Genomic DNA, 72,089 nt, shown 5'->3' with positions numbered 1-72,089 from the left:
CCAAACAGACAACAAATTCACATTCCTAGATTAGCTGATGGTTAACCACTATAAACCAAAGCTGTAAATAATGTTTATTTCCTCAGATGTTCATGTTTCAGAAAGCCCATTTTAAAGAAAAAGAGAAAAACTGTGAATTTAAATTCAGTCTCCTCTTTAGCATACAAATAGAGTATGGAGTAAAGACTGAGAGGAGCATGAGCAGATTCTCCTATTTGAACTGCCACAATACTAGCTTTTTTCTGCTTTGTTTTCAAGCTTTGCAGCAAGTGATATACTGGTATATGACTTGCTATAATACTGTGGTTCGTACTATTAAGCACATCTGCAAATTGGAGAATGACGGTTTTTCCCCCCAGAACGAACACGACCTGACAAGGCGGAAGAGTATCAGACTTCCCTCTGTGCATTTTTATCCTCCCCCTCCCCTGCTCCAACTGTCTGTGCAAACAATGGGAAGCTGAATACATCTCATGCCAGAAGGCAGCAGGTTACTAAAATACCCATGACATATTTATGCAAGAAACATGCTGTATAACATATGGGCCTTGGGAGCCTTTCCCACCTTCTGTCTGTGTGTATTTTTTTTAACTGTGAGAAGGCCTGATGAAGAGATTTACTTCATCAGGAAAATGAATTTTAAGGCAGGGTAAGAGAACAAAGCAATCGAAATGGGTAACTGTACACACAAGCCTGAACTTCAAAGCACTTTACTAGTTCTACTGAAATCATTCTTGCAAACTTTAAGTGAGATGCCTAGGCGTCATCCTGGGTTAACAGGTGGAGAAACCTGAGCCATAAGGAGGCTGGAGCCAAAATGTTCAGCAGGGGCCACTGATTTTGAGTGCTTGACTGAAGAAATATGTGCAGGGCTTCAAGCTGAACATGAGAACACAGCAGCAACATGAATCAATGGTTTCTTTTGAAAATGTGGTTGTGGATTGAGGATGTCTGGAAAGGCAGTGGCAACAGCACTAGTGCTCAGTCATTTCTGGCTCCTGGCTTGCCACTGAAACCTTACCTCTTTCTAAAGACCTTGTCCCAGAAACTCCCACTTACATGAGAGCTTTAAGCTTTAAGACTGCAAAGAATCACAATGAAGTATTTTCATATTACATAGTCACAGGGTGAGGAAGACATTTTCCTCATATTATTTATCCTATATAAATTTAGAAGCAGTTACGTTTGACCCACCTGGGTATCAGAAAGGGGATCACTGGCTGTCACACAGAGGACCTAAGTGCAATAGATGAATATCTGAGCAGGGTTAGTAAGAAATGCAACAGTGTTTAGTAGCAAACTGAAAGTTTCAATTTCTGCTAAACTTTTGCTTCTTTTACTCCTTTGCTGTACCCCAACTGACACGCAGGCTCTCCAATGCCTAAGCTAGGATTTGCTGTCTTTAGTAGAATAGAGTGTAAAATGCCAACCCTGGTTATTAACCAGGTTTCCAATATGACAGTCCTACAATATCACTCTCTTGTATCAGTCAGCTCATTTGGGGTTTGCATGAGCACAGTTAGCATACGATAAATTGCTGTAATTCCTGAAAGTAGTTTCAAGTAAGTACTTTTGAACACAAACTTCAACAGTTTGTTGGATGCATGGGAATGGAGTCTTGAAAAAAAAAAAGACTGTACTTACATAGAGAATTATCTACTAGAAACAGAAAATAGTTAAGTATCTTTATTTTATTTTTAAAATAATATTTAATTTTATATTACTACTATTCATTATTATACTACATTATTATTATGCATTATTACATACTGTTATTATTAGTCAGAATGTGGTAAACACGCAAGATCATCCATAGATGGATTTTTTTTCTTTCCTCTTTGGAGCTGATTGTGTTACCATCAGTTTCTGTATTTCACCTATGAAACTGGATAGTACCCTTAATTTGAAGGTTTCTGGGCAGCCATGTGTGAGGAAATAGATTGGAAAAGATACCATTTACATTTATGTAATCAGCACACATGGATAAGCGTCCCTATTTAGGCAGCAGGAGATGTACCGTCTACAAATGCACTAGCCTCGCTTCACTAGGAGAGCCATGCATTCCTAATTTGGCAAGCTGATGGCAGCTTTATAATCCGTACTCCTCTCTGTGAGAGAAGCAACCATGATGACTGATGTGAGAGTGTCTTTTACTGGTGCTGTTAAATCTGTAGCTGTGTATCAACATCTGAGCCTTTATGAAGCTTCTCTAATTCTGGTAATCCAAGTGAAGGGACAGCTTTTGGAGGAATACGGCATCTCTTTTTCTGGATCCTATGTGGAAGGGTCAGGAGTGAAGAGAGAAGTGAAGAAAAGTAACAACCCTAAAGCTGACACTACACAGTTCAACATTTCAAGCAAAATATCAAAAAGAAAAAAAAATAAAGGAGGAGGAATGAGGAGAGCAGAAGAAGAGGACAGTGAACTTTGCTTCTAGCAGTCTTCTAAATGGTTGCCAGATTTTCATTTGGGTAATTGCTATCTGACAAGAAAGGTTGTTTGATGCACTTGTGATGGACTTCTAGCTCAGCCCTTCTCCAGCAGAGATTGATAAAATACTCTGGTACATACTAGGAAAAAGTAGGAGTTAATACCACAGTAGCAACACAATTAATGCACTGCTTCAAATCCCAGAAGTCAAACCATGAGTCTTACAAACATCATATGCAACTTGCTAAAAGAGTAATTATGTCAGTTTTAATGAAAGTAAGGTGCTACTACTTTCAAGGCTGAACCTTCAGCTGTCTGCGTTGGGTTACAGTAGAGCTGTTTCAGCAAGTAGTGAAATATTGTGCCCAGTGTGTTTCATCACAGATGTAAAGTGATGCTTCTCTTTATTCCTCAGTTTGTGCAGCAGAAAAGATGATGTGGCCAAGCTCATAAGGAGAAAATATTCATCATCAGCTTGAGGTAGTGCTATTGACTTCCATCAGAACAATATGACATGAATAGGGAAACCTGCTTAAAATCGATGTCACATTTGAGCCCAGTATTGTCCCCAGAGCCAGGGATTCAAATCACCATGGCTGTGGCCGAGAGTCCCTTCAATTCGCTTCTCGGCTCTCAAGGCCAGGCATGGTGCTGGGCTACAGGGTGTCACATCCCATTAAGTCACTTCACATATGACATGATGCAACCTGACATAACACGTTTGGAGGGTTGAAAGAATGTTATCTCTGTGTCCACAGGCGCTGAACACCAAGCTACTAAGCCTAAGCATGCATGCAGCAATTCAGGGAATCAGTGAATAGGGCATTTCTTTGCTTTTGGGGAGGATTACATTAAGGCATAGTCATTTTTCACTTACTTTACATAAGTCGTATGAGGAGTCTTAACATTCAGATTTTATGCCTTTAGATATATTTTTGTACCTCATAAGAATTAGCACCCATGCTAATGGGAGAACTTGAACAAACCCCACGACTCCAACGCCGGTACAGATGTCTGGGTTTGGAAAAACACTCCTTTCAGCATTAAATTTATGAAATCTGGAGTCAGTGAATTTCTAATTGAGATTTTTTACTTATATTAGAAAGTGGTTTATAAGCATAAACTTCTAACATAGACCTAAGCATAGGTGTAGACCTATTTCTATGATGAGTGAGGAGAGTGCAAGGGACTGAGTGGTGACCTACTAAAATTAATAAACGTAGATTCTGTTTCCATCTCTGCCTGTGACTGTGTATGTGATGCTTATCAACTGATTTTTCTCTCTGGGCCAGAGATGGTGAAACGGTATCATACAACAAGATCAGTAGATGTCTACTGATTTAAAGTATAAGGATCTCTCAGTCATATTTTCTCTGCATTGATTTAATTCTCACTATAAATAAGCTTCAAAATAAAAGATAATTCGATTTTGAAATAATGCAAATTTTTTCCTGTTCAGAAAATGACAAATCAATATAGTTTGATAGCTTTGACATTTTTACCAAATGGAAATTAGATTAAATCAACCCTGTGAACTCATGTACTCTGATCAAAAAAAGAAAAGAAAACCAAAAGCAAAGTTCCTGGACAAGTTTACCTGCTAAATTGCTTGCAATGATCCATTTGTCTCCAACGAAGGCAGTTAGCTTTACTAACTGCTGAACATATAACCTGCTTGAAATTTAGTTGTTTCAATACATTTGCATTGAAAACGCGTGCAGAGACTAGAATAGGAATATCTGCATCAGCCTCCTGCCCCCAACCTCCCAAATTTCTTCCCTGGCAGACAGGCACATAAAGAGCAGTTGCTGGCTTTGCAGTCGCTATGTCTAATCCTGTTTGGGGTGGGTCTAGCTCCGTGGCTCCAGCTCGGAGGGATGAGCAAACTCCATGTGGGACTCAGGTGTCAGGTGGAGGAGGCCTCTCGCTTCACTTCAGGTGAAGTGCGGCACTGGTCCAGGCATCTCCACCTGGAGCTCCTCCAACAGGCTCTGAGGCTCTGACCACTGCTTTATCAGGCGACAACAGACCAGTGCCTGCAGTGCTGTGAAGCTGGGGGGAACGACAAGCGTCACTCCTGGACTCCCAAACACTTATTGCTCTAGAGGTTGTCTCGCTCAGGTGTGAATTCAGAGAGTTTGAAACCCAGGCAGATTCCCTGTTTGATTTTCCCCACTCCCTCCCTGTGTGGTATCCGTGTCTTTTCTACTTACAGTGGTGTGCATGCTGAAATCATCGCTGATTCGGAGTGAGGTGTTTCAGTCCAAAGCATTCAGAAACTCACAATGTATTTTGTTGAGATGCCTGCCTCTTTGATCAGCTGCTGTCACAAGCTCCCATGTGAATCTTCTCGAATGAGCAAGTGAGCAAATGTGCCTCAGAGACTGCTGCCTTCAGGAGAAGGTTGTAATTCCAGCTGAATCAGACCAATTCTACTGTGACCTTTTACTAAAGGCAGAAATTAAAACTTGTGCCAGAAACACAGGTAAGCTATACTATGCTGAAAGTGCTTTTTTTATATACATGCACATATATACTACATATAGAAATACAGATACATACCTATAGATCAGCTTATCATAAGATGTAGACATGAAATGTGTTTCTTTTTTAACTAGTTAGTTCTATTCATGATTTAAAGACAGTTATATATTCATGACTTCATAATTTAACAGGTTAACTGCAAGAGAAAAATGTTTTTAATTTCATCGAATCACAAACACCTCTGGTTACTCATCTAGTGACAGGAAAGGAATTGCACTATTTTCTTTTAAAGATGAGGGATTCAATGTACTCTGACAAAACATGGCTAGTATTGTCACACCGAAACCATCATTACTACATATTTTTTCAGTCTGCATTTCCATAACTGACAGCTCCAAGACAACCCATATAAAAAGCAGTCATAAATAATAGCCCCAGTGAGGGTATATATACTGTGCTATCACTGTCCCTTGTCAGTGCCGTATTCATTCTTTTATGAACCAGTAGAATAAAATACTTTTCCTGTTGACTGAAGGCTTAATATTTTTTAGAACTGCCAAGGTTTCACCATGTCCGTGAAAGCCAGCTGCACGTGCTTCACACTTCCCTAACAGCTATACTCTGTTTTCCGAGTGGTTAGACGGACAGAGGGAAGAAACAGAGACAAGTTCCCATGTACCGAGCTTCCCGTCATCTGGCTAGATGAAAAGGCATGCTGATAGATGGTGAAATATAGTTCTCATAAATTTTTTAACAAGGAAGGCAGGAGATGCAATAGCTTTTAGACTACACTTTAACCTAACTTAGAAGCAAAATGAATAGCGCATTACTGAAGCAGTACGAGGAAAGAAAATGCAAATCCCCCAAACCCCTGGATAATTAGTAACTCACCCAGCTCTGCACTCTTTCTAAATGTTGCATTAAATATGTACATGGAGTTCTGATTAACTGTTAGATTGCTGCCAACATTTTTCTCCATTTGTATTGGCTTTGGACAGATTTCTGTCATGGAAAAAATGTTCCACATACCAAGTATCAGTCTCTGCTATTGTAATTTTCTGCAATTATCCTAAATTGAGTGATTCCAAAGTGGTTTTGCTACCTGAAAAAATATGACCTCAAAGTGTGTCAGATGGTATTTTGATAGCAGGAAAACATAAACCTTAGAAATATAAGTAGTCCACTTTCAACTGTAAAGGAAGTAGAGCAAGTCCCACCTTCTATGTATGGGAAAATCAGTCATTAAGTGTCAGCAGACACCCACTTTGACAAGGGAGCTGTTCCAGACATAGCACAGTTGTTTTGTTTTGGGGTTTTTTTTAATATGCTATTGATTTTCTGAACAGTTGAGTATGGTTTATAATAGCAATAACTTGCATGAAGACAAACATTACATGGGGTAACTCCTAGTTTATAGAACATTAGCTTTTGTCTCTAGTAGTTAACAGAAACTAGATTGAAAGGTGGGGTGTTAGTTTTTGTTTGTTTCTTTTGTTATTAGTAATGAGTGACATTAAGGTGAACATTATTTGCATATTTTCAGGTGCTTTTGGAGTGAGAGGAAGATATGAATGATCAACCATCCCTTTTTTTTTTAAGGCATTGACTGGCCAGTAGTTTTGCAACTGGATCACATACGGGCTGCATTTCATCAAGTTACTTAAGCATGTGTTTACTGCCTACTGGAATTACATGCACTGAAAATTAAATACGCATTTCAGGGCTTTAGCTGAATTAGGTTGTTTGAAAGAGCTTTGGTTCCTAAATGAGAGGTGGCAAGGGATTATTTGTATGTATCCTAACTCAAAAAATTGGAACCTGGTCTTCATGTTTTCCCCTAAAGCAAGTAGAATACTGGCATCATGTGCATTAGATGCAAATAATTTGGGGTTGTATTCAGTTCTAGCAGTATTAAGAAGCCTTAAGAAAGTTATTCCTGCCCTGTTAAAGGAGATATGAATGTTTAAAACTGCAAAGTATGCTAACTATTACAAAAGCATATTTCAAGTGTACCTCACTGCAGGCTGCTGCTGTCATCTTCTCATGCACTGATATCTGCCCTGCAGCACTATTTACTGGCTCCACCTCTCTTTGTCTGTTTTATTTTTTTTACCTTCTTTTTAATAAGCATATTGCTTTTCAACACATTTAGCATGCACGTTTAGTGAAATAGTCATGTTAGTTATTGATGGTTGTAGCTAATGTATTATTATTCATCTTGTTACAGAGAGTGAAAGTCAATATTTTTTGATCCTTTAACCACAAAACTATTTATGCTGTGGTGTCATCTCTTGTACTGCGTCCTAATCCATTTCCACAGAGGTTTGAAGTGTTCCAGAATAATTTTGTTCGTTTAACTCCATATTGATTGTTTCATTTTAATATGTATGTGCTGGTGTTAATAGTTTTGACAAAACATATCCAGTCATTATACAACACATAGCAAAACCTCATATTTGTGTTTTGTTTAAAATATGTTCAAGTCAACAAATAGTTAATTTCAGGTACAGCCTGTGAAAACTTCCAGGCTGGGATATGCTCTGATCCATAGATATGCATTACTAAAATAGTAATAAAAATAATCTGCAAAAACTTTATTTCTGTACTTCAGTCTGAGGTGCTTGGTTCAGACCTCTAAGCTCATTCACTTTTAATCAGTAATTGTAAAAATCTGTATGTTTAAGGGAGGCTTTATTCATAAAGAAGGCTGTTCTTTTTCTCAGAAGCCTGAAAATTGAAATGGAAGCCATACAATTCTCAGCATTTACAAAACTGAAACACATTGTGTGTTGTTTGAGGGAAGGACTGTTTTTTGGGGGTTTTTTTGGTTTTGTTTTTACCTGAATGCATGATATGCACAAGATGTATCACCCTTGCAGGATATATTGCTGAAAGAACTATGAAAGCAAAGGGGCTGTAAGCTTTTAGGCTCTGTCTATCAAGTTTTATATTTTGACCACTGTAAATTGTAGTCTTCGACTTTTGGCACCATTTTTGGTAAGTTTTCAGTGAGAATTCAGTGGAGAATTCAGCTCTCTCAGAAGAGAGCTCTAGCATTCAAATAATAGCCTTAAGGTAGGTGAAATCTAAGCTCTAAATAACTTCATACTGGTTGTAGAATAGTTTATTACGACATCTCAAAAGCTGTGTTTGGATGAACTTAGTGGAGCTATTAATTACTTTCTGTACTTATACTATTAATACCATTTCTATAAGCTTTGGAATTAAAAATGTAAATAAGATATTAAGCTGCCTAAGTATTTAAAAGGTTTAAATGAAAAAAGGCTTACATCACTGTTTAGTGTTTCAGTGACCTCCAAAGGACAGATAACAGTGAAGACCAGCAAAATCAGACATTCACTGCAAAAAAACCTTAACTTGTTATCATCACATATTAACACACCACATATTTCTCACTCTTCCAAATTCTGATTATATTTCTGGAAGCTGTAAAAATGTCGTGCATTTTTCCCTATTTTGATTAGAATATGAATATATCTACATAGAACCATGGTAAATTGTTGGTGGATGGATATCTTGATTTCTTCTAGATTGCAGAGTAAAAGCACAATGAGAAAGACAGCACAATAGAAGCTATGAATTTGGAAAGAGTAGAATGCACTAAGCAAAAGTCATATTGAGATGTCTAAATCTACAAAAGCAAGCTCTGGTTAGGTCCACAACACATTAGATTTTGTTGTCAGCATAGTATCTTTTCCATATTGAATGTATTTTTTAAATCTACCATTTTCTTCATAAAAAGAAAAATTATCAGCTTCCATACAAACTGTCCTAAAAATAAAAAAAATAAGTAAAACTCTAGTTTGAAATTCAGCCCTGGCGCAGCAATGAACAAGTGCATATTCTGCACCCATTTACTTCAGCAGAACTTCATACATATCATGACTTCAATAGGTTTTGCCTTGTGCTGAGGTCTATTTGTATGTTCTCCGTAAGAGTTTTAGCAGCTAATATCTAAGTACAAAATTTTAGGCTTACTTGTTGCCAAAAAAAAAAAAAAAGCTCCATGCTGCATATTTGAACTGGAGTCTTAGTGTCCATTGTTGAAAATATTTCAGTATTTTTTAAACCTTTATTTTTTCATTCAGCTTAGTTGTGCAGTAGAATGTATGGGAAACTTAAACGATGATCACACGCTGCTGCATGGTACGGCACAGTACTGTTGACCCTCTGGGCACCGTTTCCCCTTTGAACTGCACTGTGGGCTGGAAGGTAACAATATTATGCCCTGAAGAAACGGTAGCTTGTAGGGAAAAAGTGGAGACTGAATTGTGACTGTGCTGTCCTTTGATCCCTGCCTCTGCCCAGCTCACAGAAGAAGAAAACTTTGGAGGCCAACTTCTTGGCACTGGGTCCCTTCCTGGCGTAAAGGCTGAGCTCCCCACAGGTTGCTGGCCAGGGCCGGAGCAAAGCCTCCAACCATGCTCTCCCCTTTCCACTACCCACCCAGGACTCAAACGAGTCCTGCCCATGCTGTTGTTCTCACACGCAGTGGAAAACATAGGGAACCAAAGGACTCTCCTTTTCCCCTTTAAGTCCATCTGCAGTGCAGGCAAGGCATGCAGGCAGGGTGTGCAGGGAAGGCAGGCGTGCAGGCAGGGCGCAGTCCCCTCCTCCTGGCTCCGGAGGCTCCCTTGATGAGTAGTCATCACCCTCCCAGAAGAGGCCCAGCTATGGTCTCCACTGGGCCGAAAGGAGGATCCAGGGAGCTACAGGCCTGTCAGGCTGACCTCAGTGCCAGGGAAGATTATGGAGAGCTTCATCTTGAGGGTGCTCACAGGGCACGTGCAGGACAACCAAGGGATCAGGCCCAGCCAGCACGGGTTCATGAAAGGCAGGTCCTGCTTGACCAACCTGATCTCCTTCTATGACCAGGTGACCCGCCCAGTGGATGAGGGAAAGGCTGTGGATGTTGTCTGCCTGGACTTTAGTAAAGCCTTTGACACTGTTCCCCACAGTATTCTCCTGGAGAAGCTGGTGACTTCTGGCTTAGACAGGAGCACTCTTCGCTGGGTAAAAAACTGGCTGGACAGCCGAGCCCAGAGAGTTGTGGTGAATGGACTGAAATCCAGTTGGTGACCGGTCACAAGTGGTGTCCCCCAGGGCTCAGTTTTGGGGCCGGTCTTGTTTAATACATTTATCGATGATCTAGATGAGGGGATTGAGTGCTCCCTCAGTAAGTTTGCAGACGAACCAAGTTGGGTGGGAGTGTTGATCTGCTCGAGGGTCAGAAGGCTCTGCAGAGGGATCTGGACAGGCTGGATCGATGGGCCGAGGCCAATTGTATGAGGTTCAACAGGGCCAAGTGCCGGGTCCTGCACTTGGGTCACAACAACCCCATGCAATGCTACAGGCTTGGGGACGAGTGGCTGGAAAGCTGCCCTGAGGAAAAGGACCTGGGGGTGCGCTGGTTGACAGCCGGCTGAACATGAGCCAGCAGTATGTCCAGGTGGCCAAGAAGGCCAACGGCATCCTGACCTGTATCAGAAACAGTGTGGCCAGGAGTAGGGAGGTGATCGTGCCCCTTTACTCTGTGCTGGTGAGGCCGCACCTCAAATCCTGTGTTCAGTTTTGGGCCCCTCACTGCAAGAAGGACATTGAGGTGCTGGAGAGCGTCCAGAGAAGGGCAATGAAGCTGGTGAGGGGTCTGGAGCACAAGTCTTATGAGGAGCAGCTGAGGGAACTGGAGTTGTTCAGCCTGGAGAAGAGAAGGCTGAGGGGAGACCTTATCGCTCTCTACAATTACCTGAAAGGGGGTTGCAGAGAGGTGGGTGTTGGTCTCTTCTCCCTAGTGACTAGCCACAGGACAAGAGAAAATGGCCTCAAGTTGTGCCAGGGAAGGTTTAGGCTGGATATTAGGAAAAAATTCTTTCCTGAGAGAGTGGTGAAACACTGGAATAAGCTGCCCAGGGCGGTGGTGGAGTCACCATCCCGGGAGGTGTTCAAGGAACGTGTGGACGAGACATTGCTGACATGGTGGTGTCAGTTGATGGTTGGACTTAATGATCTTACAGGTCTTTTCCAACCTCAGTGATTCTGTGATTCTGTGATTTCATTTTCCCCTGCTCCCAAGGCCAAGACGGCTAACAGTGTGGTGGCCTGGGGCACTCTGAGCTACATACAACGGCAGTGAGTGGCGAAGCTCGAAGAGCAGTAGGCAGAGCTGCTCTGTAAATTATCCTGTTCATTACTAAATGGTAGTTAAGGAGTAACTCTGCTTGTACTTCACTTTACAGCCTCATACATCAGCTGAGCACTGCACCCATTGTTGGTGCCCGATTCCCAAGTAAGGGATGTCAGCGTTGTTTGACTGCAAAGTCGTCCTCTTTCTCTGACATCTGAGGGACACAGGGCTAGGAACCCCACACTCTGACCCCTCATGATTGACTCACAGCAATATGCAAAGTAGGAAAGTCAGGCTTCTTCCAGTCAAATGGGAATTTGAAATGTATCTGATGTTCTCCCAACGAGTCGCCAATATAAAGCATTAAGAATGTGTGGTTTACGTCACCTACACACTCAGTCCAAAACTCATGTGCATGTTTTACATCCGTGGTTCAGATGCTTTAGCTTCATCTAAAAGAATCAGACATGTGCTATGCCCTTTAATGTTCAATACACTTCATAATGTTCAAATGGCTGAAGGGGACCATCTTCTTCAAGATTTCCACCACAGATAGTTCACTTGTGGAAAACATCTCTCATGACTACTTGAAATCTCTGCTCACATAGCAATGTTGTATCTTCACGGTGGAATTCAGGAGCTACAAATTACAAGAGGAGACAGAATCCAAAGACACCAGAGAAGCATTTGTTCTGAGGCTGGGAATAAGATATATGACCTTCCTGTCATCTTCTGGAATGACAGATAAGTGAAGTGGGCTAATGGAGTGACACAAAGGTGCACTGCGAGCTATTCATCCAGAAAAATGTTATCTGCATTTTAATGTTATGGGTGGTAGCAACCTTTAAAGCTGATTTAAGAAAATAAGTTTTGCAAGTTTTTCCATTTCATTGTAATGGATGACTATACAATAAAGTCACAGCTATAACAATATCTGGTAGCGATACTTACATAAAGTTGGGCAAATACAGCCTGCAGGTTATTCTGAGCTTTTTCTTTTCTAGAGTTTTTGTGGCACTCATCACTGCAGTATCTAAGTATCCTCTGGTTAATTAGATATGCATGACAGATTCCTTATGGGGAGCCTGCTTCCTAGTTTAGGAGGTTTTGCTTTGGGTAAACATGGCATTTTTACTCTTCTCCATCTCCCATTAATTTAATGATGGTGAGAAAGCTTCTTTCAAAGAGGCTCCTGCAGTGCACTCTGAATGTCATTATTAGTCTGGAAGTTCATTTCTCTGCTAAATATTTCAGCTGAAATTATATATTTCCTGCTCTTGCATACTTTGATGTAGGCTCTTAACTTACCTTTTCCCACAAGATTGCAACTACCTTGACAGATTATGGCCAAAGCCTTGGCTAGCTGGACTCTAACTTGCTGAAGGTGTTGAAAGTGAACCTTATGTTGGCATTAAAAGTCTGCAAGAAGCTCGCAGAGCAATCAAAGCACAGCAGCGACCTGGACCATTGACATGCCATATATGAACTTGCTTCCACTTTCATCCCTGATATGTGTGACCTGATACAAGTGCCCTGACACAAGTGCCATGACCCAGTTTGGGACTTCTGATGCTGGGACCTGGACTGGGATGGGGTTCCATGAGGCCTTCCCAGCGGCCTGAGCCAAGAGACTTTTGTCTGTGCTAAGGGAAAGACTAAGTCTAACTGGACCCCAGACCTGCGCGTAACTCTCACAAATACCCTTCACAAAGAGCACAGGTGCAACTCCTTCAGACTATTGCCCTTTTGCCACTCTTAGTGCTTCTATCTTGCCCACATGAGGTTCTGCTCTCGTCTGTATAGATTCTTACACTGTATCGGTGTCCTATATTTTTAATGAAAATCCAATTACTTCTTTTTCTTGGGACACTTTTGTGGTTGAAGCCTGTGAATTTGCTTTGCTGAGCTTACCACTTCAATGACTTATCTATATATATTTATTCAACATAATCTGCATAATAAGAATTTTATCAAAATACTTGTTTCCTACTGGAACTGGCCTCCAACAATTGTTTTGATCTGAGAATTTCATGAACAGTGGAGAAAGGAAAAATGCCATAAGTGGCATTATAAAAGTTATCAGTTTTGTGAATCATTGAGAAAGTAAGACTGCAACCTGTTTGTAGATGGCTTGTGAGGATCATTGAATACATTAGTTTTAATGGCCAATTTTACCACTGTTAGCTCAATCAGCACAAGAATTCTATTTCTGAAAGTTAAGACAACTTGGACACATTATCCAAATTTCTTTCCAACATGTTGGAAGCAAAGCAAACTGCTGTGTTTACTGAAGAGGACAGCTTTGCTGTGAGAGTTTATTTTTACTCCTCTTCTTACTCAGTTACAGGGGAAGATCCTATAATTATCGACTATCTTTTAGTGGTGATTTACTTGGCGAAGATTGATTAGCACAATCAGTCACTCTAAAGTAATTTTCATCACAAAATATTAGATGGTTTCTTTTCCTACTTGATTAGCAGTCCTTCTGCAGGTTACATTGTAGATGTAATTCTATAAACATGGCTTACAAAGTGTTGTTATATGGCAAATCCATACCTAAATATAGAAATTCTTAAATATTTATGGGTACTAATTTTGTGCATGCGCATGTGCACACATGCGTGTGTGTGTTTGTATATATGCACATGAAGAAAAATCTGAAAATGTTGATTATATTCTAAATATGGAGCTAAAGATTTGGATTCAAAGATTAATCTTCCATATATGTATATGAATAATATTTTTGTTTGATCTTATCAACGTGCCCCAGCATAATCTGCATAAAAGAAATTAAAAAAAATCCTTAGGTATGCTTAGCAGAAAGTAATTCACATTTGTCCTTAAAAGTGCAGCTAGCTTAATACATAACTCAGGAATTGTGTTCAGATTGTTTTGGGTTTTTTATTTATTTAGAATGCTTGCTTTTTGAGCTATTTTGTTTTAAGCTTTGGGCTTGAAAAGCTGCACTGTTTGGCTCTGTTTTCTAGGGCTGACCTTAGGTAAACTGCTACCCCAACTGTAGAAACCACATGTAATTCCTATCCTAAAATCTTCCTCAGATTGAAAAGAAAGCAGAAGCAACCATGTTCAAGTACAGATTCAGCAGAGCTGCTAAAGTATCTGCATCTCTAGGTATTGCAAGGCAATGTGTATAGTATAGATCAAATAATATAACTCACTCTTACAGCCATGTAAATAATACATTTGCCTATAAAAATGTCATATGTGTATTAACAAAACTCCAGGTTTAATGAGCAAGTGAACATAATTGATTCTGCTTCTTGGTGCAGTTTCCTATGCTGTACAAACACAAGGGCTAGCAAACTGCAGGTATGTGCACAGGAGGCACAGAATATCTATCAGATGGGGGGTTTCATTGCTTTGAGTAACCTCTTAACTCAGGGGTGATCTAGAAAAAAGGAAAGAGGCTTTTACCCCCAGACCATGGCCCTGGGGCAGCAATCTCCTCAGTAAGTAGAAGTGATTGTACTGCAAAAGGAGAGGCTGAATGTGAAGTCTGTGTAGGGGATGTAGGACTTGGGAGAGGGACAATTTCAACAGGTAGCTGCAGTAGATCCCTGTCTCCCGCCTGGGCTAGCAGCCAGCGTGAGGATGTACCTAGTCTCCTTCAGTGGCTGAGATGAAATTATTTCCTGATTTCCCCAGAATTTTTTTTTTTTTTGGGGGGGGTAAATTCAGTCTTTCACTTTGCCTTGACTTTTCTTGCAGTGCCAGCTTGGCTACTCCGTTCCAACAGTGGATACAGCATTTTAGACAAAAAAATTTTTTACATAGTGAAGCAGGATAAATGAAAGCCTTTTGAAGTTTCAGTGGACTTTCTCAGTCTTCAAATGGGGCAAGTCTTCCTGGCTTGGCACAACCCAGCCCACAGTTGTGCATAGGAGAATATACTCTCCTGTATCTCCTACTCTCCTGCAAATCACAAAGGCAGATAAAAACAGGAAGTCAATCTTGCATTAAAAAAATCAAAACTGAGCAAAGCTTCTGAATCTTTCTTGAGCTGCTAAATATATAGCCCTGTTTTCAGCGAAAACTTAGCTCTGTTTATACCTCTTATTTTTCTGTGCGCTCATGTTGTATCTACTGTAAGAGTTAATGGAGTTGTAATGTACCATATACAACAAATGAACATGATGTTGTCAGGCAAAGTCACATAATTGCTACCTTATAAAGTACTGGAAAAAATAAGTTCATATTTTTGCAAATATATCTGGGCTTTCTCTTATATAAACACACAGTCCCAGAGCTAACTGTTTAAAAAGGATTACCCCTGATCTGAAGACAAAAACTGCATGTTCACATAGAGGTCTAAGTTTGAATTCTTGCTTACCAAGTAGCAGAAAAGACTAAGTAACCAGGCTAATACACAGGATTCATTTTTCTAAGCATGGTACCAAGCTGTAAAATTCATAGATACAAAAGCCTGAGGGAAGAAAAGCAGATATGTAAGCTTTTAGAAAGGTAACCCTGTTGTATCACTGTAACACACAAAACCCCACGACAGTATCATCATGTTATTATTCTGTGTAATTTTCATATTCTTTCTAACAGAGAGGCTTTAAGTCATTAATGTAGAACCTAAGTTAACAAAAAGAATAGGAAAATTTCTTGAGTCTCCAATACTCCATTTTTTTCCTTAAATATATATATTTAGTTCTAAATGTATGGGATATTAGCAAATATATTATAGCACTTCTTACAATGCAAGAGATGTTAATAACAGGAATTGCCCATATATTAAATTTAAACTGTAACCTCTTCTTTTTGCAAACTCTCACCATTAGAAACAGTGATGGTAGCAGGCAGCAAGCAGCGTGGTGAGGCTTTTCATGTCAGGCCATTTTCCATTTCTGAATTGGCTCTGTACCACTAGTAGTATACACATACCACAGTTTGAGACCCCTTGATTTATGTCAGAAATCTGTGTGAAAGCAGTGAGCTCATGTAAAAGGATTGTAAAAGTTTTTACTTAGCCAAATGAGAGATGCTGAGATTATTTTAAATAGTATTTGTGGCAAATCACTATATTGCAGTTGAACAATAATGAAGAAAACTCACTGATCAGGAATGATTTCTGTTTCTTGTAAAACCTTTGATTATTCAGCTGGAGAAGATCTCTCAGATCATGTGGTACAACCTCCTGTGTGGAGCATGATATTCCTGTACAGTAAGCCAACAAGAAATGTATCTAACTTATTTTTGAACACCATTAATGAAGGTGACTCAGGTTCATCAGTAGAAAGCATTTTTCCATTATCTAATTGCTTGTCTGCTAAGAAATGTTTCCTTTTATCTAGTTCTGATCTTTTAATTTTACACTATTAATTCTGATTTGATTTCTAAAAAGAAAGCAAGCAGTTATTCCTTTAGCTTTCTCTTCAAATGTAAGCAAATGGTAAATAGCTTCAAAGACAGCTAAGTAATGCCAACTTATAGTGCTCCACAATATATGATAATCACATTTGCCATGGCCGCGTTTCAAATGAGACCAAAAAAAAAAAAAAAAGGCAACTTAGATTATAGGTACTTGATTTTAAAAAAAAGGCTTTAAAAAAAGATCTCCTGAGTAGTCAAGTCTAAAATACTAGACACAGGAACCAAACCCAATGTTTTATAAATAATGTACTTCCTACTGAAGTAAGGGATGCGTTTAGTTTTTGTTAGATCTGAGTGGATACTTTCAAAATACTCTGGCAGACAAAATCTGGGAAATCTCAATTATATATTTGCACTGAAGAACATACTACTGAATTAAATTTATTACCTCAAAATCCCATGATAAGCCTTCAAATCCATTTGAATACTACCTGTAACTATTACAATTCACAAAAGCAGGAATTAGAAAATGTATAACCAACCTTTAATTCAAATCCTGAACTGTGCCTTTGAAATATGTGTTGTAAATAGCAAATCATATAAGACATCAAATCAGGAAATAATAAGTATCTTTTATGACTTGTTTTCATAGTGATGTAAGTTCAAAATTTTGCAAGAAACCTTTTAAACAATAGGCAGGAATTTAAGATTTTTCTGCTGCAGGATTCACTCTTTCCGTAAAGAAGTTTTTCCTAATATCCAACCTAAACCTCCCCTGGCGCAACTTGAGGCCATTTTCTCAGCTAGTGCAGTTGTTTATACCCTACTCGGCTCTCCTTTTAAGTCCCAGGCTTATATCACACTGTTTTATCTAAACTCATTACAGTTGGGACTAAAATGTGCCGGTAAGTCGTAACATTTTCCTAGAGATCATCTGGTGTCCAAAGTCATAGGAATGTTGGCTGCTCCGCCTGACCTCACATGCAGTTAATCTTAAATGTATTACTCTTTGTTTAGGGGAGGAGAAAATGAGTGTCTCCTTCAGTTGCAAAGAAGGAAAGTTTAAAAGAAAAAAGAAACATTGAAATAGATGTCAGAACAGTAAGTGATAATACCTAACCTTGTGGAGCTGAGGTTGAGAGCTTAAAAGCTCCTTTCTAACTTTCAGATGAAGGGTAATTATTACACAGCAAGGTTCAAACTCGAAAAAATAACAATAAAACTTGCAACACCAGAATTGAGACAACAGATGAGTGGTTATAGAGAAACACCCCTTTATTTTGGTCACAGTTGAATTTTTAAAACAGATCTTTCTTTCCAAGGACTGAAAGTCCTGCCTGCTGATATGAGGGGTTCGACCCTCCAACCCACATGCTGCCAGGTGCTTCCTCGAGAGCAGGTTCCCCGCAGCTGGTGCCTCTGCTTGCCTAAGAGCCTCACACTGGGGTTTGGAGGTGAGGGGCACACCTCCCCACCCTGCTATTGCAGGATGCTTTGCATTGTCCCTCCAAAAAAAAGCTGTCTCTAGCAAGGGCAAAGTGGATTTATGCCTCCTTCACATGTGCGACACCCTGAGCCTCGCCAGAGGCTGCAGCCATAGCCATCAGCTCGGATAACCAACATCTGCACCCTCTCCGGTAAATGACAACAGTCTGTACAACTAGATGGGGATGTCTTCACCTAGCGACATTCTCGGGACAATTTTCCCTCTTTCTCTTCAACACAAGACTCAATCCATAATTGTAAAGCTGCTTAGAGGGATGGTGGAGAACTGCTTCTTCCATGCTTAAGGAGAACCCCAACATGTAGATGATGCTCGGAGCAAATCCTTCGACCACATTTATCCCCATTCTACAGGGAACTGAATAGAGCCCTTGTCTGCCAGCATTAAGATTCATATAATCAGACATGGTTACTTTATTTGTATTTATTTTTATCCACTGAAAGAAAATAGCATTCTTTTTCCAGAAAAGATTAATTTTATTTTATATTTTTCCAGAGAAAGCAGCATACCCCAAATTGGAAGATGTACACTTAAGGACATTATAACACTGAAAATAAATCCAGCGAGAAGTCTGGGGATTATTCTGAAAGGCAAATAATAAAACAACATTTTACTGGTGATGATGCCTATTCTAGACAGACAGTGACAGCTGAGTGTCAGTGATGGATGAAGCAATTCCTGTGTGTGTATACATGGCCCACCAGGACTTTGTATTCTTTCCAGTGATGTTAATTGGGGTTTTGCCATTAAAATTAGCCTGAACAGACTTCGGCTCTTAATTACCATGAGTCTAATTGCACATATCTACAAGAAAAAAATTAAATAAGTAATGTTTTTAAGCCTCTTCAACTATATGAATGAGTATTTGATACCCAACCAAATGATTTTAAAGTGAGATACCCAGAGACCTCCCAAGCTCAGGCCTAGCTTCCAGAGGCATTTAGCATATAATTGCAGGGTGGATTGATGCCACCTGGATAAAAGAACCCAGTTGAGCTGCAGATGCCAGCTGTCCAGTCAACCTGAAAAAAACCCCAAACCAACTGCACAGTACTGAAGATGGATATAGCATTGTCCAACCTTGGCTTTAGACAAGACAAATGTCTGAAGAGATCATTAACGTTGGGGGATGAAAGAATGAAATATTCCTCTGGTAAGTGGTTGTTTTTAATTAAATGGCAGATGTGTGAAGCTGCTAAAAGATTTAATACATTATAAACCTTGAAAAGAGATACTAATAAGCCTACCATTGGTAGTATATGTAACTACCCCAGTACATAAAAATATATGCGCACACTCTTATTTGCACAAAATTACTGCCATTAAAAAAACAAGTGCTGATGAGCTAATGTTGCGGCCCTCTTTACCTTTGATCAAAGTACGTCTTGTTGTATCTTTGACTTACTGAATTCTAACATGGAGAAAAGCATTTAAAAAGTACTCTGGTTTGAGAGACATAACCGTTTCAGAGACTGATGCTTAATATAAATGACAATTCATCTTTTCTATGCCAAATTTCATAGCTAAGCACTGTACACTGTAATCTATTGCTTTATTGTAACCATTTGATATCAATCTATGCACAATGCTAAAGTCTAAAACTATCAGATCAACTTTTATAAATGAAGTTTGGCTGACAAAGTCTGAGACAAGATAGCAATACCAGGATTCCTGCTAATAGTTGTACTTCATGTGGCTAAAGTTACCTGAGTGGGACTAGAGTACCAAGGTGTTCACAAGAAAATATATTAGTAATGATTCATTTAAGGCACTGAAGTCCCTCTCATCTTGCCTCATGGGATATGCTTTTCATCCCACACCTTTAAAATGAGCAGGGATAGTAGCAACCCAATGGTAGTCCCACTTGCAAGAAAACTGAATTTTACTTTCATTTCAAAGTGAGCTTAGGCATTTTGAAGTGCCTAAGGTATCTGTTCTTACTTGTTTTAGGACTTCCATATTAATACACAAAGTTATGTAATTTATAGTCAGTCATGAAAAGTTTTGCCATTTATATACAGACCCATATCTTCTGATTTATATATCCTGAGCTATATCAAAGTTAATAGGTTTATACTAAATCTCATTGCCTGTGAATGCAATTACCAAAAAATTTTGCATGTAGTTAAACAGGAACCTTCAGCAGGTCCTGCTGGTGGATGCATGTTGCTATATTAGACAGTCCCTGCTCAAGTGCAGACATTTTTTAGCAGTGTTCAAATTAAATGTTTGATTCTGCACCACAATAAAGTAAATTGAAGGGAACAGTGGGATCAATGCTATTCATATTATTTCTACATCATGCATACACCTGGGGCTTTACCAAGACAGAAGGATATGAATTTCTACCAGTTACTCTTTTATTCCTCCACTTAAAGTATGTGTGGTATACGTATGTATTTATAGGCAGATTATATTTAAGCTTATTAAATGTATGTTGTAGGTGTTTTATATACGTGTGCGTACATGCATTTGAAGGTAAAGTAAAACCATGGAATAAAGAAATTTCCCTTTATTTACATTGTTTTCCACAACCAGTAAGTATGTGAAAAGGTGATTAAAAAAACACTGCAACTCAAAATAGATCATCAGGCAGTTCCCTCATCTAAATGAATGCCTATGTTTCTGGAAAAAATAGATTGCCTTTTTAAAAGGATGAAGGTACCTTCTGCTGTGACTAATCTTATCCAACCATCTGAGAATGGCATAGCAGGAAACAATTTATTGAGTGTAATTATTCAGTGTGCAGGTAGCCGTAAATAACAAACACGAGCTTCTTAGAGTATACCGTCAGTAGAAGAAATACCTAATTACTGAGGATTTTTGCAAGTCCCTTTTTAGACCAGAGTCAACATCCAGCTCTTAGGAATAGTGCATCGTGATCTGCTGTGGAAAGATTTTGGACCAACAAATAAGCATTGGATATTGTCGCGGTATTTCTGTGACAGTGATAAAATGGCTAATATAGCAGAATATGGATAATATAGCAGTCTCATTTTATGAAACATAAGAACTAATAATTACTCAACAGAGTTGTTAATACAATATAAAATAATCCTAATTAAATGTTTCTGCTGCATTATTGTCTTCTCTGTCTGTATAAAATATATACTGTTTCAATTACAGTATTTTGGAATCTATCAAATTCATCATCTTCTGGATGGCTATTGTCAGAAACTATATGAGCTTGAGATATAAGATGGGTAAAAATGTCATTTAGACTTCATAGTGCCTCCAAAAGGAAATCAAGTATTCATTACATTGATCTTTTCAGCATGTAGAAAGGGAGCCTAAATGTGCTTTCCAGAAATTTGGCATATGCAACATACAGAATGCTAATACTAATATTCCTCACTTACTGTTCTGCTGCCTTTTAGTCTTCTTTGGCTGCTTCAAACAGTGGGATGACTCTTCTGGTAAGAGGTTGGTCTTTATTTCTTGGTCTCATTCTCGTAAGATAAGAAGTTACCGGAAATAGTTTATAGCTGTTGTTCCCCTGAGAAAGAAAATTCCTATTTTTGGAATGGGTTCCTTCGTGTCCCTCACTCTATCAATGTCTATCAATACTAAATTATTTTCCAAGGACCTGAAGACCCTTGAATTTTATAATTTCATTTTAATCCCACATATATTTTTACCTTTTTTTTTTAAGCCCTCGGGTATGCAAATGCATTAAAATAATAATTTTCAATTTTTGATTAAATATTTTTAAAGAAATGTAATTTCTTAGTACTAAACTGCTATTCTAAGTACCTTTATTCTAAACCTCAAGGAAGTTTAAAGCAAAGACAGTGCTGATAGTATCATGTCTGTTTTGTATGTCCTCTTTCAGAGCCTTGAAAGACGTGTGAATATATCACCTGGATAGTTTGCTCTATACTGTCTTTTCGATTCTTTGGTGGATATGTGAAGAATTTATATGCCTGATAATCCTATAGACAATGCCACATTGCCTAGTATTCTGAAAGCTTGACCAAAAAAAATCGAATGTGTTAATGGGCTATAGTCACTGGGTTTTGGCATATTTTCTTCCTTGTGTGCTGGTATTTTTAATAGTGGTAACAGCTGTTCCGACTGCAATTTTATATTTAAAACCAAATTTAATCACCTTTACTGAAATGCAGACTCAATTTTGTCATTCTTCTTTATTGCTGATACCACATCAAGAAATATGGAATAATCCCCCAGTAACAGCATTTTATTCAAGACTGTTCAGTGGGTTTCTAGGTGACCTGGATGCATTATTGCATGATATTTCATCTCCTTCATTTTGCCTCTTTTGCTCGACATATATATTATTTAAACTCTAGGTTGGTGTCTTCCCATATCTTTTGCAGTTTTCAATGTCTTTCCTCTTATAAATATGCTTCACCCTCCCAGTTTATGGCTCTTTATTGTCACGGTATGAGCTTAGTCCCGTTGCTTCTCTCAGTTTTGTCATTCTCATACTTACAGTATTGGTGTTATTGGATGTGGTGTCTCCTCTGACACTAGCATATACATTCTAGTGCGGCTCATTTATGTTTGGGGTTTTTTTATGCTTTGAATTGAGTTATAGCTTTCACTAGTATTAGACTTTGCTCTGACAACTTAGGATGCCTTGCATCTATTACCTATCCTAGCCTATATTCTTCTTAAAGCCCTATACTCACAGTTTGATCACACTATGAACTGCATCAAAAATAAACTCCACATGTTTCCTTTTGCTCTTTTCATTCTCCTTTAAATATTACTTTTTTAATGTCATATGCCTATTAAATGAGCATCAATTTTTTGTGTCTTTATGTGTAATCCATCTTTTCCATGTCAGTCACAGATAGCACATGGACTATCAGGTATCCAAACCTTTGAATTCAGTAATACATGAGTGTATCTGAGTTTCCACAACTGATTACTCTTAACATTGTCATAGGGATTACAGATCCCATTGTACTGCATTGACATTTCCGCAGTTTCAGTTTAGCATTTCAACCTTCCTGCTGCTTCTTGCACAGTCTGAATACCTCCTTGTACATAATAATTCTTTTCATCATTTTGTAGGTATTCCTGGTGTTCTATTTTTTTTATTATTTTCACAGTTTCTGTTCAGGATCCCTGACATTTAATCCCCACCCTTCTTCAGCTTCCACTCCAGCCTTCTTAACTGTCCACTGGATTTCTCCCTATAACTTCCCCAACTTTTCATCAGCTTTCCTCATAGATAGCAGTGCAAAGGGATTTGGAAGGCTGTTGTATTTTTTAAAATTTCTCTGTACTCTCTTTCTGAAGAAAAAACACATAGTTCTGAAGCAAGGAAAAGGCAGAGTTCCCAGCCTCCTAAGTACAAAAGGTCAGCCTGATCCAGGAGCTTTCAGAAAACCTTATTAAAATCCTGCTACACATTACATTGCCTTTTAAAGTTCCCAAATGCAAATGTGACAGCCACCAAAAGCAAGAACAAATGCATATGGCTCATTAATACAAGAAATAAACCAATGCATAGAGTGGAAGTCAGAGTCATCATTTTAAAGTGCTTTGAGATAGGAAGGCTGCTGAAAATTTGACAGAAATTATTGTCTCCAAATTGCATGGCTATTTCTAATTCTCACAACAGTCCTTTGTGTCCTCCCTGCACTGGAAAGTACTATTCTTGCCACAGAATTCATTAATTTTAATTAAGAAATCAATTTGAAAAAACAACACATTTTGCTACTACATTTTGAAATTCACATTCTTCTTGCTTCTTTCTTGGAGTGGGAAGAGGAGACGAATTCAGTATGACAAACCTTAATTTGCATAGTTTTGAAGCCAGGGACATGGAGTCACTCCAAGTCAATATGGAGATGCTAGTTTATCATGTCCACGTACACTTGTTCATACACAGCACCATCTGATGCTTATGTGCTAAACAGAAATACTGGCGTTAAGCTAAAGTTGTCACACAATTCAGCAAGGTTTGAAAATAATTATGGCACAGACAGTTTGGATCTGATCACCACCCTCAAGGATGTCACACAATTTCCATAAAGCTGAAACTTAAAAAACCCAACAAAGAACCCCATAAATTTGAGACTTTGGGTTGTTGTAGACAACAAAATGGAGTAACTCACTTAAAATAGCAAGGAGTGGAGAATTATGGGTAAATACTTTGAAATTAATTTCTATTTTCATTGGTAATAGTCAGGCTAAATTCTGCAGTGTTTAAAAGTTTATGCTTTCTGCTAACTTTCTTCTGGCAGCCTGTGAGGCTGGTTCCAGCCCTGTTCTCTGCCAGATGGAGTGCAAAGAGGGAAACATCTGCCTCTGTCTGCCAGGGCACTGAAGACATGTCTAACCTAAAGTATGTGAATACTCCTTCTAGAGTGGAAATTGGTGCTATTAAGCACAAAAGAGGCCAGACATTGTTTTCTTTTGTATCAAGATACCTTTATGACACTGCACTCTACCAAAACAATGATGTGAAGTGACTTGCTATAGATGCGAAACTGATCCAACACTGCTGTAAAATCATTGACGTTCACATGGAGAACTTCTCTGCCCAGGCACGCTATTTCACGGGGGAGGCAGGGTGGTGGGATATGAGTTGATGTAGGCTAAAAAGAACAAACTCTTCCAACTGACTCCTGTCTCATGCCCTTCTTTCACAGTGCTAGGAATTAATTTGTTTTTGGTATAGTGCCACTGTTTCTAGTCAGTTTTTGGATCCCAAATGCCATTTTTAAAGAGCCAGACATAAGATGCAACACAGTCAAGGAATCTGTTCTTCTTAGACCCCAGACCTGCACTGCCAACTGCAGTGCTCTTCATGCAAAGGTAAGCACCCTGTACATGGCTCCCCGGCTTCCTAAAGCTCCTTGTACATTCAGTCTGCATCCATTTGTGAATTGGTTCCTTCATTCCTCATATTGATGGGGCTCTTCAAACAGCTGAATCCTACTCAAAACAGAAAGGCAGTTTCTAACCTGCATTTTGGAGATGAAGGGATGCATAGTGCAAAAGGTCTGTAACGGTTCATCTCAAAATGTGCAGCATACCGCAGACATCTGTTCTTAGTGTGCCTCTGCATATGCTGCCTACAGCCAAGACTCCAGCAGCAGGGCAAAACCAGCAGTGCTGGTGCCAGCAGTTGGCTGTCATCCCACTGTGGTCCCAGAAGGACATAAAGCTGGGGGGGATTGTATAATGTTTCTGTAAGTGATAAAAGGGAAAATCTCAGTGCACCCCTGCGCTCCTGAAATTGAAATGGAACTTGATTTTTTTTATTTATTGATTTTCAAAGAGCAAATACCAAAACACAAATGTTTCAAGGGGCTACAAAGTGGAGAAAGGGGAATTAAATGATACTGCAAAAAGGTATAGGATATTTATTACCAGTGCTTGTTCTGCACCTAGTCTGCATTCCTAACGTATTCATCTACACAAATCAATAAGAGTTTGGGGTATGCAAAGAATCTGGGACTGGGTTTAATTTTCATGCTAGTCAAAGTGATTTTTCTTCAATCTATCATATACTGTATTTGACATATGGCTTTTCTCTCAGTCAGTAATTGACTGGTACATGCTTTGTGCTCCAGTGAAGGTAGATTTAATACACTGGACATCGGTGTGAGCTATTTTTGTCTTTTGAATGACAAATTTAATTTTTGTTAAGTTGTATTGTACTATTGTTTCTACTAATTTCACATTCTTCACCAGATGTTTGGTCCCTTATTTCATGACTAATGTTTTACTTCAAGTGAACAAAGATCTTGAAAACATCAAGGGTGCCTTGAAATCTCTCAATAGACCATGACAGCCTCCTTCATTCTCTATATTTCTTAACGTGGAGACATCCAGTGAAGGAAGAAACACAGTACTGTGGTAAACAGACTTGGGAAAAGTGACTCACTGTTTTTTCAGTGATGTTACCAGTGGATTTTCATTGCCCAGATTAAGTGGACTAGGGAATTAGGCAATTTACCTAACCAGCTAGAGGAAAGATGCACACGTTAAAAGAAAGTCTAACAGTCATCTTCCATGAGATTTTTTTTTTTTTTGGCTCAAACTGATTTTTTTGGCTTAAATTCATTTTTCTGGTTTTAAAGTAATTTTGAAACTTGATTTTGTGTGTATTGTTTCTTTACAAAATAAAGGATTTTGATGAACAAAACTCTTAAAAATAGATCTAGAGAAACATCCTAATTAACAACCACTATTTTCTCAGTCTTCTAAAAATTTGCCCTATTTGCTGAAGCTTTGTGTTAGATTCTCTCAAGAATTCATTTTAAGTTCTTAAGACTGCTCACTGCAAGCCTTTCTTGGCTGTATTTCTGACTGCAAGCTTCCCTTTACTTTTATTTTTACTACTTCTTATATGGCTGAGAGAAGCCAAATGAAAATCTTTTACTGGCAGTCTCAATATGAACAACATAGCAACTGGAGCTGTAGAACACCCCTTCTTGGCTAAAAACAAGTGGTGAGTGTACAATGTGGAGGAGGGAGCCGAAGGAAAGGGAACTGCTAGGTCCCAATTTTTTTTTCTTAAAAGTTAAACATGCATGAAGTTGATCTGATAGAAGAGGAGATTACAAGAAATAGGATGGGTCTAAATCACGTGTTATAGGTTCTCAGGGTATCCAAAAAAACAGCCAGGAGACTGTCCTTTCCCTCATTTAGGAGAAAGATCTGAACAATTTGCTTAAAGGCAGTGCAAATAGTATGACTGTAATTCTCCCATATAATAATAAAACAATAGCCTTGCTAGACTACTAAGTGGGGGGTGGGGGGGGGGGGGGTAGGGCAGGGATATTTAGAATTAGCCTCCAGGATTGTCCTCAACAATCATTAGCTGCCCTTCCTCATCTGCATTTCTACTTAAGGGCCACACAGAAAGAGAGGAAATGTAAGGAGACGAATGGGCTGGAGTTTAGGACATGTTGTGCCTGGTATCTGTCCTGCCAAATGGACCACAGGAAGGGTAAAGCCTGAGGGAGCACAGACCTGGAATTGGTATCACACCTGGAACAGCACTGAAACTTTCAGCCTTCGCTGTCCTTCCCACTAGCAGGGGAGCTAGATCCACAGCATGGACGCTGGGTAGGAATGGCTTTCTAGGTGACCCTCACCTTAACCAAAGTAATCAAGGTGCATAGATATAGCACATATCCTGACTTCTTGCTGTGTTTTGTAAATTCACATATATCCCTTTTTTCAAATGCTGATTTTTGTCAATAATTTTAATTAGATTAGCTCTAACAATGCAGTTAGAGACATTCTCTTAATACAGCAGAATAAAATTAAGCAGCTTGCTCTCTCTAAATACTTTGCCATTTTAAGTGGAGTACCAGGAGAAAAAAAACAACACACAGACCAAAACAAAAACGAATGTCACGTTACAAATGCAATGAAAAAAACCAGCAACATCAACTCAGCCAATGAAAAATGCATTTCTGTTGATGCTTGAGGGCATATGAGAAGCGTTAAAATATATGAGTGAGGCAATGCAGATGTACAAATGACAACGATTTGGGGAAAGATTCAAAACATTGTGAAAGAAATTCCAACAGGCATCAACAAGCAGAACAAATACACTTTCTCAGATATGGTGTCTGGGAGGTTTCAAAGTAGCTAATTTGACCATATGAGGTGACGATATATCAGGCGATATCATTTTTACAGTCCCAGCCTCTACAGAAAAAAAGGATATTAAAATTTGCAGTAATGATGCTCATCTTCTTAGTTTTGGATAAATCAGTCACATTGAATTCTCTGTGTGTCACTAGCTTAACCATACATTTTCGCTCAGTATATCTACCACCTGTTACAAAGAGTAGTTTATACTTACCTTTTTTATTTTCTTTAATTTCTCATATTCAGCTTCATCACAGTTTTCAAATGACATTTTGTCTTCTTGTATGGAAATAACACTATTTTCTATTGATACTAAGGATAAACTTTTCCCATGCTTTTTCAGTAGCAGCCTCGTTTTTTTCTCAGTGACTGTGCACTTTGTGGCACAGCCAGTGCTAAACCACTACTGAGAAACCAAAGGTTTTCTTCTGCTGTGTAGTGACAGGTCCACTGTGGTTAAGGAAAATGCAGTAGCTCTTAGGTGCTGATGTACTTCCCAGTTTGGGTGCTATTTGGCTTTAGAATCTAATTTAAACGCAAGCATGCTAGCAGCAGCGACCTCAACCCATGCATAATTCAGACCCTAATCCACTTCAGGGAAAGATAACTGAACTGCTGCCTCAGTGCTACTGCTATTATCACAGGGTCTAGTCCTAAAATACTATGCATAATGGAGGAAGTCCCACAGAAAACAACATCTTGCTTGCACGGATACTTGTTTAAAGGTTGCAGGGCTGAAACCTTCTCAGGGGACCTCGGTTGCACAGCTCTTCCTATTGACCCTGCAAAGAATTGATGATAAGAGGTAGAAGGCAGCACGGTACATATGGGACTGGGCTTCAACTGCTTGTTACTGCTCTCACGTAAGAGTCTTGCTTGTGACTGAAGGGGGAAAAGTTTTGTCTCACACAGCTTCCCTTATGCAATGTCTATCACATTCAGGACAATCTCTTCAGCTCTTTGACTTGGAAGGACCTTGAAAGGTATACAGTTGTTGCAGCTGTGACTTATGAGAGCACGAGGAGCACTCTCTGCAAATTTGCAGGTAACACTGAGCTGGTGGGGGAGCAGCCAACACACTGGAGGGCAGGACTGTGCTTCTGAAGGTCCTGGTCAGGCTGGAGTAATGGTCTGGCAGGAACCTCACAAAGTTCAAGACTGCACATGCAAATCTTGCACCTTGGGGGGGATTATCCCGTGCACCAGTACAGGCTGGGGGATGACCAGCTAGGAAATAGCTCTGCACAAAAAGACCTGGTGGTCAAGGTGGGCAGCAAGCTGCACAAGAGCCAGCAATGCACCCTTGCAGCAGAGGCGGCCAACAGCATCCTGGGCTGTCCTAGCAAGAATGTAGCCAGCAGGTCCAGGAGGGTAATCCTCCACCTCTATTTAGCACTTGAGACACCATTTCTGGAGTGGTCTGTCCAGAATTTTGGCTCCCCAGTATAGGAAAGATATTGACATACTGCAGTAAGTTGTGAACAGGGCCATCGTGAGGATGGTCAGAGCACTTGATGTATGAGAAGATGTTGAGAGAGATGGATGGGTTTGTTCAGTCCAGAGAAGTAAAGGCTCAAGGAGACCTTATTACTTCCTGACCAGAGGACACAAAAATGATGGTGCCAGATTCTTCTCAGAGGTGCGTGGTGATGAGAAACGAAGCAATAGGGAAAAGTGGGAACACAGTAAATTCTGATTAGATATTAGGAAAAGCTTTCTTACCAAAAGGGCATTCGAACATGGTGGCACCAGGGCGCGGAGAGGCTGTGGGATCTCCATGTTCAGGAGATGTTCAAGCCTCGAATGGACAGGGCCCTGAGCAATCTGATCTGATGAGACCTGGTTTTGAGCAGGGGGTTGGGCTAGACAACCTCTGAAGGACCCTTCCAGACTAAATTATTGTTTGAATCTATGGCCTATGAATGTAGTAGTACAATGTACAAGAGAAAGAGAGTGCAAAAAGAAAAATAGAGAAGTCAGAAAGAAAGGAAAAAAAAAGTTGTAATAGTCAAAACACAGACTGGAGAAAAAACAACAGAGAAATGGTAAATGCTGATGCTATAGTGATATCCTAAGAAAAAATACTTTTGTTGAGAAAAGGGGGTAATTTTACAAATTAACTACCGCAATGTTTGATTTTAGAACATTCTTAAGTATCTTAGAAAAATACTACATATTGGAGATTATTTAAATTAGAATTATTCTACTTTAAATTATATATGGAATAATACATTGTGTTTTAAAAGATATTGCTGTTCCAAAGTGTAGCACTTAGAAGTCTGGAAATGATGAGATTTAGACTGGTTTAGTTCAGCTGTTTCTACATATGTACTGAATAATGTTAATGGTGGCATACTACCTTAACACATGAGCATGAGCTATGTTTCCGGAGGATCCCTTCCTCTCCAAGGAAATCAAGCAGGCAGTCAGTACTTCTTAGAAGCTTTACTATTAATTCATCGCATTTTACCTCCATACTGAGTTTTTATTGAATACAACAGTATCAATTCTGTTGGGATACATTTATGACCTTTGTGACTTTAGCATATGGGTTCTCATAAACAGTAATGAACATCTCCGTCAGATTTGGACAGGGTATGTTTTTTTCTGTTTCCTAAGAGGGATTTAATGTACAGACTGATGGAGAATTGTCAAAACTGCCCACTAATGGTAAGAGAAATTTGGGTGCTTTGCACCTGGTATTTGGGAATATTTATCAGGCTTGTAATATCTTACATGTTAAAAACATCCTTGTAATTTATTTCATTTGTTAACATGAGCTCCAAACCTGAATCCAGGTAAGTCATTAAAAAATGAGTAATTTGTGCAGTGGAAATGCACATTGTGTGAAATTACACTGACCCACCACTTAAATCATCAGCAAAGGTCAGAGCTTCGTAGTGACACAGAGGAGATCCTTATCACTTGAACTAATAGTTTCAGTAGCTGTTCCTTCCATGGACTGACCCCCCCAGGGAGGCAGGGCAGAGACTTTTCCAGTTGATTTCATATCCATTCACTAAAGGAGAAAAGATGGTCACAGTACTCCTTAAGTCAAAGACAAATTTCCAAGGCAATGGTGCTTGTTACTTTGTTATGAACTCTGCTGTTTCGGTTTTTCCTTGCTGTCTTTTCCCATTTTGCCTATGTTCACTTAATCTTTGCTTGTACATTTATGCTGTCTCTGCCTCCTTCTTTCCAGCCCTCCCTGCCCTTTGTGAAGCCTTGGCTGCCTTCCTAACCCTTGAACCCTTGATGTCTGATGGTGCCTTAGGACCAAGCGGTCCCACCACTTGGCCAGTTTCTCCTGTGCTCCTTGAGCATAACCTCTCTGAGGCGGGGGGAACATCTCCGTTCCCACAGCGGGCTCTCCCAGGTACTTTCAGGCACAGTGGGTGGCCAGAAGGCAGAGGCCGGAGCATGCCCAAGCATCCATTTGCTGATACACCATTCATTCAGACAGAAGCTGTAAATGGATGCAGCACGCTCAGTACAGATGAAATCCTTGGAGAATTTAAGATGCAAACACATCTCTCTTGAGCATAGCAAACTGCAGTGCGGTGTGCAGGTTGTGGTTGGGTTTGTGTTTTGGGGGGCACTGTATGTCAACTTTCTGCTTCTCAGCGAGAAACCTGTTGAAGTTGTTGGGGGTTTTTTGTAGGCAGTGAAAATACGTATTTTTCAGACTACATGTGACTGAACTTTAGCTGGAACTTTAAAAAAAAAAAAATCAACCCAAGGCAGATATCTTCCAGAGGCAACTGCAGCCCAAACAGCAAAGGTTTAATAAAGTAAAAACAAATTGTGTCTTGTACAGAAAGTGCTGGCTACATTAACTATAGGCACCGGTGCTATTTCTGTATATGATATCCCAAGTTTTCATATATACTAGTAAACTGTTGACATTTTCTCCTCCTTTTTATGAAATACTAGAACAGAACCATGATTCTGCATTTCATACAGTTTTGACATAGCATATTTAGCTTGGCACACCTATGCTTATCAATTTTTAAATCCTTTCTGATTTTTTTAATTATATTTGCTATGTTCTTCCAATAATTAACATTTCACAATTGGGAGGCAATAGAAACATGACTCAAACAAACTAATTGGCTAACATACTAATGTCTGGTACATACCTACTGAAGTAATACCAGTCATTAAAAAAAAAACCAAAACAAAAACCACAACCCCACAAAACCCCAAACCCAAACACATAATTTCCTTCCAAGTTCTAGCAGTACCAGGTCAAGGAAATACATTTCTTCTTCAGGATTAATGGCAGACTGGCGTTAGTTGATTCACAAATACCTATAGCTTAGAGCCCTTAGAAATACACCCAACTTCCACTAACATCACACAGTTTGTATGTGCACTCTGATACACCTACTATGGTACCAGGGCACTGAGCTTTGGTTGCTGTGTTTTCAACAGAGGCGGCATCTAAACACTTAAGAAAAGCAGAAATTGTTGCAATACACGTAAGTGTTCTCTAACGTAATGCCACTGGGAAGCCAGGACTAGACCTCATACGCTAACTCCTATAAACAGCTGTAAGAGCAAAGCTGTTTGTGCTCCGAGGAGTCTGCAACGTAAATAATAGTCTTTCTTTCTGTTTCTGACTTAAAGGACTATGAACAGAGTGAAATGAAGCTTGGAAGAGAGTTGTGTAAACCATTAGGATTTAATCCTGCACCTTTTAAATTAATGAGAACATTCCTATAGTTAGAAAAAAGAAAGAGATCTTAGAAAGAAAACTGAAGTTTTGAAAAAAAAGCTAAATAATAGGGATATAATAATTAGCACTTATGGGACAGATTTTTTTCTGTTTCTTCACTAGATGATGGTTTTGCTGGCTTGATTTCTCTCTTCCCATTTTATAGTTCTGCCTCAAATGTTAAGTATCAGCAGTTGCTTTCAAATCTGCGGGTTGCAACTTCCTCCTTTTCTTTTTTAATAATCCTTGATGGACATTATACTCTATCTTCGTGTCTCTGTGTGTTTCTATCTCATGAGGGAGAGCTGCTTTAGACAGTGAATTATACTAGTACCCACATTTAATAACTAACCAAAACATTTGCCCTTGACATTCTCAGCAGCGTAATGCTAATTAAGCAAAATAAACAGAGATGAAATGAAAACCGAGCAAAGTACTCATCCTTCCTCAAGATTTAATTTGGGATCAGAAACACTGCTGACGGGAGAGGGAAGTGGGCATTGCAAGTACGTCCACGCAGGAAGAATGAAATGCTGAATTATTTTTTAAACCTTCCACTAATAACTTGTGATTTAAAGGTCACTTCAGAAAAGCAACCAAGGTCAGCCACCGCTAATCCGGCATCCGTGGCAGCCGTTCGCTTCTCCCGGTTCCTCGCCGTTGCGGCGCGTTAACACGCAGCGGGCAGCGGGGGCGGGCGGTTCCGGGGCTGCACAGCCCCCGCCGGCCTCCACGGCACGGCCCGGCCGGGACACCCCTCGCCTCCACGCATGACGCCTGGCCACACGGGCAGGGTTACGCGCACACGATCACGAGTCCACCCGGGAGACCGGCGCGGCCGAGGACGGCAGCGGAGCCGGGAGCGGAGGAGGCCGCTCGGGGGCGGCAGGGCGGGCCGGGCCGGGAAGAGAAGCAGGGCGCGCGGCTCCCAGCGCCGCCTGCGGCGGGGGGAAAGTTCCCCAAACTTCGCTCCGGCGGGGCGGGGCAGGGCGGAACGGAGCTGGCAGGGGCCGCGCCCCCACCCCACCCCCGCCCCAGCGCCCGCGCACACAGCGCGGCAGCTCCCGCCCTTTCCCCGGCCGAGCACGGGCCGGACGCTGCCGCGGCCGCCGCCTCCCCCGGCAGGGGCGGGCAGGGGGAGGAGCGCGTCGCGTCGGCCCCGGCCGGGCCGCGCCGCGGGACTAGGGGGAGCTGCTGCACCTGATACACCGGGGCGGGCGGGAGCGCGCGCGGCGAGGGAGAGAGAGGCGCTGCCCGCCGCCTGCGAAAGCCTCTCCCCGCCGTTAGTCAGCGCTGGTCTCGCTGCTTCCCCCTCCTCCCGCCCGTTCTGCGCGGAGCTGGGCTCTCGCTCCTGTTCCCCTCGGGGCCGGCGGCAGCGCGTCCTCCTCCTCCTTCTCCTCCTCCCCCCCGGGCCCCATGGCTTCGGCCGGCAGCGGCATGGAGGAGGTGCGCGTCTCGGTGCTGACCCCGCTGAAGCTGGTGGGGCTGGTGTGCATCTTCCTGGCGCTGTGCCTGGACCTGGGAGCCGTGCTGAGCCCCGCCTGGGTGACGGCGGACCACCAGTACTACCTGTCCCTCTGGGAGTCCTGCCGCAAGCCCGGCAACTTGGACAGCTGGCTCTGCGAGTCGACGCTGCACAGCGGTGAGATACGGCTGCCCCGGGGCTCGTCCCGGACCCCCCCAGCTCCGCTCCCCCCCGACCCCGCAGCCTGGCCCCTGCCCCGTTCCTCCTTCGGCCCTTTCTGCCTCTCCCCCCCCCGCCACCTTGGCCGCCTCCCGCTCCCCCGGCCGCACTCCGGGCGCTGAGACTTGCCGCCCCCGTGCCCTGGCTGCCCCGCCAGCATCCCCCGAGCCGCCTCTCCTTCACCCTCGTCTCCCCCGGGACCGCGTCCCAGCCCTTCCCCGGGGCCAGCCGCCCCAGACCGGAGCCGTGCGCAGCGGTCTGCCCCGCCATCCGCCGCTGCCCCTCCGGGCTCCTCGCCTCGCCCGCTGCCGCCGCTGCTCCCCGCCCGGCTCCCCGCTCCGGCCGCCGCCGGGAAAAGTCCCCGGCACCTTTGTGCTCCCGCCCTCCGCACCCCTCCCGTTCCCGAGCCGCTTCGTCCATCCCCATCCCAGCGTCCCCGGTCCCCGCGCTTGCCCTTCCCCGGCTGCGCGGCCCCGACCCCGCTTCTCCCTGGCTTGCGGGTTGGGGCGAAGGCGGCGGCGGTCTCCGTAAATAGCGTGTGCTGGAGGGCTGAGCGCTGGGGCTCCGTGCTCGGCTCGTCCCTCTGCCTGCCAGACGGTCTGGGGTGCAGGGGAGTGAGCGAAAGGGGTGACTGATTTCCTGTCTGCCTTTGACTGGGTTTTCGGAAAACATCCCGAGTTTGGACTAGTTCTGGTTATTTTTCCGCGTGGCAGTTGTTCTCATACAGTGAGAAGCTGTTGGGGTTGCAGTATCTTATAATTCCCCTCCCCCTCTGCCCTCATCCCCCGAAGTCACTTGTCTTGGAAAGTTGGGCTTCTTAGTCAAAACCGATTGTTACTTTGTCCCGAGTGAGGACGCCTGGATCCTGGCTCTCTCTCCGTCCCCCTGGGTGTGCTTGTGTGTGTCTTTCTCTAGCAAGTACCGGTCTTCCCATCATCTTCCATACTCCCTCACCTTCTTGCCACACTCCCTGTTTTGGTTTCTTGATGCTCATTCGTTCTTCAGCTTTCTAGGTCTTTGGTCGTAGATTTTTATTTTTATCTTTTAATGTCGTTTCACTACTTCTTCGAGTACTTAAAGAAATGAGTTGTGAATGATATAAACAAGCTGCCTGTTAAATATTTTTCAGTAAATTCTTTTGTAGTACCATAATTGTTTAGGTTTTCATGTGTTGTTTTATTTACTTTATGCCTGATAACAACTTCTGGAGTTCCAATAGAAAACATTGACAAATGAAGCCAGCCTCTTCCCCGCCCCGTTTTCATCCCCATCCTTGTCCTCCTCACACACACACACACCCCCCCCCGCTTGCATTGCTAAATCATCCATTTGGTTCGCTGTGCTCTCCGGTTGGGTAAATCACAGAGGGACAAGATGTTTGTTTTGGGAAAGAAGAGGCTGACTGTATATTCTAGATGCTTTCCTTTTTCCTTGCTTCTCTGAAATCCTTGTGTGGGTTCTGGGAAATAACTGATCTCTGCTTGAGTAGAAATTGCACAGGTTCCTTTGCTGCTGTGCCTGTTTTTTTCTGTTATTGTGTGGAGTCATATTTGAGGGCTTAAATGTTGTTTGGGGTTTTGTTTTACATCACATAATGCCAAAACGAATTGTAAAGAAATGTCAGTTTCAATCAGTTACCAGGGTATCTACACGAACTTTGGAGAGCTTTCTTTTCCTTCCCCAGTATAAATGGAAATTTATGTAGGAATGTCAGCTTCTACGTGTCTCCCTAGCAACGTGAATCCTTTGCCCCTTCTCCCTGTCTCCTGAAATAGTATCCCCTTGACTGCAGAAAGACTTTTCAGATGGCTTGAATGAGAACCTGCTTCAAATCCGCCCCCCCACCTCCAAACACACGTTATTGGGCTCCCCCCTCAATCCATCTCCTTGCCACGCATGCGTGTCTACAGACATACACACACACACACACAAAAGTGGGACATTAAGAAAAGCAGGACAGCTTATGGAACAGCATAGAAGGACGCTAATCTCCCTTGTTGCTTTATTGGTCACCTGTCTGTTTATGGGAAGGTAGAGGATGAATGGGTGAGGATGGATGGGAATGAAAGGTAGTTTTATTGGATACTGTGTGTTGAAGATTTGCCCTCTCCTGGTGCTTTCTTCTACCCTGTGCAAAAAATCCTGCCTGTCCAGTTTTATTCAAGTTCCCTGAATGTGCTTTACTCATTTTCCTTAGATACTTTCCAGTCTAGTGGAGCCAGGTTTCACAAGCTACTGGGGAAGAAGTGAATGGTTGTTTTAGTTGAGGTGACTGGAATAAACCCTTCTTTATCTTTGGCACACAATGCTGCACTCTGAGGAGACCTGAAATACAAGAAACTGTACTGTTCTCCCTTCACCTTCTGCTAGTGTGTTACAATTCCCATTAAAGTCAATGGAAAGGCTCTCAGTAAGTTCACAGAGTTGGATTGGGCTCGTGTTCGAGACCATTTTGTGTGTTTGCCTTAATATTTTAAGTGCACTTTCCTCCTACATCAAGAATCTAGCAAGCGGTATATTTTGGAGATAGTGGAGAGCTCCCACAGGGAAAGCTCTTTTAGCCTGATACCAGTGCAAGCAGCTTTGTAGCTGGCTAGCTGTGAAAAGCAGTAGTACACACACAGGAAAAAGGCATCTTCGCCCATGGTTTTTAAGATACTTCATCATCCCTTGAAGGAGAGCACCTCAAGTGGCACCATCAAGGGCAAGCTCATGCTAGAAGCTGTTAAAGCATATTCGAGGTTTAATTAAAAACCTTTGTTGTAATTAGATGTAGGACCCCTGACTGCTATCGAAAGGGCAACTTAGTAGTGGAGAGCAGAAGGAAATGTACAGAGCGTGATTACATTGGCTGTTACAGCAAGAAATAAGCCTTCTCCATTTTCCTTCAGCATTGCTAGTGCTTGGAGTATGTGTTCTTGCATTCATTCATTCACTGTTTTGAGGGGGTTTTTTTATAGCTTGCAAGAAATCCTTTCCTCTCATACTGCTTTTAAAGTTGTGTAAGTACTTCACAATATTGCTGGTTCAAGTATATAAAATAGTGAGTCAAATTAATTTTTAGAAATCTGTAGATTGTAAAATACGACATCTCAATTTGATTTTCTTCTTTTTGAGTATTTAGGGTCTATGTAAATCACCTGTTCAATTTTTTTTCCTGTAATTGCAGGAGCTAGAAAGGTATTCTTGCATATCTCTTATCTCCCTCTTCCCTTGATGAAATTCTAAAATTCCCAGTAATAGCAACTTCGGGAGCGGAAAAACTAACGAAGTTGCCAGTATGGAAAGCTTCGTGATAAAATCTTGAGATCCAGCAATGCTGCTTTACAGTTTAACCAGCTGTCTGGGTATAAAATTATTTTCTGTGATCAAAGCATAACTTGGGTAATGCACAAGTTGTCTTTAAGTCAGCTGTATTTTAAACTTATGTGCTAAACTAAAAAAAACACCAAACTTACAGGGTTTGGCGTGTTCCTTTTGTGTCTTTAAACAACATTTCTTTAGACCTCACTTGAAGTAGATTATGTCTAATTTGTGATGGTTCATTTGCAGATTTATCAAGAGTTAAGAGTTATGTATGAATATTTATTTCTGTCACAGCATCTGCCTAAAATTAAATGCATCTTATATACAACTGCATGGCATGTCTGTACCTGTACAGGTAGTTGTTGTCTTCCTGCAGAATTAATAGCAGTAAACTTGAATTTCTGCAATAGACTGCAGCCATTATAGTTCTTTAAATCAAAGATAGGCAAATATGATGTGGAAGACACAAATGGTTCCACAGAATCTGATCTGCAGGTAAACATTGTGTATTTTGGCTTCAATACACATATATGCAATTTGTAGAAAGCAATGGCTCCTTTGCAGCATTTCAGTTTATTGTGAAAATAGCATACATAAAAATGTTCAAACGGTTTCATATTGGTTAACTGTATTAGTTCTGATTTATGGGGGGCATATGACTTTGTTACTTCTCAACCTGTATATTTCTTTATGCAACTTTCAGTTTTCTATAAGATCATTATACTCCAAGAGTTGTCCATGAATGTTTGAAAGGTGAAAGAATCTCAGGGAACTAAGTGCAGCAGGATCTCTGTACATGTTTAAACTTTGTGGTGAACAAACAATAAAGGTAAGCTTAACTTAGAGCATAGTGCAGTAAAACAACTTGAGTCTAGTTTTGTGCTTATAATTCTGTTGTAATTTGTTCTTAAAATAAAAAAAAAAGCATTGGAGGCTGCTCATTTGCTAGCACATGAAGGGGTTTAACCTTAATTATACATTAGATGCAGCTATCTGAGTTAACATGGCTCAGTAGTCTTGGATGGTATCTGCTTGTTTTGAATCTAAGGGGTTGTTCCAAGGGGAAATCACTAGCTCAAAAGCAGCTTCCTCGTTAGAAGATCTGGATCATTGCTCAGAGTTGATGTTGACACATATTTGTAAAAAGCTCAGCAAGGCTGATAGTTTGGTGTAAAATAAGAATAACAAATGTAATTTTACTAGGTCTGAAGAAAGTGGCTCATGCAATGTAAGGAGCAATTAATAAAACATTCCTTCTGGTTTTGAAAACTGTAGTCTGTCGTATTGCATATTACTCTCTTTAATAATCATCCCCAACACTTTATCTGAAGGTGGATATAAAATAAAAAGACATACTACTTCAAACTCACTGTCTAAGACCCTGAGCAAGCTGATCTAACTTTGAAGTTGAGTCTGACTTGGAGGTTGGCCCTGCTTTCCACGGGGAGCTGTACTAGATGACCTCCAGAGGTCCTTCCCAACCTCAATTATTCTGTGATTCTATGATGACTGATACTCTGTTTATGCCCGATGTCTGCCTGGCTCCTTCAACGTGTTCAAAATCCCTTGCATTTGTTAACTACCCCTCACAGTAGCCCCAGATAGAATATTTTAAGGTATGCTCCCTCTTCTACAAATGGACCAGTTATTTCAGCCTCAGACTTCCTAAGGCCATGCTCTGTGGGAGCAGCAGATCTAAGACTCCTGTTCAGTAGTCGGGACCTTCTACCATTTCAGCCACCCTTCTCTAACCAGTTAAGAGACGTGGTTCCAGCACATTCGTGTCTAATGCGTGAAGTTTGTGTGAGTTTATCTGATGAGATCAAGAGCACCATACACCTTGTCATTGATAATACTCTTTAAAAAAAAAAAAAGAATAAAGGAACCCACTTCTAGATTTAGTGGGTTGTTGTTACTGCTGCTGTTCATTGCAATTTTAAAATCAGTAATGTATCCTGTTGCTTTAAGTCTTGTTTATTTAATAAAGAAGTCTTGCACCAGTAAGTTAAAAGATGTTCTTTGTGTTAGGGATAATGTAAGTGGTTTAAATATTTGATGAGATTTTATATTTAGAATCACGTAGAGAGTAACCTTGCCTCTCTTACTGATTTGTGGCCAAAGATGACCACATAAGATGCAAGGTAACAAGCAGGAGGCGGGGTAAAGTCTATCCAGCTGTATTGCTTTATGTGTTTTGACTTGTTCCATTTCTGTAATATAAAGGCCATCATCTTGATGGGAAGTAGGCCTTGAACTATTTTAAATGCTAATTGTTTTTCTGAAGGAACAATGGAATAATGAGTTTTGAAAATGGCAAAAGATTGCCAGTTTGCTTGAAGAACACCGGTAGCTGTGGGAAATAATTACATTCCTGTTCCAACGTGAAGCATGCTTCTTCCTTCTTCAGATTGCTAAAATGTAGTGGTATATATAGAAGAGGTCAGAAATAGCGAGCTTTTCTAGAAAAGCTTGTGTAACAGGTCTCCCACACTTCTCTCCTAATGACATAATTCTAAGATTTCCAGGTTTTTGTGAGGTTCTTGGAGTTGTGGGTGTGTGCGTTTTGTTTTTTTCTTGAATGAATATCCAGTAATTAGAATGGTATAGTAGTGAGCTAATCTCAGAAGAATGCCATGTATCCAATGGAAGAAATGCCTGAGTACATGCTGTACTGTTCTGTGAATGAATTATAGATTACATGACTCTCTGTAATGCTGTGCTTGCCTTGAAGTCCTCTGTTGGCAAAAGTGATGTGCAATGCGTGTTGCCTTTAAGTAATAAAATAAAGATCTATATAATGGGAGCACTTAACTCCCTATTTGAAGATGTACTTCATTTAAAGGATTTTACTCTGTGATTTTAGAAATGCAGACAGGCCACAGCTCAGAGAGCAGCTGTACAAAACCCCCTCAAAGTGTATATATTTTGTATAAATAAGAAACGTAAGCTTTAATCTTCAGGAGAGATGTGTGTCGTGGGCAGATGAGCAAGCACCTGCTATGTTTCAACTTGCTCATACATCTGTAACCCCCCAGGCATTAGACTGTCTTGTCGTCTTGCAAAATCTCTCTCCTTCGCACAACAGCAGAGTTGCTTACCATATTTTTATTGCTTTTGTTGTTCAGCCTGATCTCCTGTAGAGACGGGAGATAAAACTCGCGGTGCTGTCAAAGCACACAGAAAGTTTGAGTACAGCAGTCTCAGGACCACACATAGTCTGATGAACATGGCAGCTGAAATGGAGACATCAGGCGGATTAATGCAGTCTGTATCTCATGCGAGACTGCCATAGAGATCATCCTGAGAAGCTGGGACCACTTCTTTGTGTGCTGCTCACTTCTCTGGGAACCAAGCTGTTCCCTGCACGCTCAGTGGCATCTTCGGGTGGAAGGCAGGGGAGCTTTGCTTGTCATCGAAAGGTGAGCAGAGCCTGCACCATGGCTGCTTAATGAGTCCCCCAACCTAGCAAGCCTGTCCTTCCCAGGCTGAGGAGGGTAGGTGGAAGAGCACCTACTGCCTGGAGTGTCCTGCCAGCGGGCTGTTCTCTTGCCTGGAACAGAGCCGGCCTCTTCCCTTCTGATCATGGCTATCTTGCTGTGGAGGAAAGGAAAGCCATAGGAGGAGCCTGAGTGAGAGGGGTGCAATTCTGTAGGTGACTGCTGAGGACTCTTCCCTCAATGCTGAGAGCGCCCTGAGTCTGGGCTGCCTTACAGTAACACTCAGGTATTTTTGTATGTCAGCGGAAAGGTGTGTAAACAGTGCCGGAAAGCTGGAAGGGACCAGTTAGGTAAGAGGCACTTCAAAGCAAGACTCAGATTTGGATTCCCTCCTACCTATTTGTTCATAGACCCCACAGATCTCATGTTTATCCTTTTCCAGCTTGGGTCTAGCAGATGGAAGAAGAGAGCGGCTTCAGTCTACCTTAGTGGTTAGGAAATGCTCTGGGAAATGGGAGCAGAGGTTCAAGTCTGGAGCTGGAAAGCAACGACCTTGCAGTTTCTGAGAAGCCGTCTAGCCCCTGGTATATTGCAGCTAAGGAGGCGCCTGCCTTTCCTCCATCGTTAGTCAGCTGCCGTCATTAGCATTCTGTATCTCAGCAAGACACAGGTGGACCCAGGTTTGCCCCAGTTCGCTGTTTTTTGGACACATCTCTGTGCTTGTTTTTTTTTCTTTGACTGGCTCTAAATGACTCTTCACTGGGTATCAGGAACACTAAATCATCTTACAAGCATCTTGTACAGTAAATGGGAAGTGACTGATGCCTTATGTGGAGCCTCTGAATTATCCTTAGGAGGCACTTATGGATTTTGGCACCCAGCATAAAATGCTCAAAATTCTGTTTGGGTGTTGTCAAAATCCTGGTGAATTAGAGCTATGAGAAAGCCTTGCTGTTAAGCCCACCTGTATTGTGCAAGACTTGGCTTATCGAGGGCTTTGTCCTGCCTGCTACTGTGTGTGGATGAAGACCGATTTCTTAGGGAAGAGCTCAGTACGTAAATCTCCTGTTGGAGAAGAAGCAGAAAATTGTTTTGTCTTGTCCGCAGACAGCTTCTTTTTAACGTAATCTGTGACCTCACATAGTTATTTCATGTGTTTAAATTCATGGCTTTCAGAAAGCCTTGGTGTAGAGTGTTTGAGTTCTGTCTTAAGCAAATTACGCATTTAGCCACAGCTGGCTGGTTCCCACAGCTCTGGTAATGCTTTTTAAGTGTCTATGTGACTTGGGGATCCACACGCACAAGTGATTTTCATACTTTAGAAAAATCTTGTTCTCAATTCATAAAACAAAAAGAAAATGTAAAAGCCAGAGTGCGTCTGTGCAGCAGTTAGCAGTAATAAGCATACAATCAAACTGACAACAAGCAGAAAACATTTATTTATTGTGATTTTTGTACAAGGCTCCGCTGTGCAAAGTTGTGGCTAGAGCAACTTACTGAAGGCTTGGTATAGATACTGCCAGGAAGCGCTTCTCTCTGCAGTGTGCAGAAGCGTATGCTGCGGAGTCTCCGAAGACTGTACTTGTGGTGCTGGCTGTACAAGAACGGAGGAGTATGGGCCAAGTAACTTATGGACACTGGGCTTCCCAGCTTTAGCCAATATCCCCTTCGTCCAGAACAGAACTCATCTGAGCAGCTCCTTAAAAAAAAACATCAATCAATTTGGCTCAGGTGAGGTCCCAAAGGACTGAATTCTCTGGAATAATTTTATGCGAGAACTTAATGGCGACTGCAGTACTAACTTTGTCTTGGTATTTGCACTGAATTCCATGGAGCTTGGCCTTCCACAGAAGTCTGCATCTGGTTGTGGTGAAGAAAGAGGAAAGCTTACTGATTGTGTGACAAATGCGCTTTTAGAAACTAGATTCTACCTTGTGTTTTTATATAATCACTACCCTTTTTAAACTTTTGTTGGCTACTTGATGGCTAAGTTCATGAGTGTTAATAAACTTAGAAATAGTTTTGAATATGAAGCAATTAGGAATATCTAGCTATCTTATTTATCTTAGTTAATTGTTATGACAGTGGGTTATATTTAATTTCTTATGCGTGGCTATCTCAACTTTCTATGCTTTATTTGACACATTCTTTCAAATTCATTATTCTTGAATTTAAATGCTGTATTACAATTTCTAAGAATATTTATTGGCCGAGGGCAGGTACGTGATAAGTGGAAGCTTTGCAATGAATCAGAAACCTTACCTAAGAGTGTTCTTGTGTGTTATTTCTTACCAAGGTTTTGTTTAGTGCTAGAAGAAGGTCAGTCGTTACCTTCATCATGTAACACCTGCATGCATTTTCTTACTTCAGCCTCTATGAGGAGACAACTCGATGTAGAACAACTGTATGAAAGAGGAATACTTTATTGTTTCTTAAGAGATTAATTCAGTTCACTTGCATCATCTGAAAGAACCCTATACACAAATGTTTCACATATTCCACAGTACGTTTTTGTGTCCACTATTACTTCTACTGTAGAATACCATGTAGAGAAAATATTTAGTTTTTGGGGAACTTGCTGAAAACATGAAATCTGTGACAATGGTAGTCTTTTGCGTTGCTCTTTCTCATGTTAAAAAATGACCTAGTTACTGAAATAAACATTTCAAACTTTGAGATGTTTTCTCCTTTTATGTCTTTTCTTGATTTTATCCTAGTGCTGAAGTATTGTTTTGCCCAAGAAATACAGCAGATAGAGCTGCTCTTAATTAAAAATGAATATACAGCTTAAAGCCTTAGGTCATTTTATTTGGGGGGAAGAAGGGAGGAGAGTCACACATTTCAATGTGCAATTAACACTGTGCTTCCATATCATTAAGAAACAGGCAGAATTTCCAAAGAGCAATGAGACCAAGCTGTCCTTATAAAAAAGTACTGATTTATGCATGAGGAATTAACTGAAAAGAAACATTATCATCATCGTTTGGGTGTTTAGTTTTTTTTTTTTTTACTGAAGATGGTAATTTTAATAAATTTTACACCATAGGTTCATATTTATATATGTTTCCAAATATTGAAATCCGCATCCCTAAACTAATAGGCAGATTGTTATAATAAAAATCATGCAAACACTATCATCACCATCAGAACTGCAGTATGTATTTCCCATGGTTATAGACATTGTGATGCTTCTTGTATAGTACAAAAACATGTTTGGATTTGCAGACCTGAAAATAGTATACATTAAGTGAGGCTTTTCTTAAGAAATCTGTCTCGAGTTACTTAACGATTGTCAAAAATGTGTTAATCCTAGTTGTTCGTATGGGATAGGTGGCATTATCAGCGTAATTCTTAACATATTGCTAAAATGATGGAACACTGAAAAAATCTAGTTATGCTTTCTGTTGACTCTACAGTTATAAACCAACAAAGCAACTTAATTTGGTCATGACTTTGAGATGACAGTGCTTTTTAAAATCTGAAGGTTTATTAAGATTTTTGGGAGTGTGATTTTACTAGTTCCTAACATTTTTCTTAGATAGTGGATGTGTAGTGTAAATAAACTGTAGTGATGTGCAGTGAAAAATAGTGATGTGCATTCTTAAAGTGTAACCAAATTGTGTTTTGAATCCAGGAAACTAATAATTATCTCTGTAAGGTCCATTTTCCTCATGTTTATGCATGTTTCTATGTCTACGAGAACAAGCAGTCTCACTGAACTGCTGAGGCTCCTGAACTGAGTATGGCAACTTATTTCCAAGATTGGTGCATCCCTAGAAATGGTACAGGCATATTTTGGATACTCTAAAGTAGGCTTATGATGTTTATGTTCTGTGTACCAGTAACACTATGTAACAGAGCAATCTGCTGTTCCCATTTTGATGCTGTGTGTTATCAATCACTCCTGGGTAGTCTAAGGAGAAAACTACAGGTTTTCATTGTAGAAAGCTGTGTTTGCTGTATGTGGTTACATTGTTGTAGCTATCTAACTTACAGGGTGTTCTTCCTTCAGAGGTAGTGATTCAATTTTCTTTGGATGTTTCTTTTCTTTTGTATAAAGTCCAGTGGCCTGGATTTTTTCTTAAAAAATAATTTCTGTTAAGTAGAAGGCTCATGCAGAAGGTTTTACTTCCTTAGTCCAACATAAGCATTATTTTGTCGCCAGATCAAATGGCTTTCAGAATTGAAAGTCAAGGTTTTTCTAAGATGACAAGGAAATTCAAACATGTAGTTTCCATGGTAGGCAATTTAGGAAAACCCAGTCCAGTATTCTTTGTGCACTAATGTCTGACCTTGTGATGTTCTTTAACCAGAATCCCTCTCAGCTGCAGCTGAAGGTAAAGGCTGGTAGCATTGTATGCTGCTGTGAATGAATGGAGGCTGGAGCTAAAATAAAGAGGCAATTCCAGACATTGTGGCCCAGAGCACAACATTCAATACCTGATCCTCAGCTAGCAGTGAGGAACATTAAGAGCCTTGGTTTTGTCCTGTTGTCAACATCACTGAGTAGGTTCTCTTACTCAGGAAATTAATTTTGTTTAACTCAAGTCAGTTCTTTTTCAGTTGGGGGTGTAGGTGTCTTCCAACACTGATTTGTCCTTTTGCCTCCCATGTCAGTACTATAGTAAGGTAGTTTGTTTATTTTTTAACCTTTCCAAAATTCATAGATACATCTGCCCTGCAAGTTAAACTATATTCTAACTCCATGCTTACATTATCTTTGCCTTAGTTATTTTCACTTGTTTGGTGGTCTTGCAAAGGTGGTTTTGGAAAGCAATAGGATACTCAACTTTTTTTCCGTTTAGTTGCTACTCCAGTGTTGCACACCTTTTGTTTGCATTAGACTTTGGTGTATGATCAATGCGAAGATAACATTTAATATTTTATTATTTGTAGTGGCTTTCAAAAATCTTAGTTTCTGAGTTTTCCCATCTGGCACTTTGATTTATTTAATCAATTTTTGTATGGCTTTTAACTTTGGGGCGATATGGATTTATGTGTCTAGTTTTTGTATCATCTGTGTAATTTTCTAGTGCAAGGATTCCTTTCATGTTGTTCCAAAGTGCTCCATTCTGTTTGTTTATTTCTGTATTTTATCTGTAATGCAGTCTGATATTGGAAGAATACTCTCTAAATCATCAGTACACTAACCACTTGGTGTTTCTGAAGGATCATGTCAACATTAAAAACCACTCTTCATAACATTCCCGTCCGTAACTAAAATCGTATTTCCATCCCAATAATAGTAAAGCAGTGGGACACATAGCAAACTGATGTTAGAGAGCGCATGCTGAAGATGGGAGAATGAGAGATTGTTCCCAGCATTGGGTTTTGGTCCAGTAAGAAAACAAGGAGTAAAAGAGCTTGGAAGGTTGAGTACTTAGTAATTAAAGTATTAGTAAACAGCATGCCTGGATTTCTAAAAAGAATTAAAATAATTGTGTGTACTTGCACAAACACGCCTTTAAAATAGCTTTATTTTTTAGCAATGCTTTTATAGCTCTTCTGTTCACTTTCTTCTTTTAATCTCCTTCATCCTTTTTCATATAATATATGAAGGCTTTTTGGTGATAATAGCTGCCAGCCTTCCATTCCCAAACCCCACAGCTGCACTGTTGGTATCTTCAGCAGATTAGATCCCTCTTGAAACTGGATGTACTGTTTTTTAAAACACTGAATTTTGCCTTTTTCGAAAAGAGAACGTGGATTGTTGTTGTTGTTGTTATTTTAGTAACCTTAAGATCTCTAAATTTATTTTGGAAACAATTAATCTTATTTTCTTTGAACTATGTAATGTATTTGGACATTTTGTTCTGAATATCATATGAATGCTAGTATTTTCAAAGTAATGAGAGATGCATTAGATCCATAGGTCCTTTTCCCATAAGCTGATTTTAGATCATCTTCCTTGAACTAAATACTAAATAGTAGTGACAAACAGTAAATAGTGATCTGATTGTTTTTCTCGATGCCTGTTATTGGAGAGAGAGAGAAGGTCTTACACACTCTTTTGTAAACAGAGACAGCACAAAGCCCGTGTCTTTCTAAAACCCTACAGAAGCTCTTAAGTTAGATCTCGGATGTTGTATAGACCCATGATGGCCATCAGCTTTCAAATGGATTTTGTTTTATGTGATTTAAGACTGCAAGGATGTTGTGTAACTGCGTGGGGTGTTTTTTTCTTTTTCATTCCTTTAAGCATCTCCTTCCTTTACCTTAGTTTTGTTACTCATATTATGTGGCCTTGGTACTTCCCAAGTGACAGGTGTATATGATGAGCCTCTGTGCATTTCCCTTCCTACGTCACCCTAATCAGCTCAAGCAGAGGTTTGACTTTCACTCTCTTCTGCGAGAAAGTTACGACAGGCTGGGGTCAGCTAACACACGCTAGCTAACCCTGACCCAGTCTCAATTTCTCATTCTAAATTGGAGAAAAACCAGGGGACCAAATTATCCGGTCTTACTCGAGCCAAAATCCCAACGAGGCCAACTAAGCCTTGAAAAGTGTGGGAGGTTGCAGCACTTCGCTCCTGAGTTGCATCTGCTGTATAAAGGTGTTTCACTAATTAGGAGAGAAGAAATCCAAAGCGCAGTTGTTTATTTACCCGAGCCTTGGTGCAGGCTCTGCGTTCCTCATATTCTGCTGTATCTGTCAAGCCTATGGGCTTGTTTTACTGAAATCACATTATTGGTTTTTTCCCTCTCTTTTTTCGCCCCTAGACTGGCAGATAGCTACTCTCGCTTTGCTGTTGGGTGGTGCTGCCATCATTCTCATAGCTTTCCTGGTTGGGTTGATCTCTATCTGCGTGGGATCTCGGAGGCGGTTCTACAGACCAGTTGCAGTCATGCTCTTTGCTGCAGGTAAGCAGATTACCGGCACCATTATGAAAATTTCATGAGAGCAGCTTCACTTTTGTGAAGGAAGACATGCCTTGTTCTGCATACTAATTCAGAGGCATTTGGTTTACTTCAGCATTAACTCCAGTGAGGATTTTCAGGATACTGGTTCTGCATGGCATTAATCATTTTTGCAGTTGCACTATTATTGGTTCATAAACAATTATTTATTTGCATTATATTTACCGTTTTGTGAAGCAGATGCAGCAGGGGAAACTACAGAGGATAAATCTCAAAGTACCATTTTTAGTCTGTGACTGTGTGCTGCTTGATGTCCTCATTTTTATTCTTCATGCAAAGCCATTTCTGTTATTTTAATGTTCTTCCTTTTACAGTTTTAAAACATGAAAATTATGCTCAAATGTGAACCCTTGAAGCCCTATGTTTGAAAATGAATAGGATTATGTTGCAAGGTGTTTATATATGCCCCTGTGCCACAAGGAATTAATTTCATTGTGTCAGCTTGCTTGCTTAGTTATTAATTTAACAAGCTGTCACAGTGTAGTCCCTGTCTGGTTTTAAAAATGTGGAAGTGGAACAGTTTATATAGACTATCACAAAATCTTAAGGGAGACCTATGAATCTGAATTGTCCATAAGACTGGTCCAGTGAGGTATAATTACAATATCAAATCATCTCCTTTTGTGCATTCTGGTGTTTTGGGGCTTAGTCAGCACGGATGTTTTCTGTTTCTCCTGAGATTCACCAAGCATGATTTGCCTTCATCCTGTCACTCATATCTGCACTGGAGCCAGCAGCTTAAGCCCCTTCTGATAGCCCGTAATGAAGAGGATGACAGAGCCTAGTCTTCGGGATGTATTAAAAAAAGCCACTTACAAGGATATGAAGAGATAAGAGAGCAGAGTTTGCAGGGTGTTCAGGAATGAAAGAGAGCTCCGGGGAAGGCTCCTGCTGCCCCCTGCTGTTAACGATACCTTGATTGAGCCGCAGCGCTTCAAGATGCACTTTTATTTGCTCAAGAGATGTTGGTAGGTTATATTTCATCTAGTTTGGAAATGAATGCAACCAAGGATCAGATTTCCTGAGTGGAAATCCTATCTTTTTGTTCTATGTGTCACATTGCTTGCTTGGTTGAATGAATAAAGGCACTGGTGACATTAGTTTAAAATTTAGTATTAATTCTGAGATTATAAAGCATGCTGGGCAATTAACTTTGAGAGAAATGTGATTATTGAATTTCTGTAGTGGTTTCTTATTTGGCTTTTGACTTGCTACACGATGTTAAGAGAAATTAACTTAGGCAGTGTATAGCTGAACAATTACTATCTTGCCATATTGCTCATTTACTGTATGGTTAAGTTTGTACTAAAAGAGAAGCAAATTTCCCCAAGAAAAAAATTCCCCAAATCCTGCTGTTTGGCTTAAAGCTTAATCTGTTCTCCTCTGCATAAAATTAGTTCTAGTCTTTACTACAGAAGTTGGGGGGGAAGGGGATTCAATGCTTACTTGCATCAGAAAGGAAAATATATTGGTGCTTTAGCTCATGAGTGGTGTTCACCTCTTTCCTTTGCTTCTGTGTGTGTGTGTATGGACGTGCATTTTAAATAGCCATGACTTGAAGCATGTAAGCAGAAGAGAGATGATGAGGCCGAGACAGCCTGCCCCATTCTTCTTCATTATCTGGCAAATCTGAGGAGAATCCTTTTGGGATTTGGTGCTGACACTGTTCGTGTCACTTCCTACAGATATTATCTTTGGTGTCAGCTATTTTTAGAGGTGAATTTGAACTGGTATATCTTGAATGAATTATGGAAAGAGTCCCCTACTGAAGAGGGGAAGGTTAAGTTTGCAGTACAGTGGAGTTTGTGCCTTATGCAACTGTCCATGGATTCAAACCTTCACCTGTGGATTTCACAGAAGATCTTTGAGAATAAACCCTGCCCTGACCTGGAATCCGCTGACAAGACCAAATATTCTGTATGACTCTTGTTAGGAGTCTACCAGCTGCCTCTGGAAGAAGGACACAGGATGAATTGCCCAGAGGCACTTAATGGTCTGTGTGGGTGTCAGGTAGAAAATGTCAGTGTGTGGGAGAAAGGACAAAATGGAAAAGTGGTTTCCAGCCAATGGAAAAGTGGTTTCCAGCCACTTTAGAGTCCAAACAGTTGGCTCCAGGCATTTTTTCTTCCAGTTTTGATTTATTTTTCTTTATTTTGCTTTTTTTTCTCAGCTTCAGATTTCAGTTAGCAGCTCTGTAGGTGAGGAAGAAGATTGAGTGACTAGGACTGGAAGAGATGAGAAAGCAAAGGGACAAAAAAAAAATAATTCAACCTAGATACAGAGAATAAGACAGCCAAGTGGTCAACAGATGTGAATGTGTTTAAAATACATATTACATAACACTAGGTCAAACAGCTACAGCTTTGTCTGGACCAGTCTTGAAGAACTCCAAGGATGAAGATTCCACAACCTCTCCAAGCATGTTGTTCTCATGCCATACTACCCTCCTTACGATATTTTTTTCTTTCCTGATGTCCATCCTGAGTCTGAGATTTGTGTCCATTGTCATTATTTTAGGTTGCCTAGCACTATAAAGAACAGGTGGTTTTTTTCTACCATCATTGCAGCTACATTTTCAGGTAACTGTATGCTGGTTTGAAACTGCTCCTTAGCCACATCTTCCTGAGTCTAAATAAACATAGCTCCCTCATCCTCCTCTTAAGGATGATTTCCTCCAGGATTCTGATTATCTTGGCAGCTCTCTGGACCCTTGTCCTTAGTTGGTGAACCCATCTTCACTACTGATTGCTGCTTTGTTCTGCATGGTGGAGGTGAAGTCCAAGAGGATGTACTCCATAATGTTTCCAGGGATTGAGCTGAGACTTGACCAGCCTATAATTCTGTGGATTTTTCACTTCTAGCCTTTTTAAAGATGGACACAACATTAACCTTTTTCCAGTCATCTGAATATCTCCTGATCACTGTGATTTTTCGCTCCTGATTACTGTGATCATAGAAGGCTCACAATCATGTTGGCCAACTCTTTCGTCACCCTTGGGTCAATCCCATCTGTCCACATAGATACAGATGCAACTCTAAGTCATCCCTAACTTGTTCCTGCACTGCTGACACCCTCCCAAACCATGTCACATAGAGGTTTTGGAGAAAGTGTCATGGTTCATCATCTGTCACTAGACTGGCTTTCCTGTCCATCATTGTATAAGTATGTTTTCTGTGCTTCATTTTGCAACTAATGCCTCTGTGGAAATTCTTCTTTATTATCCTTTTTGCCATTTCTTAGCTTAATGTTGGGCTCCAGCTGGGCTTCAAACTTCCTGATTTTGTATCTAAGTATCAAAGCAGTGCTTTTACGCTCTCCTCTCATTGTCTGTCCTTGTTTCCTGCTCTTGTGTGCCCCTTTCTTGCACATTCATTGAGAAACTCCCTGTTTGGCCAATTGGGTCGCCTGCTGAAATTTCTGGTCTGCCTGTGTAGCAGGATGGTCTGTTCTTGAGCGAGCAATATTTTAAAAATTAGCATGGAACCCCTTTCTTTTCATGCTGCTTCCCAATTGATTGCACAGGTTGTATTAAGTACAAACAACTTCCTAGGTAGCGGTCGCATGTGTGATAATCTTTGAAACTGCAACACCCGTTGGTTATTAATGAAGTGCTTTACTCATGTGAATAAACAGGCGGAATGGTGTAGAGAACAGAAATACAGAACTTACTAGCCAGCACCACCATTTTCATAAATACAGACTAATTAGAAAGCCACATTATAAGTTTTTTTGGGCAGCAAAGCTGTTATAGTCAAACATTTGAACAAGGAAAAAAGATTATATTTTCCTAGTTCTAAAGCTTTTGTTGTGATTCTTGCATGTTTAATATGGTGAGTACATATAATTGCATGTATTTCATGTGAATGGAACAAAACCAGTATTCCTGTTCCTGTGCAATTGCCTTGCAAGTATCACAGTGCTAGTCATAAAAATGGGTCTAAACATGAAGTGAATAGTCTAGTTTGAGATGACTAGTCTTTTTTGAGTAGCATTTTGAAGTGGAATTTTTTTTTTTTTTTTAAGATCTCTTTTGCAGCCTTTTTTTCTACAGGAAAAGACTAGTGTTTCCAAAGGAAGGTAGTACATACACTTCTCATAAGCAGGTCAACATAGCATGCAGTTCCTTTAAATTCATTGGAAGTAGAACAGTAGTTGCAAGCATTGGTTTTAACATCTTTTTGGGTCATACTGGTCATTTTTCATAACTTCACTTAACTTTTGTTTCTAGCCTACACAGGTCCCTTCCCACGTTACAGGGAGCAACAATGACAGAAGGCAAAAAAAGTGCAAAGCGACGACAGTGTTGTGAAGTGTGGTTGTTCCCACTGGCCAGTTGCTGCCAGCTCTTCCTTTGAGTTTTTTCAATAGTGTAGTGGACCAGTAGTAGCAAAAGCAAGAACCCTCAGTATAAAAATGTCTAAAATACCTGTTGTGGGTGTTGCTCCTTTAGCCACATGTTTTCTTCCAACAGAATCACTATTTTGTTTTGTTTTGAAAAGTCCAATCTGTAGATTAAAATTCAGCATACTTCATATGTTAGATTGAGGGAAGGTGGAGACCTTCCTTGGTTGGAACTTGACACACACACAGAGCAGAGCAATTCCTGTATTGACTCAGCAGAGGTGCTGCAGCCCCAGTTTGGGAAGCCACTGAAGAACTTGCTTATATCCATTCATCTTAGGAAATCCTTTATGACTTTGAATGGTCTTAAAGATGTGTCTGAAAGCTGAGCATGTGTTCAGGTATTTTTGGGTGTAATGATGCTCTCATTATACAGAATTGGAATGCATAATCTTTTCATAAGTGTAGGTGTTTCCCCTAGTGTATCCTCTCAAAATTTCTCCAGTGTTGCACAGTATTTTGTGAGCTGGCGGACAAAAATTATATTAAAATGGAATAACACAAAGTAACACTTCAATCACTTTAGGATTAAAAAAATCTGGTGGATTTCGGTATCCACATCAGAAAATCCACTATCCAAACATTATTCAGATTGCCAGTCTCAAGTAAAAGTCCAAAGACTAGTCTGTAGGCTAAGTGGATGGGGAGGAGGAGAAGAAATTTCCAATGAGTGTTTTGTGAAGTGTTCTCACCAAGGGTGTGTGATGAACACTGGACATCATCCCCCCATACCAGTCCCAGTCCAGAAGACAGGAGAGCGTTAGTCTCCAGGGATAATGAGAGGTGCCAGTTTGACAACACTACAGAGTGCATGTGGGACTGAAAAGGCAAATGACAGATTCTGAGTATTCAAAGTGTTCAAGCAGTAGGAGAATATAATTAACGTTATTTTATTTTCCTGTAATTTCTCAGTGTAATTTCAGAAGGGCTTCTGTAGCCCACAGTAGTCTTCCTTTCTGTTATCCACTGGCATTTTATATTGGCGCTGGCTTTATAACAATTCTCTAAATAGTGTTCGTTCTTTTTATGATACCTAATAAACTGTAAAAAATTACCCAGTCAATGTTAAAGAAAGTAGTTATGATGGCATTACATTGCATACCATTGAACTTTAATCAGAGTATGTCTCAGGCCTGCAAATACTTAAGCATGTGCTTAACTGTGTGGATGTGCCCACCCTGACTGTAATCAGGGGGCTGGGGTAGTTTGCAGAGGCAGTCACATGCTGAAGTCCTTAAAAATTGCTAGTGTTAAATGCTGGAAGGGAGCACTGCGATAAGGCCATATCATATATTTGAGGGGCAAAAAGGAGATTTTGTGCATTCCTGTGATGTTTAGTCTTTTGTGGGTGGCAGAACTAGAGGCCTGAAGCATCATGACATCATATAGCTTATTCTTGTCTTCAAACCAAGTGTAATTTTCACCTGCTTACCTTGGAAACTGTTGTCCCAATTTTCTGTTAATAGAGCGCCTGAATTTAAAAGAGAATGGATTGGATGGTGATGAAACTGAAATCTTCTTGTGAAAATTGGGTTTCGTCATCTGTGTATTTTCCTTTTCAGATTACTGTATGTGCGTTTTTTTGATGTAGCACAATAATTAACAGGTTTGCTGAATTCTACTGCAGACGTGTGGATCAGGCTGCAGGAGATCTGGCTCTCTCAGAGACAGTGCTGTAATGACTTCTAAGCTTTTCACTGCCTTGGATTTTAGCTGTTCTATTAGGTTTTTTCATCATGAAGCATTTCTGACCCACCCCCTAAATTTGTAATACAAGGCAGTGTTCTGCCTGTTGGAAGTTTAGTGACTGATCAAACTTTATAGATTCCTTGGTATTCTATGTAACAATATCATTAATTCTGATTACAGTACACAGTAATGCATATGAAATATGTAATTCAGTCAGTCTCTACTGAACATAAATATGTATCACCTACTACAATGAATTATTTCTAGGCTAAGTAAATGATTTGATTCTGAGCTATGTTGATATTCGTTTATTCTTGCTTCTCATTTTGACTTGTTTATAATAGCTATAGAACAAGTGATCTGGGTTTTGTTATTATGGAAGGAATAATGACTGCAAACTTAGATACAAAGGAGAGACAGAAAAGAATTAGGAAAAGATTGCTTTCATTGTTTATTTCTTGGACATCTGAAGGATCATCGTTATACCATAACAGTAACATTTGTTCATCAACAAGGGAATATGGAAGAACTGCTCTGTTCTCTGTGGATTAAATGAAGGTGATTTTTTTTTTTTTTTTTTTTCAAAAAGAGCAGTACTTACAGGATAAAAATGCACCAAGAGCATTTTAAATGTGAATTTCAATTATGTGATGTTTTCCTTGTTTTACAGAAATGAATTAAGGCTTCTTCTGACATTTGTTTTTTTTTTTCTTTCAGTTGTTCTTCAGGTGTGCAGCTTAGTCCTTTACCCAATCAAGTTCATCGAAACGGTCAGCTTGAAAATATACCATGAGTTCAACTGGGGCTATGGCCTGGCTTGGGGTGCAACTATATTTTCATTTGGGGGTGCCATTCTTTATTGCCTGAACCCTAAGAACTATGAAGACTATTACTAGAATCATTTAATGAAAAGAAAAATAACAAAAGGATTATCCCATCTTTTCTAACTCACAGTTTTTTTAGAACACTTGTGGAGCACCAAACAGTCTGCTCTCTTGATAAAATAGCCTTTGCCTTTTGGGTGTGAACACTATAACCAGCTTTTACGACCATTTAAAAAAACTGCAAACAGTAGGATTGCTGATCATACATAGGCAGATGCTGCAAGCTGCTGATACATAAGCTTCGTTTTTCCTGACAACAAGCAAAAGGATCTACGTGACAGCGATCATTGTGAGAAAACTGGTTGGAATGAGAATGCAATGCCAGCACCTGCTATTGCCTTCAGGGGAGCAGCTGGTATAGGCTCCATTTAGAAGTTTCCCTGTATCATAGAGGATTCAAATGTCTGATAAGCAGGCAATGGCATCTTGTACAATAGGCTGTGTGGGCCCCTTGTTAGTTGCTCAAAAAAGCTCTTAAGGAATTAGTTGCAAGCCACTGTGCTGAGGGCAGTGAATGTAACTAGTTAATGACTTGTCTAATATCTGCATTCAACAGTCTTCTGGGAGAATAACAAAAAAAAAAAAATCAAAACCAAAAAGCCAAGCCACCAACCACACAGGATTTCATGAATTGGTAATCGGCATCACCGTGCCAGCTGTAGCAGATTGTTGAAGGAAGTCCAAACCTGGAGACATGTGCTTCTGACTGTGTAGTTGGAAGTTGTCTCAGCTCTGAGTATTTTGCTGGGAGGGTGGAGATAAGGGGGAGTAGTAAAAGACCTCATCTGTCCCTGGGGCATCTAAAATGCATGAATGAATTGCAGTTGTCCTAAGTACCCATTTAACTTCTGAACATCTTCGTAAAAAGAATGCATATGAAACAAGTTCAGTTATATTTTTGAAAGGTATTTGTTAGTAGAAATGAATATATATAATACAAATATAAATGCAGAGGGAGAGAGATGATTCATCTTAAAATTGTAATATGAGCTGTGATGCAGTGGTTAAAATGCTAACTTTGTACACATTCTTGAGAGTCCTGAATTGATCCCCCAATTTGGTTGGTGTTGCAAAATAAACATAAAATGGTTTGTCTTCTGTATATGCCCTTGTACAGACTCTGTGTTATGGGAAATGCTTAAAAGTTCACATCAAGTTAAGGTAGAACTGGACAAAATAGCTACTTTATATTCCATGTGTAATCTAGTACTTACTAAAAATTGTTTTCTAAGGCTGTTGCAAGGGAAAAAACTGCCATTTTTAAAAAATCTAGTTCAGTTGTGAGTGTCTCTGATCATCAAGAACACAGCTGAGACCCCATCATGTCCATATGAAAACATTAGCACTTCAGGAGGTAATCTCTTGTTTTTAAAAGCTGAGTTTATAATGGACTGGCTGATGATTATGTACTTCTAATTACTCCTTGCTTAGTATGTTTCCCACTTAAAACATCCAGAGACTGTACACATGAAATGAAACCTAAGATAAAATAGGGAGAACTTTCACATGAATTTAATCCGCATCACTTTTATTTTTGTTTACGGTTTGCTTATTTGGATATTTTCAATTAATTACGGACATATTTTTATACAATTCTAATCTTTAGAAGTAACTATTTTTTTTAATGGAGAAATTTAAAATATATTCTATGTGGACCTCTGCAAAAGCAGATATGCTGGGGTTGCACGTCCACCTCTACACACATGGTTTTGCTGGTTCCACGGAAAAGACTGTTGAATTCCTCTATGTTAAGACCGTGTCTACAGTGTTAATGCTTGTGCCACTGTTGGCAGGGCACAGAGGTTCTGCAACAACCGTGGGACCACAGGGCTGCCTTTAGGAGGTTATTGTGGAAGTATTGCTGATGTACGGAGATGGTTTATAAACCTGTGCCTCTCTGGAATTTAAATCTTTACTACCATGGCAGAATATTCTGTATCAGCAGTCTTTCCAGGACCAGTGGTGATGAATTAGATTAGAGCAAAATGACAGCTTGACTTGGAAGGGATTGTATGGCAATGCCTGAAGAACAAAAAGGATGGGAGGAAAAATTCTGTCCACTTGTTTCCACAGGTGCCAGAAAGCGTTTGTAACTCTGCTTTTTTTCCTGAGACTGACTTAGGGCAGATATTCAGTATATAGTTAACTCCGTATCTTTCTGAAGAGCTGTGTAGTTCTGCTTTTATTTAGCAGCATGGAGAACGTTGTAGTTTGGCATGGGAATTAGGTTAATGTGGAGAAGCCCACTGTGAGGAGGTTTCTGTACCTTTCTAGGAGGACGGTGTTTTGGTGCTGATGTTGCACGGCACTTCGCCTATGCGGACAAGAAGGTACAGTGCTGAACTCATATCGTATCTACTAATTTGTTAAGTAATTTTTCTTTATTTAGAGTTCGAGCAAAAACAACTGTTAGGCCTAAGGCAAATTAATGGCATGCGCTCTGAAAATCATCTGGCTCTTAATATGAAAGACATTCAGGCAAAAAATCTACAAACGTGAATGCCTAAAGACAAGGTTCTTCATTTGTATTTGAGTCAGAGATCTGATTTTCAGTCTCAACACCTGCTTTTCCTCCTGAAGGTAATGCAATCTATTAGGAAACACCTTTCAAAATCCTCAGGTCGTTTGTGTTTGGGCATCTAATATATGGGTTTAGGTACCTACCTTTAGCTACTGCTGTTTCTTCTTTTTCCCCCTTACCATTGCCATTTTGGCAAGCATTCTGTTTTTCAGCACTGAACTAAAAGTAAATGCAACATCATTATGCTGATTTTTTTTTCTAGCCACAAAAAGGATACATATCTGTGTCTTGAGTGTACGTGCAACAGATTAATCATTCTGTATGTTGTGCTTGTGTCATGCCACTGTTGTTTCAGTTGTTTGGCTTTATATCACTGGCAGGATGATTCTCTCACACAACAAATCCATTGTTTTTCTTCCAAATATATATGAATAAATATATATATAGCAAACTTGCAAGCAGGGCTAGTTATTTGTATTTTTTAAGCTTAAAATATACCATCTGGTGCTGACAAGTACCTAGCACCTCCTCTGGATTTCTTGCACAACTTCGTTTAGCTTTTGTAAATTTTAAAAACAAATATAGAGAGACCTATGTGTTTGAAATATAAATGATATATATGGATTAGCATGTAACTGTATATTATTAAACATGCAATGAACTGACTGGTAAGTGAAGTCTAATCTTATGGCTAGCAATGTAATTTATTCAGACTGTATTTTTGTACAGAGCAGTGCACACTAACCTGTTGCCTCTGTGTCCTCTATAATGCCTAAAACTGTGCCTAGAAATTTCATTTCTGTCTTTAAAGGAAAAAAAAAAAGACAACTAAATGCTTCATGTTGTTGATGGTTTTTCTGATGTTGTTCTTTATTTATTTTTGAGAAGTATATGGTATGTTTATTAAATGAATCCATCAAAATATGGTTTGTTTTAAATGGTCATTGTTAGCAGGGAAAGACACGTTTTTTTTATCAAGACTTTTAAGTTTGCAGTTTTAATACCATTTCTGCATTTCACGGTTTTTGTAGCTTACATAAAGTTATATGTGAAAACGTAACTGAAATAAAAAAAATTGTTACACTAACCAAATGTGCCTGTTTTGCTCCAAGTGGAATATGCATGTACGCAGCTGAAACTGGCCTGGTTTTCTGTTGGGCAGGCTGGGAAGAAATAGTGCGCTTAGGCTGATGAATATGCCTGGTATTCAGTTACCACACTAAAGGAGTCTTATCAAAATATACAGGGGGGGAGAGAGAGAGAGGGAGAGATCAGGATCTTGCTGATATAACCCCTCCATCTCACCTGGCCATAGAATAAACAGCACAGGGTAGGTGGGTGTCACACAGCCCATAATGCCTTCCTAAAAATGCTATTATTGTAACATCAGAAAACCAAATTGCTTTTACTGTGGTAAATAACAAGGCCACGTGTTGAAATGGGAATATATACTGAGCACCTTGTTCCAGTGAGGAAATTTATTCATTATATACGCATTTCTTTTTCGTGTTTTCAATGACTAATACTTTTTTCTATTTTGATTCTGAAAGCCAGGTTACTTTTCACCCTGAAAAAAACAGATAGTGTTTCTGAACCTGAAACGTGGTGTTGCAAAAATGGAAAAGCATGTTTAAAACCCTGAAGATGTGATACTGTGTTGTTTCCACTGTTTGATAATGTCCTGTCTGCATCGCTGGGTACCTCTGACGTGAGCAGGCAGCAGCATGAAGAAGAGGCTGCCAGCAGAAAGCCATAGGAGAGTTGAGGGCAGAAGGCTTGGCTTCAGCGGACTATTGCCATGATCAAGTACAGGCAACAGGGTGGGGTGCACTGAGTGGAAATCAAGTAATGGAAAAAGAATTCAGAGCAGAGAGTGAGTATCATGGCAGTGGGGAGGGGGGGAAGGATGGGGGGTGTCTGAAGATTTGTTTTCTTTTGAACTGCAAGTACAATGAGGGAGGGAGTTTGTAGGGAACTATGAACCCACAGCCACTGGGGAGCGAGGGAGCAAGCCAGAGGTGATGGGAGGCGTATTTCATGAAATCTGCATTAACATTTTTGTTGTAGTGGGTGTGGCTTTAGAGGGCATATTGCCCAAGGGTTTGACCTGGGCTTAATGCCCAAATTTTCGGTCATCTGTGTGCCTTGGCACAAGGTCAGAGGGGCCCGCTGGCTTACCAGGGGAAGAAATTAAGCGTAGGGTGAGGGTGCCTTACTCAAACCTTGTCTACCCTAACATGCTGAATAATAGGAGCACTGGCCTGGCATGCTCTTGGTGTACCAAAGATGTCCCAACAGACTTGACAGTCTTGATCGGCATCTCACAATGTGTTTAGTATCCACCATAAAAGTAGGCCTGCACTCTGCTGCTGAACCAGATGAAGTGTGGCTGGATGTACAGCATCTTGTGAACAAGAGAAAATGTGTGCAATATGGTGTATGAGCCCAAGTTTGTTCCTACCAAAATGCAGTTTGAACATGAGCGAGACACAGAGCACTTGGTGGAAACAAGTGGTTTGAGGTCTGCAAGTGATGCTGAAAACTCCAGTGTACAAACTTGGGCAAATATAGCCAAAGCAAAACTCTTTGGGACCTTACAAGATCTTCTTTTAAGGTGGAATTTTGGTGTTTTGGCTGTGGACAGGGAGTTGTAATGATTGCTTGTTTCTGTACCTTGAAGGAGTACTTCCCAAGTCAATGTTTTTAGTGTTAAATGTATAGGTGCAGTGGGATTTTGGAGATACAGAAGATTTTTCTGCTGTGGTAGTGACTTCCTGGCACTCTCTTGATGGAAAGCAGTACTCTTGAGCTTTTCCAACAAGCAGTAGCTGTTTTTCTGTGTCTCATTCTGTGTCTCATGGTTTGTATGTAGTTCCCGCACAATAAACCAAATGGATCTGCAGTCCAGTAGGCCATTGCCTACTCTTAGCAGGACTGGTCTGATTGGTATATAGAAACTCATCATTTCTATGAGGAATTTATGAATTGTTAGTGAGAGAACTACAGGAACTCAACTAAGTTTTGAATTGTAATAGCAAAATCATGAAAGGTATATTCAGCAATATCTGCTATTGCTTATTTTACTTCTCCTGCCTTCCTTTCTCAGTCCATTTTCTTTTGCTTTTTCAGATCCATGATATCGTACTATTGAACTATAAGATTTGATACATAAATGAATGAATATCTTAGGCCTGCCACTGCAAGAGAATATCTAAATGCACACAGCTAGACAGCAGGTGTTCATGGTGGACAGGAGCCAGCGGCATGTTATCGCTGATGATGGGTTCATGTTGGTGGAAGCAGCGTATCATAGGACAGATGAATAGTGACTTCTGTTTTTCAGGAACAGTATTGGAGTTGTGTTTGGTTCTCAGCTGTGTTGCAGATCCTCTGCCTTGCAGACCCCTCCCCCTCTCACCTATGAGAGGGAAGGTAATAATTCGCCACCTTTCTGTCAAAGATGCTGAGGAGTGATACAGCTGAAACACCTGGAGTGTGAGTACTGGGACAGGCAGCAGAACTGTTTTATGTATCTGATCGTGGTTCCTGCAGTGGTACCATCTATGTTATGTCACACTGAAGAGGTGGGACAACAGGGCAGTGGGGAGAGGGGTTGTCTGTTTACCTTTTGCACTCTGGATGGGATCTAATCCTCTTCTGAAGGGAGACTGTTCTTCCCCTGGGTTGACCAGGCATGCTTGACGTGGGTAAGGTTTTGGAGTTCAGGGTAAAACAAACAGAGAGCGAGAGCACAAGTGAGCGGTAAAGAGGGAGCCCATTGTCCCACATGAAGGTGGGAGACACCCTCCCACCTGCAGAAGAAACAGACCCAGAGCCAAGCTTCAGCGGTGACAAACACTACAAGACTCCCAAAAGAATTAGTTTCAACTTTCTGAGAGGTGCTGGACTGCAAAGCAGGTTTGGAGGCTTTTGTCAGTTCAAGCCCTGAACGCATTCCCAACGAATGTAAGCTTCCTGCGATGCTTTTGCCGTTGTAGGTGCCTTTGGTCACTATGTACCTTCTGAGCATCTCTGTGTACTGTACTGTGCACCATAGCTAAAACCATGTCCTGAAGAGAGATGTGGCCCCATGTGCAATGAAACTTAAACTGGGCAGGACATGGTGGGATTCGGGATGGTCCTCAGTCCCACCACAGTTCAAGGCTAGGTGCAGACAGCTGTGTCTCTTGGTGAATATGAAACTAGCTGTAACTGAGATAAACTGTAACGGTACAGTGGGGTACAAAAGAATTTCTGCAGTAGCAGACAAGTCTTGGTATATAATGATGAATGGATTCATAAATGCCTTACTAAATAAAAGGAATATTTTCTGAGTTACTCGGAGTTGCTGTGGACCTAAGTACTTACCTTTGTCTCCAGGTTTCTGTTCTAAGAGCTATCACAGGAGGCAGAATCAGAGCCATTATCTTAAATTCTCTTCACTGAGAACAAGTCATGTTTTTTCTCAGAGAATTTTATAATATTAGAATTATTTAAAATACTTAAATGTGTTCAGTTTATGAAACTTCAAGTCTTAAAATAATTTCTTAGCTGCTACGTCTGTTTTAGATTTTGGTTTCTTTTTTCCCTTTCAACTGCTTATCTATTTTTCTCATCAATAGGAGAAAGAAAGCTAAAACATTTGAGCCACTTGGAAGTTAACAGAATAGGAAAGCAAGGCTGAACATTATACTTATCTCAGAATAACAGGACTGGGGAGACTAATTTCAGCTCTATGGGCTGATAGCTCAGTAATGAAAATGTCTGAGAAAAAGTGAAATGAATAGCAACTGAGAAATATGGCCCCTCTTTCCTACACAGACAAACTTTGTTTCTATCTGTTCCCATTTATTCCCTTTATGCTACAAGAAAAGAAACATTTATTTCAGGATTTGTCCTGGTTATCATCTTCTGAAGTAAGTTTGCCTGCTGTGAAGCTGTGTAACAAAGTACTTGTTAAACTAATATAAAGAATTTCTAATGGAAATGTTTAGAATACCTAATTTCCAAGGCCTAATTGGAAGCAACTTAAATTATTACATCAATAAAATTTGCTTGAGGGGAAGCCAAAGGGGATTCATGTAATGAAATAAGAAGCCCTAGCTGGAGAAAATTATTTTCACTGCAGAATGTCTGAAAAACTTTGCAGCTGTTGGATTAAAAGAAAAACTACTGAATTATTCTGAATTTTTTAACACATGGACATTTTAACATAAAAGATCATGCAACTTGCAAAAGGAACAGGCAAAGAGAAGCTGAGAAGCGTAAGTGCGAACAGATTGCACTCCATTTGTTTGAAAACAACCCTTACCTGACTAAAGTGCAATGCCATTATACTCCCTATCAAACATCTTGTAATTCTAACACGCTTATTTTTGTGGCTGTTTTCAAAGCTGTAAAAGTGTCACAACATGGTGATTTAGGCCTCAGGTTTTAAAATGCCAGTTCTCCTGGGAACCGAAGGTGCAAATCCAAACTACACTCAGCTCATGCCTTCATCCTGGCAAAGTGCGTTTGATGCTATTTGCAGCTTGCAATTCTTGAGTCTCTTGGACAAAAGCTAAACCCCCAAGATTTTGACCGTTCTGTGTCTATACAAAGGAAGTCTTCGCACCAGACATGGGAAGGGGGGGCTGGGGGCGAGCCGTGTCAATTTTCTTACAAATTCTCCCTCTCTCCCTGCAGTTATACTGAGACCTGTGTGTGTCTGTGGGCACCGACTCTCCAAATCAGAAGAGTGTGCAGTCCAGCACCGCTGCTACCAAAGGGCTTTGGCTAGTTGCTCTCACACTGTCAAAGCAGCTGTGAACGAAGGATTATCTGCTTTTTCCCTGCTTGAGTCTGTTGAGAGTTGTGTGCATAAAATGTGAATAAGTACAGATGTAACCAGCTATCCTGGTGGTGGCTGACCGAGTCCCAGCCTCTTTAAAAGATGTTGAAATTGTCACTAAGTGGGCAGTGTTCTAGTGCATGTGCGTCTGTAATAAATGGCCTACACTCACACGCTGAAGACGATGAAGCTTTTTGCACGGGCAAAATCTTCTGAGGAAATAAAATATAGCGTTGGCAGGGAAGGATATGTAACTCTCATGTCCTAGACTTACTCCATATACAGAGAAATGGAATACCATCAAAACCACATACATGCTTTCAATGTATAAACTTGAAAAAAAATCATAATATATATCAATGGAGAGTATAGGGACACCGTTCTAGGATGCTGTTCACACTATTACTTTTCAGCAGAGCTTAACAGGAGCCAAAGTAGGTGGCCATCTTAGGAAGAAATAAAGAACAGGGAGAAAAAAAAATGAGACCCTCACAAAAAACTAGCAAGTGTGAAAGCTTTGTTATTTATGGGCTACACATCTTCTCCACAAAAACTGGCAATTGGAGAATAATGTTTTCTCAAATTTGTATTTTAGTGAGGAAGTTTTCTTGCTCTTGCTGTTCTTTCAGGTAAAGTTTAAAGCTAACACTGGTTTGCAAACCTTATTTTCTGAGAGATCTGAATAGATACAGGTTAATTATTTGCTTACAGTAAAGCTTTTCACACCTCTGATTCAATTTTGTGGGTCTCCAGCAGCTGAAGCGCCTGAGAATAGTTACACTAGTTCTTTCAAAGATCCCATTTTTAGTATTGCAGCAAAAGTTTACAAAAAAAGTCAGATCAGCAGCCTCTGCCTCCCAACGCAGTCACTATCTGCGGAATTCAAAGCACGGTTCTCTAGAAGCTGCTAATTGCCTGTCAATCATCTGGCACACTAGCAGTTCACACATTTTTGCTATCGACCTAGCAGATTAATAGTATAACCCAAACAAAGGAACAAAGGCTAAACTGTTCAATTGGGAAGGGTAATGTGTGGTCTTTTCAGGCCAAGATTAACAGAGAAACAGAAAAATGGTGTTCTTTGTAAAACTAAAGCTGCAGTGACCTTAACTCTGGCAAACAGACTGAATGAGTTCAGCACTATTTGCCAGGAAAACCTGAAACAGCAGTGCTTTAAAAAAAAAGAAAACCCCCAAACCTTACATTGAAAAATCATTCCAAGCAAAATGAAGTAAAATTAAAATTAATTTGGTTTCACTTTTAGGAGTCAGCAGCGTAGCTAAAATTATTCATAAAGCAATGCTAGAAACTGTTGACCATTATGCCACAACCTTATGCTGAATGTATTTTTAGTATCTGTGCGGGTCTTTTTTCAGGACAATACAGCACTGTTTAAAAAAGAGTGTTTAAATTTTCCTCTAGTATCTTTGGGACTTGTATTCTTGGATCAAGGTCAATCAGAATAAGGGTACTATTATTACTGAAAGTAATGTTTTTATAGTTACTTGTATATTCATCATAGCTAAGAATTCCGACCGAGACTAGAACTCCTGTGTGCTACCACTGAGCCAACACCAAAGGCGAGCCCCTGAAAATTTCCAGTCCCTCTATACTGTGAAGTTTTCAGTCAAAGCTTCATAATTAAGATTGCAGTGAGATTTGCCCTCTAAGTAGAGCAGTGTTGGATGAAGAGAAAAGGGTGATTTGTGTGTGGATTGTCTGCTCCAAAAAGCATTTTAGCTACCTTTGTTGACATTTACTTGGTATTAATTAGTTACCATCTGGAGAGAAAAAATCCTTTCAGGTCAAAAGAGAAAATATACAAAATGGGCCTTTTGTTGTCTTTGATTTTTTCAGGCAGATTTCATTTCCAAGGGTGTAATGACATATAGTTCTCCCTTTACCTTTGGCTTCTTATTCCTGCTCACTGTACCCACGTCCACAACCTCAGTTGTTCTAATACAGTATCTTTCCAGGACTGCACGATAAATTTGGGTCATTGAAGTGATCCACTACACAATGAGGCGGTTGGGAAGTGAGTATTCTCATCCCAGACCATTTCAGCAGCAGACTAGCAGGGACGAGCACCAGCAAGCGGACAGGGGAGAACTGGCACCAGCTGCATTGCTGCAGCCAACGCATTGTATTGTCACACCCTCAGTCTCTATTGCGACCCCTTACTGAAGAGAGCAGATATTCTCTTCGTGGCAGCTGAATGACTCAGAAGCCCTGGAAAATGTTAAAAAGAAAAAATCAGAGAGTTTAAAGCAAGAATCAGCTATTCTGATACAGTCTGACCTCCTAACAGGCCCAGGAGGCTCCCCCAATAATTTCTTCAGCAATTGCTTAAATTCTGTTTGAGCAGTACCTTCAGCCTCTGCATTGCTCCCAGTGGCTTTGGCTCAACCTTGCAGCATCTTTCTTGCTTGTAGTCTCATGATCAGCTTAAATCTTCATTTGCTGCCAATGGGTCAGTTCCCATCAAGCAATGGCCGTCTGTTCAGCCACCTCACGTGCCCATATTTTCACATCCGTGCTGCTGTGCACTCGGGACGTCGCGGCACTTAATCCCAGGGAGGATAAAACCCACGGTCAGATTTTAGCAGGGCTTCTGTTTAGGATGATTCAAGGCCTGAAGTCAGTATGAAAACACATCCCTAGTGTCTTAAAGATTTGAGCTTTGTCACAGCCAAAGGAAAGGAGGACCAAGAGTGGCAGCATACAGCTGGGTGAGGAGCCTGGTCTTTTGCAGGTAGCTCCCTCAGGCAAAATTTTTGCACCCCTGGGAGGGCAACTGGCTGAAACACAACTGTTGGCAAGCAGCAGCATTGGGAGCTTGTAAGATGCCTGCAGATATTTCAACTTGTGGCAGGTGGGGCTGCCAGCCACATGTTTGGAGACCTGTGGCAACTGTCTTAACTGTCTGCAGGCTACCACATACCCTCCTGAAAGCTTCATGTACTTCATATGGAAACGTGTCATTTCCTTTACTGATCTCCTGTTGCATTAGTGACCTTCACAAACTGCATAGTGGAAGAAAATGTGGAAACTAGCTTACCTTTAAAAATAATTAATAATTCTTGTGACTAAATGTTGGTCTGAAGAGCACAAGGCAGATAGCCATCCTGAACATTTGGCCTTGAAATTTCAAGATAATTTAAATTATCTGCGTGATTTATAGTGCTGCCATTTTCATTACCTGATTCAATGCACATAATTCAGAGAAAGGGATTTCTAAAACGCAGTCCTAAGATTGGATTCAAGTTTTGTTTTCGGTGAATATTCTGTAATATTAATTTGAAATTTTTCACTGCTGGAGATATTCAATTCAGTAAAACCTCATTCATTGGCCTATAAATTCTTGATGAGTTATAAGGTAACCGCCCTTCTTTAGTGAAGGATGCAATTAGCACTATTTCATCTTATAGTCATAAAAAAATAGGGAACTTTCAGCCTGGAATCAGAGCCAGGAAACTTTCAATTGCAGTCAAAGAAACTAAAGTAAGAACATATATTAAATGCAGGTAGAAGAATATTTCAGATCTTAGAAAATCAATCGAGAAGTAATGAACATTGATGAACATATAAAACTTGCAGAAAGTCTCATTTAGTCATTGTGAGCTTCAGTAAAGGGCATCTCATTTGTCTGCTACAGAGCTGGAGCAGGATGGATTACACTACATATAGTGAATATTGTGGTTTGCGTTTTATTGATCTGAGGGGGAAATACAGATTGTACTGTAGAGTATGAACTGGATTCAAATCCACTAAAGTCAATGGAAAGATTTCTTTTGACTTTGGGGGTTTTAGAGCAGCTTACATCTGTGGAGTATAAATTACACGATCAACGTCAATTGGTTACACAATCCTGGACCAAGGCAAAGAATGTTTTCTGTCTGGCCCAATGAACTGTAAGTACTTCCCAGCCTTTTCTTCTATGAACCTAATCACATAGAACAAAATTACAATCTTTAATTTAACAGATCATCTCAGATAGGAGGGGTTACATCCAGTCTGTGTGTGCCCATAGAGGCATGTGCATGCATATATCCTCCCACTTGACTTTCAGGGCTGCCTATAGAATATGGGCTTAAAAACCTAAATTTTGGGCAGAAATGGTTAGACGCTAGATGGATTTTTTTCCACCATCTTAGAACGACACTTCACAGATATGGGTGTAACCCCCAGATTACTGTAACCTTAAATACTAATCCATATTGCACTCAATGGGTTGTGCCTTGGAGTAGCAGTATTCAGGGGTATAGTTGAAGAAAAAAACATCCTTTTTGGGAGACCAAGTACCGGATGCCGGGAAAGACATGAGGGATCCTTTGTCCCTATGACTGAGTCTGGATGGAACATCTCCAACCGGCAGAAATTTCTTCTTCTCAGCCTCTCCATCGGTGTTTGAAGAGTCTAAACGTAACTCTAAAATTGAAGGAAAATAGAGACCTCTCACATCAAAGTATAGCCAATGGGGAATGGATGCTGACTCTGTGGAGACACTGATTTTAAATATGTGTGCCTGATATCTTTTTGTTGCATTGATATTTTAAAGTAGATTTTTTTTTAAGAGAAAATGCAGAGGAGGTAACATTTGGAAGAGCTACTGAACTTGGCTTCCAGTTGCATCTGATTCTGACTGGCTGTATCTTGAATCAAAATTGCAGATTCTTCTTTGCAATACATGTACAAGACCATGAGATAGCTCTTTTCCTCTTTCCCCTTCTTTCCCTTTGTTTCAGGAAACTGGAAAATTCTCTGTACCCCAGAGCAGCAGGAGAGATTTCTCCTGATACTTGAAGGGGCACAAAGAATGACAATGGAGCTCAGCTCCTATATGGTACAATTTGGCCTGAAATATCAGAAATGTAAGACAGATATAATGTGTGCTAGTGGCAAATTTATCACAAAACATTAATATATCACAAAGATGTTTTTTGTTCTCTGATTTTGACAACTACAGTTTGCCTTTAGTTACTCGTGACAAAATATGTTAGTTCAAGGTGTTCATATGCCTGTTTTTAAAAACCCTTTAAACAGGCATTAAAACTCTCACTATGCTATTTAGTCTTTGCTGAGAATTGATGAGTTCTGCTGAGCTTTGCTTCAGTTTTGATATGTCAGAAATGATGTGTAATTTGTTTTAGAAACTGATGAGGTTTCAGAAATGTGCTATTTTTGGAGGGAGTGTAAATTAAGATGGTTGATGAACATGTGGCTACTTGTACTTCTGCTGTATAACTCAGTAGTGGAAATGTGCTTCTGGGAACAATAGAAAGTGCTGAATGGGCTTGTAATGTTCACTTAATGACAAGGAGAGAGAGAAGGAAGGTTTGGACTACTACGGAGAAAAAGATGCTTTCGGCAAGACGAGGGATTGTGTTTCAGAGCTGATTTTCAGAGAGACTGTGGGTGGCACTGGCAAAGCTTTTCACAGGAAGACAGGGCAATGTCCTCCATTCAGATTCTGATGCTGCTCCCCTTGCAAGGGCTGCTAAGAAATTAGAAATATGGTCAGATTTGTACAGCCTTTCAGAGGACTGCATGTTATCACTTTCTTTTCTCCACACAGAAGCCCTCTGCCTCTGCTGGTTTGTACCTCTCCTCCAGCACACTGCCGTCAGTCATGCAGGGGGAAAGCTGAGCTCTTGGTGTGCTGGGTACTGGACAGCCTCATCAGGCAAGAAGAGTTGATGAAAGCCCCTCACCTCAAGACTTAATTTGGGGTTCAAACAGAAGCACTTGCAAAGATATAAAAACATCGCCCTTAATTGTCAGCGTAGGCTACAGTCTGGCCCTAAATTTGCTTTCTCTTTAGTGTCTCTTCAACAATGACAAAGAATAGACCAAACCTTTAATTCCCTTTTATGCTATGTATAAGAAAAATCAGCCTTAAATAGTTCTTGAGTATTTCATTGTGTCATTGCGTATTAGGTTTACGTGGCAAGGTTTTGGTAGCGGGGGGGCTACAGGGGTGGCTTCTGTGAGAAGCTGCTAGAAGCTTCCCCTATGCCTGATAGAGCCAATGCCAGCCGGCTCCAAGATGCACCCGCCGCTGGCCAAGGCCAAGCCCATCAGCGATGGTGGTAGAGCCTCTGTGATAACATATTTAAGAAGGGGGAAAAAAAAAAACCTGCTGGGAAACAGCAGCCGGGAGAGAGAAGTGAGTATATGTGAGAGAAACAACTCTGCAGACACCAAGGTCAGTGAAGAAGGAGGGGGAGGAGAGGCTCCAGGCGCCGGAGCAGAGATTCCCCTGCAGCCCGTGGTGAAGACCATTCTAAGGCAGGCTGTGTCCCTGCAGCCCATGGAGGCCCACAGTGGAGCAGATATCCACCTGCAGCCCGTGGAGGACCCCATGCCAGAGCAGGTGGATGCCCAAAGGAGGCTGTGAGCCTGTGGGAAGCCCGCGCTGGAGCAGGCTCCTGGCAGGACCTGTGGACCCGTGGAGAGAGGAGCCCACACTGGAGCAGGTTTGCTGTCAGGACTTGTGACCTTGCGGGGGACCCACGTTGGAGCAGTCTGTTCCTGAAGGACTGCACCCTGTGGAAAGAACCCACACTGGAGCAGTTCATGAAGAACTGCAGCCCGTGGGAAGGACCCACGTTGGAGAAGTTCGTGGAGAACTGTCTCCCGTGGGAGGGACCCCACGCTGGAGCAGGGGAAGAGTGTGAGGAGAAAGAAGCAGCAGAAACAACGTGTGATGAACTGACCGCAACCCCCATTCCCCGTCCCCCTGTGCTGCTCAGTAGGGGAGGAGGTAGAGAAATCAGCAGTGAAGCTGAGCCCAGGAAGAAGGGAGGGGTGGGGGAAGGGTGTTTTAAGATCTGGTTTTATTTGTCGTTATCCTACTCTGATTTTGATTGGTAATAAATTAAACTAATTTCCCCAAGTTGAGTCTGGTTTGCCTGTGATGGTAATGGTGAGAGATCTCCCTGTTCCTATCTTAACCCATGAGCCTTTCGTTATATTTTCTCTCCCCTGTCCAGCTGAGGAGGGGAGTGATAGAGCGGCTTTGGTGGGCACCTGGTGTCCAGCCAGGATCAACCCACCACACATAGGCTGCATCTTAGTATCTGTATCTACTTTTAAATTTTCCCACGACTACAGCACACAGTGGATTTCTTGCACTTCAGATCTTGAAGCAAGCCAAATCCTACTTTTGCTTGGCATGTTCTGTAAGTGCCAGATGAGAAGAAAGCTACTATGGCTTAACCACTTTTTGGTTACAGATCCAATAATTACAATCAAAAGAAGGGAGAAAGATTATATTTGACCCTATTGTGAATTTCTATAGTAAGCTCAAATAACAAGTTGCTCAGAATATCTATTCCTGGTGTAGTCTGCAAAATCTGGGAATGGGAAAGGAAATTGTCTTCTCCATAGGTTTTTATGGTACTAGAGTGATTTATCCACTTTTCTTTCAAAAGGCTAGAAGACTGTGAGATCTTGAACCGTCCTCAAAAGAGCGCTTATGAACAATGTGTACAATGGAGCAGTAAAAGCAAAGGAAAGCAGGGAAAGTAAAGGAAATTATTATTATCGCTTTTTATAATGATGATGATGACTGCCAGAGCTAGTTACTGGTCTTTAGTACAGAACATCTCCACACCATTCCCACAATTTTCTCATATCCTAAATGTGGAGAATCATTATGTCTGCGTCTTTTCTCAGCATTTAGCAATAGTATCTTTCAGGCAACAGGGATACCACAGGGACACTTGATTCCATCCCATACAGTCTCATCCTGGAAATGAGATTAAATGGACTAGGTAAAACATTAATTTCCATGAGTTCGCTACCTAATTATCATCCCAAACTGCTGCAAGATCATCAAGCAAGGCGAAGAATAAGAAGAAAAAAGTTGTGTTCTGTATTTCACATTCAGCAGCAGCCACACTGCCTTTATCTACAGTAAAAATGCTTGCGCATCTGCTTTCTTCCCAAGGCTTCAATGCATACTAATTATTTTCTCATGTATATTAACTAGGATTTTACAGCTTTTGCTGCTTTGTGCACTGTTTCAAATCTTTATTCCATAGCTTTTCTGCACTTTTGCTTGCTTAGAGCTGAAAATATATTTTCATAAAAGTCTGGTGCAAATTCCTTTTTGTACATGGGCAGAGTCTTGTAAGTTTACTAATACTGCATAGTACAAACACCATACTCTTCAGAGGAGCCTTACATTTCCTGGGTAAAGCGAAGCACTGAAGAATACTAAGGTGAATTGCCTTGTTTTATGATGCTTCATTTGCCTCCAACCACAAGTTGGACAGGCCAAGTCCCTCTATAAATGCTAAGGGACTCATTACAAGCCCCCCACACTGATGACTAACCTTAACATCACACATACTTGGTACTTATGGTTTGCAGATGCTACAGGTATTTAAATGAGAATACAGCTCTAAGCTTTGTCCTCATTGACTTGGTTGCACTTCCCACCATTCCTTGTCTCTGTCTTGTTTTACTTGAATTCCTAGTAAAACATTATCTTATTTGAAATAATGCCCCAGTCTTTCATGTATCATCCTGATATTTATTGAGATCTTGGTCTGCCTTTTTCATATCAATAAGTTTAAGTGAGATGTGTGGTTTTTTTCCTGTTGTTCATAGGAAGAGAAACATTTCTTCAGCATACAGAGTCACAATTAAAGTCAGCAATTTCCTCCTCTCTCTCCCCACTTTTCCAGCACTGGAAATATCCTTTTCTATATTACTGCTTGGCCTAAATAATATGTAAGTCATAATTGGTATTAATACTGCATCTGGCCATTACGCCTTGCTCTGCTTCAGTAGTTCTCTCCATGGTCCAGGGGTTGCCTTTATGAGCAGGTCAGCCTGAGAAGTGAGCCTGATGGAGAAGAGCTGCAAATAGGATTCCCAGTCCCCTCCTAACTGTTCTGACATATTATCTAATCTTTGCAAGCCCATAAAACTTTAAGATGAGAACTACCTACACATTTAACTTTACAATACAGTCACACTTTGCTGCTTTTGAGCTTTCTCCCCACACACATACAATTCAAATAGATCTGGTTTTTAATTTATTGTGGGAATCAGGGAGTGAGGATAATATATTCCAGGTAATGCACTCAAAACATTTATCATTGCTAGTTAACAGCTAGAAGCTTATTGTATTATATGATAAACAGCTTTTCACATTATCTTGTGTAATGGAAGGGATGTGGCCTTGTGCGTGGGGCTATATGT

General features: G+C 40.5%; 1 protein-coding gene across 1 annotated transcript; it reads left to right on the top strand.

Moving 5' to 3' along the window:
• Positions 1–33,534: 33,534 nt before the first annotated feature.
• On the top strand, positions 33,535–55,627 carry TMEM47 (transmembrane protein 47). Its single transcript, XM_059817837.1, has 3 exons — positions 33,535–33,847; positions 47,353–47,493; positions 54,359–55,627. The coding sequence occupies exons 1-3, from the start codon at positions 33,622–33,624 to the stop codon at positions 54,535–54,537; spliced, it is 546 nt and encodes a 181-aa protein (XP_059673820.1). The 5' UTR covers positions 33,535–33,621; the 3' UTR covers positions 54,538–55,627.
• Positions 55,628–72,089: the final 16,462 nt, after the last annotated feature.

Source organism: Gavia stellata, chromosome 1 (genome assembly GCF_030936135.1).
Source record: "Gavia stellata isolate bGavSte3 chromosome 1, bGavSte3.hap2, whole genome shotgun sequence".
In the NCBI taxonomy this organism is placed as follows: Eukaryota; Metazoa; Chordata; class Aves; order Gaviiformes; family Gaviidae; genus Gavia; species Gavia stellata.
The sequence above is the reverse complement of the archived record's forward strand: the minus strand, read 5'-3'. Positions and strand labels throughout refer to the sequence as shown.

Bases quoted from the DNA above. Each gene is read 5' to 3' on its own strand.
- TMEM47 (XM_059817837.1), top strand. From the start codon at position 33,622: ATGGCTTCGGCCGGCAGCGGCATGGAGGAGGTGCGCGTCTCGGTGCTG. The intron at 33,848-47,352 runs GTGAGATACGGC...TTTCGCCCCTAG, and splicing joins CGAGTCGACGCTGCACAGCG to ACTGGCAGATAGCTACTCTC. The intron at 47,494-54,358 runs GTAAGCAGATTA...TTTTTCTTTCAG, and splicing joins AGTCATGCTCTTTGCTGCAG to TTGTTCTTCAGGTGTGCAGC.